Genomic DNA, 72089 nt, shown 5'->3' with positions numbered 1-72089 from the left:
GCTGGCTTAGCTTCTGTTAGCAAAAATAGACTCGTTAAGCTACTTCGTACTTCAATTGTATCTTGAATCGACTTCACATCGTTCCTATTGTCTACCCATGCGCTTATGACTGGCTCGTATATTATATATTAGCAAGTAAGACTCGATTAATCACATAATACACATAAGCACATAAGCACATAATCATTTTTATAGTTAAAATAATTTTTAGAATTAAAATCGACTCGCTGATCGCTTCACTGATCATCATCTGCCTTGTTTCCCATTTTTTCGGAATTTTTCGGATTCGTCTCGGCACGCATTTTGACTGATAATCAAAAAAATAACAAAGTTAACTAATTTCTAGAAGAGATTAGGCTTTATTATTATTTTTAATAAAAAAAATTCGTTTTCTGAGTCAAAGGGCTTTCGTTTCGCTCAAATCGGACTAACGGTCTAATTAATATAAATTAAACACTGATAATTCAATTTATTATTCAATATAAATAATTATTACTAATTTTTAAACCCTAAAATAATTTTTAAATAATTATTTAAGAAAATCAGAGTCAAAAATAATTTTTCTATAATTTTTGGAATTAAAATGAGTTTGTTATGATTTATTAAAAATTATTTGATTGATTATCGAAGTAATTAATCATTTTTAAATAATTAATAAATAATAAATAACTAATAAATATTTAATAAATAAATATTTAATAATTTATAATAATTAATCCCTAATTATTAGGATTAATTACAATTTATTACAAATATTTACAATTTATTATTACTTACTCGATTAGATCGATCATTTACAAATAAATAATCGATACAATTAGCTGTTGCTTTATCTATCGAATAATTAGTAATTATTCGAATCAGAATCCAACTCAACGATCTACTACTCGTATTAATACGAGTTACTCACCCTTCTCGTATAATTATTGAAACATTATGGTTATTATTACAATTTATATGATTTAAATCAATTATCTGTATTTAATTATTCGTTATGAATAATTAACTATCGCTCAAATGATAATAATCGAACTTATCGTTCAATTACTCGTGTAGATACGAGTTACTCGTTTTATTTAACTAATTATCGAATCTTTAAATAATAATATTCGATTAATTTTAATCCTTAATTATTAAGTAATTATTTAATTACTAAATAATAAATAACTAGGTAAATAATTAGATAAGTAATTAAATAATTAATTAAATAACTAAATTCGAATTTATAAATTAATAAAATAATTTAGGAATTATTAATAAAAAATTTCAGAATTTAAAACTAATTTTTAAATAGATTTTTAGAATTAATAAAAGTGATTTTTTAACTTTATAAAATATAATTAAATAATAAAAATCGAGAAACAGGAACAGGAAACTGATTTGGGGCTTTTCAGGATCAAACCCGGGTCATTTCCCGGGTCGTAACCGGGTCGACTCGGGTCGCTCAAGAACAGCGGCGGGTCGTCGGTCGAAGAAGCAGATTCCGGCGACCCCTCCCCAGTTTCCGGCAGCCATCAAATCTCGACCAAAACGAGATGAAATCGAGTGATTTAAAGAGGGCTTTCACTCAGTTTCATCCCGGGAACTCGACCCTAACGTCTAAAACAACCGACGATTGCTGGGTTGTCTTCTCCGGCCAAAAGCAGAGCTTTTCCGGCGGGTTAAACCGAAAAAACGGATCTTGTTAAAACGGAAACCAAATTCGATGATTTGGGTGTTAAATCAAAGCTTAAAACATTTACAATCGATCCCCAACCACCACAACAGTCACAGATCAATCAATAATTCAGAAAATTAAAAACAAAATTGTCAGAATTTCAAGACTTCGTTCATCACTTTCAGGGAATCGTTTGGTCCAAATATATACTCGAATTGATTGTACACAACCTAAAGAAGCTATATCAATCATCCATAACATCTAATAACCCCTGGAATTAAAAGACCTAATTCGATGCATAAACCATAAAAAATTAAATTGAAAAACGATGCAGTTAAACATGAAATTGATAATAAAATCAGATAGTAGAGCTCAAGAGCTTTCTATTGACTACTTATATGTCTGATTTGGAGGTCGGAATCACGATCAAATCTCCGGTTGAAGTCAAGAACACCAAACCCTAATTTCTGGAAAATTTGGGGAAATTGCAGAATTTTCTGATTTTTAATTAAATAAATTAATAATAATTAGGGTATTTATAGCTGTAAAATTAATACTCCTAAATAAAATTAAGGGGCTAATTATACATCTAATAAAAATATATGGCCCTAATTTTTATAATTTTTGAGTATTAAAGTTTAATTTATAAATATTTTATATATACAATATATATGTCATAATTTTCCAAAAATTGTGAATAATGCAAAAATACAAAGAAATGGTATAAATAAAAGTCCTATAATTTTATAAAAATAAAAATATGATTTTTATGGGGTTTTTAACACCCAATGGGGCCCGGAAAAGTCATTTTTCTCAAAACAAGAAAATTTATAAAATGTCTAGATGTTCAGAATAATGCGATGGTAAAGGCCGTTTAATGAAAAATAAAGCCCATTATTTTATTTGAAATACTGGATTTAAAATCATGTTTTGGGTCGTAAAATGTTTAAAATGAAACTTATGAATGCAAAATAAAATATGTGAAAAATATCTTTAAAATACCGGAATAACATAGAATACACGTAACACGTAGCAATTAGGTTTTGACAGATGATTACACATAATAACACATTAATACACATAATTTATTATAAATATGATATAATACAGTCGTAAATTTCCCAGACGTTACAGTTTAGCTAGCTTAGCTTTGCTAATTGGTTTCTTTTAATTGACGGATGTGGTTCCTTGTCTTTCGACAGATAATCCCTTTTGGCTTTTGACGGATAAACTTCATCATCCGTTGATTCCACATCAATTGATAATCCTTCTACCGACACATGATCCAGTTTCTGCTTGCTCTTTTTCCAGGCTTCTTCACATAATGATTCTATACCTTGAACCTTAACAATTAAGGCATTTACATTTATTAATGATTTCCAGGACTTGATTACTTCTTGCTCACTTCAAGATGCTTTCTTAATATTTCTTCTTTCTTCAAAGATTCACTCAATTCATCTTTTGCAATTTTTCACTCTATCTTTAGTTTCTCAAACTCAACAAATTGAGTTTCTAGCACAGTATTCCTCTCACTTAAAAATAGATTATTATCTTTAATTTTTATGTTTTCTTTAGAAAGTGATTTAAGTGTAACACACAAATGATATAATTTTATTTACATGTCATTTATAGCATCATTACACTCATCTTTAGAATGGTGTTCTAGATTAGTAGTGATAACCTGATTGCTTGAAGAACTGATTTGTGCTTCATCTGATTTGGCCATTAGGGCAAAATTGATATAGCTTGTTTCTTCATCTTCATCTACCCCATTAGCTGCCCAGTCTTTTTCCTGAGTCAGGAAAGCCCTTTCCGTTTGTTTGAGCAGTTCAAAGTACTTCTTCTTGTAGTCCACATGCTCAAATTTCTTTTTATCAGAATCAGGCTTTCTGCATTTATTGGAAAAATGACCACCCAAGCCACATTTGAAACATTGAATTTAGATTTATCCACCATATTTCTATTTGGATTGGTTTCTCCAAAAATCTTTTTAATTTGAGCTTGGAAAATCTTCTTGATAGGAAAGCTAGATGTTCATCCATGTCCTCCATTTCATCCTAACTAAAATGGTCTTCATGCTCAACCATTGGCCCTTTTACTTTGCCTTCACAAACCCTTGAGTTTGGTGTAGATTTCACAGCTTCAACCTTCATCTCATTCATTCTCTCTTGTTCAACTACCAATGCAATAGATCCTCCCTTCTTCCTTCCTTTTTCTAGCTGCTCATCTTGTTCCAACTCAAGCTCATAAGTCTTTAGAATGCCATATAGTCTCTCCAAAGTAAACTCCTTATAATCTTGAGAGTTTCTAAGAGAGATAGTCATAGGTTTCAGTCTTTCGGTAGAGATATAAGGAATTTTAGGTTTGAATCTTTTGTCTGGTAGACTCTTCCATGCAGCTTCAGTGCATTTTGTAGTTTTTGAAACCTACTGAAAATGTCACTTAAAGACTCATTTTCTTCATAATGAAAGTGCTCATACTGCTGTATTAAAAGTTGCATCTTATTTTCCCTCAGTTGTTCAGTTCCATCACATATGATTTGAATTGTATCCCAAATATCCTTAGCAGATTTACAGTTGATAACATTGTCAAACATATCACTATCAAGACCATTGAGCAAAATGTTCATAGCCTTTTTATCTTTGTGCACTTGCTCAATGTCTTCATCTGTCCATTTTGATTGAGGCTTTGTAATTGTCTGCCCATTGCCAGCAGCTCCTTCAACGTCTGTTACAGCTTTGCGAGGAACATGAGGGCATTTCTCAATGCAATCAACATACCTTTCATCTTGAGAGAGAAGATGCAGGTGCATTTTCACCTATCAATGGTGATATTCGTCTTTTTCTAGAAAAGGAATCTTTACTCTAACATCCTCCCTACTCATGTTGTTAGTTATTTTGATCTTTAGACTCTTAATGTGTCAAGAGCTTGCGCTGATACCAATTGTTATTCCTAAAAAATCTAACAATAGAATTACAGAAGGGGGGTTGAATATAATTCTTGGTTTCTTTTGGAAATTAAGAAAACTCTATACCAAAATATATCCATGTTTGAATATGCAAGTGTGTGGAAATAAAATATATAGGTATTTAAAACACAAAGTAATTAAACACAAAGATTTAAAAACTTTCTAGTGGATTGATCTTTTCCACTAGAAATATATTGATTGAGAACTCTGTGATGCAAGAATACACACAGCTGCTTACAAGTAAAGTTACAAAGAAAAAACAGAGAAATTCCTAACAGATATAGCTTTTTCTATTTCACAGTGCAATCGATTATTATTCTTCTTGTTACTCTTGGTTTATATATCAACAAGTTACATATGAAAAAGACAAACAAATAAAATAAAATGTCTAAGTCTAATCACATGTTTCTTCATCTCTCTATCCAGCATCTTTGTATATCTTCAAGTAAGCATGGAAATGGAAATACTTCTTTGTTCTCGTAAACCTGCTAATAGGTTGCCACATTCCTTTTGTATACAATCAAACCATGTGACTGTCAAGTCACTATCAATAGCTATTTGAATTTTTTATCCGTTGTGACTTTATAGATTATCTGTTGAGTCTTTATTGGGTCATCCGTTGATAGTATCTTGAGTCATCCGTCGAAGCCTTATAGAATCATCCGTTGAAAGTATTTTCATACCAGTTGACACAATTTCATTTATGCAAAATTACAAGGCATCTAATATTTACAATTAGCCAACCTATTTTGCATATCATTCTAGTAGTCAACATAACTTAGAATATCCTACAACCTCTAATTCTCTAAGACATTACAGTATACAAGAATGTGCTACAAAAACTTATTTAAACATAAGATACTCAATCAATGGATGAACAAGTGTGGTTATCCGTTGATAGTTACAAATACACTTAATTAAATCTACTAAGGTTTTTTTTGTGAAGTATCATCAAGCCTACAACATATTAACACTAAATATATTATATTTAGGATTGTATTGGAGTGTTGTATCATAATTTATATTTCAGTAATCATTTTTTATTTATGATTGTATTAAAAAAACATTACTTATTCTAGTAAGATATAATCTTAACCGTCTGTTTTTTATTTTATCAAATCAACAGTTGAGATTGTTTTGACGGTACTTGACCAAAGTTTTGGATAACAAGTACCTTACAATCATTATATGTTATATATAAAGGATATATTGAGTCTTCTTATAAATGCTTTTACTTCAACTTTCTCAAAATCTCATGTTCTTTTTTACCTTACCACATTAATCACGTTCCTCGAGTCTTAGACATTCATATGTGTTATTTTATAAATTTCGTACTTGTATTACTTAAATTCCCTTAAGGGCAAGATTACACAATAGAAAATCAGGAGCAGTAAAGCACCACTCCTTAATATATGACATTGAATAAGCAGTTTGTGCTAAGAATTGGCTACACTATTCGTAGATCGGCGAACAAATGCAACTAACACTTTTATAAAATGTTTAAGTAAATCCTGACAATCCTCAGCGAGCGTATGAAATTTCGATCTTCCTTGGAACCCATGCAGTGCATCAACTAAGAATTTAGCATCATACTCAATGATACATTTATACGATCTCCACTCCTGTATCCAAGATAAATCCTCCTTGAAACTTAAGGCTTCTGCTTCCCTCGCAAGTGGTCGATATCGCATTATATTTGTTCGGCTCGAAGAAAAGCTCTATGTTCATCCCACACTACACAATCCACTCCCACCTCATTCCCTAGACTACAAGCTGTATCTATATTAATTTTAAGCCACCCAGGTGGAGGCTTGAACCACTTTCTACTCCGACCTTGACTAGTGTCATGATTCTTTCCTTCTTCGTCTCGAGCTTTATCTCACTCCACAAGCATGTTAGAAGCCATTGATTTAACGTCAAATTTTGAAATGTACGCCTTCTCCCACACCCATCTATTATTTCTACTATACAAGCACCAACACAGCAACCCAATCATCCCGCAATGCTGATCACTATTAAATTCAAATTCCCATCACATCACATTTATAACTGTATCACTACCATCAGCCAATAGACTATTTTACAATCCCACTGGTGCCCAAATCTCCTTAACAAAAACACAGTTGAACAACACATGTACATCTATTTCTGTAATATCTTGACACCAAGAGCATAGATGCGATATATTGACCCAGTTTGTTGTGGGTAACACACCCCTAGCTGCACCCCAAACTAGATTAGTGGCCTTACCTGGGAGTTTCAATCACCATAGCTTCAACCAGAACTCCTGTCTATGCATTCTGATTCACCCCTTAACCGTCTATACCCACTTTTAACCGAAAAGTTATCGTCATCCTCCAAAATCCAGTACCAATCATCCTGTTTATCACTCCGAGGAATTGGAACTTGTTTTATAAGTTTCTTGTCACGCTCGTTACACAAGCTCTATAAAATTCCTACATTCCATCACGTCTTAGTAACATCCATAAAATTTTGCACCATTACTTGTTTCTACATCCCATCTATTCTTTTAGCCCTCCTAGGAATTTCTACGCCTGCTCCCACACCCAACTGTTGATACACTTCTCTTCTATTCTCAATTTCATGTTTGTTTCAAAATAATTATTATCAAGATTATGACTTACTAGCTTATATCCCGTCCGATGCAACATTTTTAAATTTTACCTTTTAAATTTTTTTATTTTTTAAAATTTATTTTTAAAATTTTTTAATGTGTAAATATAGTTATTTTTGACATTGTTGCATTATTATTTTTATTTTATATAGTTTTTTATAATATTGTTGTAACAGATATGCATATAATGTATTTAATTGGCAGAATACCTAATTGAAAGCAAGTCAAACTCAAGATATATTGTTGAACATCAGTTGAGACATTGCCAAAAAAACAATGACTTTTATTACTATTTGGAACCAGCCTCTAAACATTCGAAAAAATATGAAGTCCTTCGGTTAGAGCCATGACTGAAGTAGAATTCCCTTTACTAAATAAAAACACATCATCTGCGAAAATTAAATAGGATATTGATGCATCTTTAGCCAGCCAGTGATACGAGTAATCTGAACTAGCAGTTGTCTTCGTAATGCACGCAGTTATCACTTCCATAGCAATGACGAAGATATAAGGTGACAAGGGGTCCCCCTGTTGGAGGCCTGACTTGGCAGCAAAGTACCCTTCAATCGATCCATTAACTTTCACATAAAGTATACAAGATGATATGCATTTCATTACCCAGTTCGTAAAGGTAGAAGGGAACCCCATTTGTCTCATAGCTTATAATAAAAACTGCCAGTTGAGCGTATCAAATTCTTTTCTAATATCAACTTTTAGAGCACACCTTGGCTGACCAGATTGTAAGTGATAGTTTTTACACAATGCCTAGGCAAGCATAATATTGTCGCCTATAAGACGCTGAGCTACAAACGCAGACTGGCATGGTGATATGATAGCAGGTAAAACAAGTTTCAATCTTGCAGTTAGCATTTTAGAAATGCACTTGTAAAGAACATTACAACAGAAGATTAGACGATAATTAGACATCACTGTTGCTGGCTGGGACAAGCGCTATTGTAGAGGAGTTAATGATACATAGGAGGTGCAGAGAGTTGAAAAAGTATAAAATACCATTTGTAACCTCTTTATCAATGACTTCCTAAGCTTCTAAGAAGAACTCAACTGGGAGTCCATCAGGCCCTAGGCACTTATGTTTTGCCAAATGCTTTAAGGTACTCAACACATCAAACTCGATAAAAGGGGCAGCAAGAAAATCCTTATGCTCGTCTAACAGATGGGGTAAAACAATTTCTTCTGAAAATTCATTTACCTGGACATCACCTCCCAACATAGATTGAAAATAATCAACTGCCACTTCAGAGATTTTCTTATGAGATGTATGCGTATTTCCAGTAGAATTTGTCAACATGAGTATCTTGTTTGAGTTCCATCGACCCTTACAAGCATTGAAGAAATACCTGTTATTATTGTCACCACATTTCAGCCAATTCACTCTTGATTTTTGAATAAGGAACACCTCTTCTTCCTTTAAATGCTTTTGAAGATCTACTCTGAGATTAGCTTCCTCAGTAAACTGCTACTCTGTCGGATCTGATGTCATTGCGAGCTGAAAATCAAGAAGAGCATTACAAGCTACCTCTACTGCAGTATGAAGATTTCCCCTAGAATTATTAAGCCTCTATAACCCTACTTTGGATTTCTTAAGATTAGTGGTCAAAATAAACCAAGGATCACCAAAAATTTCTTCTTCCCAAGCTTCTTTAATAATGATCAAAAAATCCGGGGAGTCAAGCAAATACAGAAAGAACTGGAAAGGTTTGTGGATGCGAGAATACTCTTGAGTTATACTAATTATTATTGGACAGTGGTCTGATAACCCCCGAGGTAGAACCATATCATTAGACATAGTAAAACCCCAACCAGCTTCCATTAACAAGGCACCGATCAAGTTTTTTGAAGCAAGGATCAACTATACAACTATCCAACCAAGTTAATCTAGGCCCAGTACAACTTAAATCTGACAGATCCAATTGCACGATAAAATCACGAAACTCCAGCATACTACTAGTCCAAACCCTACCTTTATTAGTTTCTTCAGGACCTAAACATATATTAAAATCCCCTAATAAACTCCACGGAGTATTGTCCCCAATAAGATTTTGAAAACCTGTTAAATCCCTCCAAAGTAATCTTCTTTCCTGAGCAGTATTTAGGCCATACACAAAAGATACAGCAAGACTCTCCCCTGTTGCTAGTTTCTGAACGAGCAAGAAATTTGTTCAGTAGAAACCGAGATCACTGATACCTTCCAAATCGTGTTGTCCCAACCTAACCAAATCTTACCATTGGAGTGGTAATGATAGTTAAACACCCACGTGAAATGTGAGGAAAGATTCCTGGAAATGCGTTCAGCTGATTCTTGTTGGACATGAGTCTCCAATAATGCTATCATACTAATTTTATTGTGACGAATAAAATCCTTCACAAAATCTTGTTTATTATTCAAACCCCTAATATTATATGTACAAAAATCTACTAATATAGGATGAGTTAAGAAGATGAACCCCCAAGCGCCTTACGCGCCCGTTTCCCCTAAAATTTTGAAAGTTGCACTTGTTTCACTCCATACCTAGCTGCTCGCTTTTTGTCAATTTCATCCACTATTTTTAGTTTCTTAAAAGTGATTGCAGGAGATGGAGAGTCATTAGTCAAAGGACTAGAATAATAGAAGGGTTAGCAACATGAGCTTGTAATGTACATGTGCCTTTCTTCTTACCCACCGTGTGCCAACCCTCAACATCATTACCAGATTCACCAACAGTTGCCAAGCCCTCTCTAGACTCATTTTCATCAGCTCCTCCATCTTCTGCGCCTGTTGGGCCATTTGTAGGCTCCTCATTTTCATCACCTCCTCTATCATGAACCGTACTAGAGTCATTCTTCTCCACATTTGATGGCTGCTTAAGAGTAGAATCAATCTCCACATTAACTTGTTTTTGTTTCCAGACCCATTTCCTAGTGACATTAGGACAAGCACCAATCAGGTGGCCTAGATATTTACATCCTATGCAGATCAAAGGCTTATTAGGATAGCCTACCAGCACTATGGTGATAGATTTTTCATTAGAAACCGGGTCCAGCACTGTCACATCTAAAATGTTCGGTAAATCATTGCCAATCGTGTACTCGACACACATTTTTACAAAAGGCAAAACCTCTAGTTTAGAAGTTAACTCATTAGAATCTAATGGAGGCCCAATGGTACTAGCTAAACACTTAACCCTTCTTCCGTCCAATAACAATCTGGGACTTGTTCAAATCTTACCCAAAGAGGTAGTGACTTAACTGAGCCAACAGAAGCTCCCCAGGAAAGCATGACCAGAGGTTGTTTCTCCAAGTACCAAGTGCCTCTTGACTAAGCTTTATTCATGTTAGAAATTAAATCAAATTTAAAGTGGAACGTTCGATTATCTTTCTGCGAGACACCCAATAATCCACCTCCTTTATCCCACATGGTCTTCGCAAATTTACAAACTTTATTATTGGAGACAGTCCCCTTGGTAAATTTTCCGACAATGGTTGTTCTGAACTTATCATTGCCCTTTTTTAGCACATCATCTTGAGGGGTAACAACTGTTGATCCTTCAGGAAGAGGTACATAAGAAAATCTAATTTTCTGCATAATTGGAGCATCATTAACTACTTGTGACCAAGATTTGGTTTTAACAGGAGAATCTAATATAACATTACCTTGAGCAACTTTAGTACCCGAACTTTCACCAGAATTTCTCATGAGTAAATCATCAAATGCCTTGGGTATGTTACCTGTAGAATCAAACTCCTTATCTGTAATACCAATTTTCTTGTCTGTAACACCAATTCCCCCGCTCTTACCCGAAACAAAAGCGTGCTTAACTGGAATGCCACAATCATCCCTTTCGGTGCAAATTTTATTGAACAAGTTAGTGCTCCTCTCAAACTGTCCTACATAGTTGAACTGTTCTTTTTCAAGCTCTGCCCAAGATAGACCTTGTATTTCCATTGCCATCCATATTGCTCTAACCTTCTTCCTACGAGAAAAAAGCTCCTCTCTTTCATTCTAATTTGACGCATAGGCCAATTTTGATGCTCTGTTAATAGACATACGCTCCATAGCTTCTTAATGAGATTCATGGTGGGCCTCATCATCTGAATTATTCCAGTCTTCCATAACAACATTTTCTACAGGTATTCCACCCATGAGAGAGCTTGAAGTGACATGTTCTTCGCAACTAGTTCGCTCTCCACCACTCGCTATCAGAATCGGGAAGTCCTCTACTTCCCTACGAGACTGGATCTCGTCCATCGCATCATTATCCGTATCTTGCATAAAATTTGGCACAAAGTCTGAATAATAATTAACCATCTTGATAAAGTAATAAAAGATAATAGATTACAAGGTAATAATAATAAGAAATTTAGTGTTTGGGTTTTAGATTCAGCTAGAAGATGAAGGATTTAGGTTGGGCGTGTTTACATCTGATGAAGAAAAGGTGGGGAAAGGAAGGCGGCTAATCCAGGGTTACGTATTTTCTAGAGAGAAGGCAGATAGAGGGTGTAGAGAGAGAAACATTTTTTTTTAATATTTTGTTAATGAAAAATTAAATTACAACTATATATTATAAAATATCTAATCATATTATATCCACTATTGTATAATTGTATCATATATTGGTTTTTGAATAGTAGTAAAAATAATATAATCTTTTTATATTTATGATTGGTTAAATATGTTAATATATTATATTTACGATTGTATTAGAGTGTTATATCACAATTTGTATTTCAGTAACTATTTTTTATTTATGATTGTATTAAAAAAAATTACTTATTATAATAAGATATAATCTTAATCGTCTGTTTTTTATTTAATCAAATCAACAGTTGAGATTGTTTTGGCAGTACATGACCAAAGTTTTGGATAACAAATACCTTATGATCATTATATATTATATATATAAAGGATATAATGAGTCTGCTTATAAATGCTTTTACACATACATTATTATTTAAGGATCGTCTTTATACCAAAAATTTTACTTCAACTTTCTCAAAATCTAATGTTCTTTTTTACCCTCCCACATTAATCACGTTCCTCGAGTATTAGAGATTCGTATGTGTTTTTTGAAAATTTCGTACTTGCAGTATTTAAAATCCCTCAAGGGCAAGATTACACAATAGAAAATCAGGAGCAGTAAAACACCACTCCTTAACACATGACATTGAATAAGCAGTTTATGCTAATGAATGGGCTACACTATTCGTAGATCGGTGAACAAACACAACTAACACTTTTATAAAGTGTTTAAGTAAATCCTGACAATCCTCAACGAGCGTATGAAATGTCGATCTTCCTTGGCAACCATGAAGTGCATCAACTAAGATTTAGCATCCTACGCAAAGATACATTTATACGATCTCCACTCCTGCATCCAAGATAAAGCCTCCTTGAAACTTAAGGCTTCTACTTCCCTCGCAAGTGGTCGACCTCACATTATATTTGTTCGGCTCGAAGAAAAGCTCTATGTTCATCCCATACTACACAACCCACCTTATTTCCTTGACTACAAACTGTATCTGTATTAATTTTAAGCCACCTAGGCGGGGGCTTGAACCACTTTCTATTCCGACCTTGACCAGTGTCATGATTCTGTCCTTCTTCGTCTCGAGCTTTATCCCACTCCACAAGCATGTTAGAAGCCATTGATTTAACGCCAAATTTTGAAATATACGCCTTCTCCCACACCCATCTATTGCTTCTACTTCACAAGCACCAACACAGCAACCCAATCATCCCACAATGCTGATCACTAATTAATTCAAACGCCCGTCGCACCACATTTATAACCGTATCACTACATCAGCCAATACACTATTTTGCAATCCCACTGGTGCCCAAACCTCCTTAACAAAAACACAGTTGAACAAAACATGTACATCTGTTTCTGTAATATCTTGACACCAAGAGCATAGATGCGATATATTGACCCAATTTGTACCGTAGTGCATTTGTTGTGGGTAACACACCCCTAGCTGCATGCCAAACTAGATTAGTGGCTTTCAATGACCATAGCTTCAACCAGAACTTTCTGTCTACGCATTCTGATTCACCCTTAACTATCTATACCCACTTAACCGAAAAGTTATAGTCATCCTCCAAAATCCAGTACCAATCATCCAGTTTATCACTCCCGGGAATTGAAACTTGTTGTATAAGTTTCTTGTCACGCTCGTTACACAAGCCCCGTAAAATTTCTATATCCCATCACGTCTTAGTAACATCCATAAAATTCTGCACCATTACTTGTTTCTACATCCCATCTATTCCTTCAGCCCTCCTAGGAATTTCTATACCTGCTCCCACACCCAACTATTGACACACTTCTCTTCTATTCTCAGTTTCATGTTTCTTTTGAATTTTTATTATCAAGATTATGAGTTACTAGCTAATATCCCGTGCGATGCAACATTTTTAAATTTTACCTTTTTAACTTTAATTTTTTTTAAATTTATTTTTAAAATTTTTAATATGTATATATAGTTATTTTTGACACTATTGCATTATTGTTTTTATTTTTTATAGTTTTTATAATATTATTGTAACATATATGCATATATTGAAAAATATATTAATGAGAAATTAAATTACAGCTATATATTATAAAATATCTAATCATATTATATCCACTATTGTATAATTGTATCTTATATTGGTTTTTGAATAGTAGTAAAAATAATATAATCTTTTTATATTTATGATTGGTTAAATTTGTTAATATTATATTTAGGATTGTATTAGAGTGTTATATCAAAATTTATATTTCATTAATCATTTTTTATTTATGATTGTATTAAAAAATTTACTTATTCTAATAAGATATAATCTTAATCTTCTGTTTTTTATTTGATCAAATCAATAGTTGAGATTGTTTTGGCGGTAAACAAAATTTTGGATAACAAATACCTTACGATCATTATATATTATATATAAAGGATATATTGAGTCTTTTTATAAATGCTTTTACTTATACATTATTATTTAAGGATCGTCTTTATACCGAAAATTTAACATTAACTTTCTCAAAATCTCATGTTCTCTTTTACCTTCCCATATTAAATCACGTTCCTCGAGTCTTAGAAATTCATATTTGCTTTTTTGAGAATGTCGTACTTGCATTATTTAAAATCCCTCATGGGAAAGATTACACTAAATCATACTCCTTGTCGACAAGAGACAGGTCATTTAGCAGCTTCTGAAATCTGTCATAGATCTCAGCTAAGGACTCATTCTCTCTTGAGTCAAAGTGCTCATATTCTTGAGTAAGAACTGTCCCCCTCTTCTTCTTGATATCAGTTGTGCCTTGACACTTTACTTCTAAAGCATCCCATATCTCTTTTGTTGTTTTACATCCAATAACTCTATTGGACATAACACTATCAAGACTGTTGTGCAAGATGTGTCTGACTTTTACATCCTTCATAATAGATGAAAGATCTTTAGGAGTGTAGTCCTTCCTTTCTTTGTCAACCATCTTTTCTGGTTCTCCTGCAACAGAAACAGCTACCTTCATTGGTTTATAAGGACCATCATAAATCCTGCTTAGATATTTAGGATATGTATCTTCCAAGCACATGGCCATACAGACTTTCCATATTGCATATTCATGTATCTTTGGAATTGGCACCTTGATGGATTCATACCTACTCATGTCGCTACTAATCTGTGATGTGGCTGGGGGTGGTGGTTGTGGATTCTATGGTGCTTCTTTTTCTAGCCATTAAAGATTGATTTTCAGATCTTAAACTGTTTGTATGTCAACAACAAGTTCTGATACCAATTGTTAGGTCTGTAATCAACTGTAGAGGGGATGAATACAGTTTATGCAAATTATTTGACAAAGCTTCAAAAGAATCAACAGTTTTTATATTAACAGATAAAAACTGATTACAAATATACTCTCTCAAAAGGATGAATAAATATCCTTGAGAGCTGCTAGGTTATGCGAATGATATAACAATGTTTGCAATGCTTATAGCATGGACCTAATCTATGCTTTATATAGAGCACAGTTACACAATCTGTAATATCCGGGAAAATTATGTGAATATTATGTGTTAAATAAATAAATATTTTGTGTTTTATAAATTTAAGGTGATTATTGCCATGATATTAGTTGTTATAATTGTTATGTGTGTTTCCGTTCGGGCCAAGAATTTTTTTTTGATTAATTAATATGTGTTTAAACTGCAATTATATGAATCGATATGCAATTCGAACTCGTATTTATTTGCATATTTATTAAGATACTCGTTTTATTTCATTTTACGCGTGTTTCAATACATTTTATGTGTTATCGGGTTTTTCTGGTAATTTAGGGATCGTTCCTGTTTTTCAAAAATCATTGGACCGGGACCCCACCGGGACGACAAACCCCACAAAATCGGTGTTTTTATTTTGATAAAATTATTCGTATTTCAAATACCCTTTATTTTTGTATTTTCGAATTATTCGCAATTTTTGGGGAATTTTGACATTAATTTTGTATTTTATCGTTTTTAAAATTATTCCCCGTAATTATTATTTTGGGGCCATAATTATTATAATTAGGGGATAAAAACACCCTTAATTTATTTTGGGGTACACTTTTTGTGAAAATATAAATAGCAGAACTGGTTTTAATTATTTATTTTTTTTATTATATTAAAAATCAAAAAATTCATAAAAACCAAGAACATTCTTGGGGGTAAAATACTGGGCAACAACTTCAATCGTGATTTTGATCGATTTAGGGAACCAAATCAGACGTTCTAGTAGTCAAAATCATCCCCTCGACGAGAGCTTTCTATTGGTATCAATATCTTGAATTGAGGTATAGTATTTATAAAAATCGAATTTTTGGGTGTTCTTATTCTTAAGAATTCGTTTTTTATTATTAAGAGATTTTTTGATAATTTGGTTGCTTGATTGATGTTCCTGGGATCCTAAAGAACGATTTGGTATATCGATTCGTTAATTTTGATTAAGATTTCATTAAAACCGAGTTTTTGGGTTTTTACGTTTGTTTGTTTTTGATTTCTGGAGTTGTTGTTGATTTTCTGATGTTTGTAAGATTATGATTCGTTTGAGTATGAAATTAGCTTCGTTTTTGCATCGGAATCGTTTGATTTGGTACGGGAATGGCGAAGTTGGGTGTTTGGCCGGATTGTTCTTGAGTCGACCGGTTTTTATGGAGGGTGTGGCCGGAAAAATCACTCTGGTGAGTGATTGATGTCGATGATGTCATCGGTGTGTTGCTGTAGTGTTTTAAAGTCGATCTGGGTGCTAAAACTCGTGAAAACGAGCTGATTAGAGGCTAGGGAAGGGCTGGCCGGAAATTGTCCGCGGCGGCCGGATTCTAGCAACTGCTGCCGGTGTTCTTCAGGGGGGTTTGACCCGTTTACCCGACCACTGACCCGTTTTCAAAACCGGAAATAACCCGATTTTAATCCCCTAGACCCCAGTTGATTTCTAGAATTCTGTTTTTGGAGATTTTCTGTTTTAAAAATAAATCAAAATTCATTTTCTATTTTTGAAAATCATTTATTTTAATTTCAAAAATCATTTAATAATTATTTTAAATTCTAAAAATTATTTTCTTAATTATTTTAATTTCCTAAAATTATTTTCTTTAATTATTTTCAAAAAATATAATTTCATTTAATTATTTATAATTTATTTTAGTTAATTATTTATGAATTTAATTAATTGATTAAAAATCAATTAATCAATTAATTTTATTTATAAATAGTTAAATAAATGTAAATTATTTATAATTAATTCAAATAATTTCTAAAAATTATTTTTAAGGTTTTAAAAATTATATTTTGGTAATTAAAAGTCAATTAATATTATTATTAATTGATTTATTTCTATTTATTTCTTATTTTATTCATAATAATTAAACTGTTCGTCCGTTTAATACGAAATGAACGCGTATAGACTCAGAAAAATATTACGCTTTCAATAAAAATACTTTTGAGTCCTCATTTCTTTTGTATTGCAATGTCATTTGATTTGTGTATCAGTTTGAGTCGCTATTTGATCGGTAAATGCTAATATTGACCTCATTTTAATTCTGAACGCCCTAGGACGTATCTTTTAATGATCTGACTTATGTATTGCATGAATTATGTGATTACGTGTTATACGAATGCCATGATTATGTGTTACGTGATATGAATGCTATCTGTTTACAGTTTTAAAATGTCATACTAGTTATAAACGATCGGGTAGATGTCAAGACGTATAGTTACGTCGATTGAGTTTGGTTCTGTCAATTAAGATAGTTCTTTTGTTTATAGAATCGAATAGCAAGGAGTGTGGTCAAGTGCTAGACGGAGTTGATAGCCAGCAGTTATAAGCCAGAGTTTTAGTGAAAAGTTAGAGAGCATACCAGGCAAGTATTCTCCCATATTCTAAATTCAGAATAGCTTATTGTTTTGCATATTCAAAATATAAGAATTGTTTATAAATACTCTGATAGCGCATTGAATATCCATACTCCTATATTTATTGACATTCTCTTATTCTAGAAATCATTCTGCTAGAACCAATCTTTTGATTCGATAGATAGTGAATAACTATACTATCCAGATATACTCCATACAGTGAAACTTTGAATTGAGATTAGCGAATAACTAATTATTCTGGTTATTTCGCCATCAGTTGTTAAGATAACTCCGGACCATGTGACATGGGGAGTTGAATAGATAAGGATGTCATTGACCCGACTCCTTTAATCAAAATTGATTTTGTGAATTGGTTATTGGTTAGCGTAAGAGGCCGAGGCACCGATCTAGCATGAGTTATTATACGAAAGTGTAATATCTTGCTAGGCGAATATATGCCTTCTTCATGGATATCCAATAGGTACGGTATGGCTGCGGGATATCGATACCTATATTTACGGTATGGCTGCGCAATACCGGTGTTGTTTCGTGACTGATCATCAGGAACAGCATAGTGCATAATTTTGTTTGATTAAAATGTCGCTCAAACTTTAAAGTTTATATTAGCTTTAACTTTTACTCGGATATTGTTATTGTTGTTCACTTACAAACTTTATATTACTTGCTGAGCATCTCTTCGCTCATACTTGTTTATTAATCTAATCTTTCAGCTAAACCGGAGCAGGCTTGAATTCCAGGTTTGATTAGAGGTCAAGTGCTTGTAGATAGGTTGGTGTGTTTTCAGGTAGACAGTTTGGGACGCCTGAATAGTATAAAGGTTTGTAATAAAATTTGAATAAGTTGTAAACTAATTAGACTTATGGTTTGTAATAACAGTTGGTTTATATTAGTGCCTGTTTCATACTATAACCTGTGATCGATCCAGAGCATGCAAGGGGTCATATTTATTATATTATTCCGCTGTGATTATTTTATTATAGTTTATTGGCTAGTGACCCCCAAATCTAGACCCCGGGTTTGGAGGGCGTCACAGGTTGGTATCAGAGCTATAGGTTATAGTCATTGAAACAGGCTTAGGATTGTCATAGTGAGTCATAGGAAGATCACATAAGATAGGCGCGTGTAGTTTAGCTTTTGTAGGATTTAATTTAGGTTATTGGGCTGGGATATAGTTAAGTTGTTTAGGTTTCCTGTTTTGCGTTTAGCCTTAGGCCTTTGTGTTATTGCCTTGTTATTTTGTTGGTTTTGAGAGTGGTAAGAAGTGTTGGAAGAGAGGTTAGAAGGTTGTGTTGCAACCCTATCCACTATTTGTTGGTTTATTTGAGATTTGGAGTAAAAGGTTAAAAGGTTTGGATAATTCTTCATCAAGTTTCTTTGTGTTATTATTCTCGAGATAATAAGCAGGATTATGTGATAATCATGTCGCTTGTGTTAAAATGGTAGCAAGTTTATGATATTTTGAGAAGAGATAATGTTTGAGAATTTTGATATGCTAAGGAATTGCTACATATTTGACACAATGCTTGACAGATTATTATATATGTTGCTTGTTTCTTACCAGAATAATGACACCAAAGAGAAGGAATGATTCAGGAGAGGATTGTACCGAGAGTCGTACGGATCCCGCGATTGTCCAGATGTTGGGACTGATGCAGCAGCAGATGTTTCATCTTACGAAGCAGCAACAACAGCAACAACAACAAGCAACAGCACCACCTGCAGTGACTTTCAAGCAGTTCCAAGCAGTAAAGCCACCTGAGTTCAAGGGAAGTGCTGATCCTGTGGAAGCCAATGCATGGCTCAAGGAGATGGAAAAGGCTTTTGAATTAGTCACTGAACAGAAGACCAAGTTTGTAAGCTACTTTCTGAAGGGTGAGGCGAACTATTGGTGGGAATCCACGAGAGCATTGGAAGGAGGTGAATTTATAACTTGGGAGAGATTCACAGAGCTGTTCCTGTAGAAGTATTTCCCAAGGTATATGAAGAATCAAATGGAGATTAAATTCTTGAACCTGACCCAGGGTGATCTTACTGTCGCTTAGTATGAAGCTAAGTTTACTAAGTTAGCGAGGTTTGTGCCAGATCAGGTTGACACAGATGAAAAGAAAGCCAGAAGATTTGAACAGGGATTAAAATTTTGGATTCAGAACAGAGTGGCCATGTTTGAGTTGACTTCATATGTGGAAGTGGTTCAGAAAGCAATGGTGATTAAAAGTAGGAGTGACATGTCTCAGAAAGGAAAGGATGGGAAGAAAAGGAAAATAGAAATCTCAGAAGGAGGTCAGCAACAAGGTAATTTTCAGGACCGTTTCAACAAAAGGCCAGGATTTCAGGGTAATAGGAATGAGGGATTCAAGAGACCACAATCAGGAAATGGAGGACAAGGCAACCGTTTTCAGAATTCAAATCAGCACAGGCCCAATCATCCACCCATGCCAGATTACAAGTTTTGTGGCAGAAAACATTATGGGATTTGCAAAGCTAATTCTGTGTGCTACAAGTGCAATATGAAGGGACATCATGCATATGAGTGCCGCAATCAGGTGCCAGAAGTTCCATGTTTTCGATGCGGGAAGACAGGTCATTACGCCAACAACTGTAAAGAGCAAGCTCAAGGTGCAAATATACCACAGATCACAGGACCATCCTCTCAGGGTGTGCCAAGGACTGAGGGGGCACCAGCAAAGAATCAGCCAAAGGCCAGGACATTCAATATGACTATGAAGGATGCTGTTCAGAGTTCAGACGTGGTTGCAGGTACGCTTCCAGTCAACTCCGTAGATGCTAAAGTTTTATTTGATTCTGGAGCTACAAGGTCATTTATTTCTCAAGATTTTGTCGATAAACGGCATTGCGAAGTTAAGTTGTTAGAACAAGCTCTAATGATAGAATTAGCTAATAAGGACCAAGTTTTCGTCAACTAAGTATGCCCGAGGTGTGATATTGAGATAGGAGGACATCATTTCCATGCCAACTTGATACCTTTTAAGTTGGGAGAATTTGATGTTATCTTAGGAATGGATTGTTTGTCATAAAATAACGCTCAGATTGATTGTAAGAATAGGAAAGTAAGACTTCAGACCTGGGATAGCAAAAAGAAAATAATATTTCGAGGGAATAAGCAAGAGAAGAAGTTTTTAACAATAGCTCAAGTGAAGAAGTTATTGCGTCAGAATTGCGAAGCGTATTTGGCCCATGTTGTAGACACCAGCAAAGAAGTTTCAGCACTAGAAGCGATTCCAGTTGTCAATGGATTTCCAGATGTCTTTCTAGATGATCTTCCAGGATTACCTCCCGACAGAGAAATTGAATTTGTGATTGATCTAGCACCCGGAACAGAACCAGTTTCTAAAGCTCCGTACCGGATGGCACCAGTGGAGATGAAGGAATTGGCAACTCAGCTGCAAGATCTTTTGGAGAAAGGAGTTATAAGACCCAGTATATCCCCGTGGGGTGCACCAATACTATTTGTCAAGAAGAAGGACAGGAATATGTGACTGTGTATTGACTATCGAGAACTGAATAAGCTGACCATTAAGAACAAGTACCCGTTGCCAAGGATCGATGATTTGTTTGACCAATTGAGAGGCGCTGTATGGTTTTCTAAGATAGATTTAAGGTCCGGATATCATCAACTGAAAATCAAGCCTGAAGACATTCCGAAGACCGCATTCAGAACCAGATATGGGCATTATGAGTTTCTAGTGATGACATTTGGATTAACCAACGCACCAGCAGCTTTCATGGATCTGATGAATCGAGTATTCAAGAAGTATTTGGATAAATTCGTGATCGTGTTCATAGACGACATCTTGATCTATTCTAAAATAGAAGAAGAGCATGCAGAGCACTTGAGGATAGTTCTTGAGATACTGCGATGGGAGAAATTGTACGCAAAGTTTTCCAAGTGTGAATTTTGGTTAAAAGAAGTACGATTTCTCGGGCACGTGATTAGCAATAAAGGAGTGGAAGTGGATCCGGCAAAGATTGAAGCCATAATAAACTAGGAGAGACCAAAGACACCAACAGAAGTAAGAAGTTTCATGGGATTAGCAGGTTATTACAGAAGATTTGTGCAAGATTTTGTGAAGATAGCTACGCCATTGACAAAGATCACCAGGAAGAATCATAAATTTGAATGGGACGAGAAGTGTGAGGAAAGTTTCCAAGAATTAAAGAATAGATTAGTATCTTCACCAGTGCTAGTCTTACCGGATGACCAAGGAAATTTTGTAATCTATAGTGACGCGTCTTACAAAGGATTAGGATGTGCTTTGATGCAGTATGATAAAGTGATAGCCTATGCTTCAAGACAGTTGAAACCACACGAAGAGAAGTATCCAACTCATGATCTGGAATTGGCAGCTATAGTGTTTGTATTGAAGATTTGGAGGGATTATCTGTATGGGGAAAAGTGCGAGATCTACACGGACCACAAGAGTTTGAAGTATATCTTCACCCAGAAGGAATTGAACATGAGGCAAAGAAGATGGCTCGTACTGATCAAGGACTACGACTATACCATCAACTATCATCCAGGCAAAGCAAATGTGGTGGCTGATGCTCTGAGCAGAAAAGAAAGGTTGAACATGATAACTTCATCCGAGGAATTAATCAAGGAATTTGAGAAGCTTGAAATAGAGGTTAGTACCCCAAGTATGTCTACAGAGGTGTTGTGTACAATGTCTTTTCAACCAGAATTATTATAGAAGATTAGAAGATGTAAGGAAGAAGTCATGAGCCATGAACTAGACAGTTTGACAAGAGAAGAGATAGGGAGTCAAAGGATGATAAAAGAATATTAAGATTTTCTTCCAGAATATGGATACCCAACATAGTTGAGCTGGAAGATGAAATTCTTCGAGATGCTCACAACTCCAGATATTCAATTCATCCTGGAAGTACGAAGATGTACAGAGACTTAAGAGAAAACTTTTGGTGGCCAAGCATGAAGAAAGAAATTGCAGAATGGGTAATTAAGTATTACACTTGCCAGCAAGTCAAAGCGGAACATCAAAGACCCAGTGGACTGATACAACCATTGGACATTCCAGAATGGAAGTGGGAGCATATCGCGATGGATTTCGTAGTTGGATTACCGAGAACCAGGGCAAATCATGATGCTATTTGGGTTATTATCGACAGATTGACGAAGTCAGCACATTTTCTTCCTATCAACGAGAGATTCTCACTAGATAAATTGGTTTGGTTATATCTGAAGGAAATTGTGACCCGATATGGAGTTCCAGTATCCATAGTTTCAGACAGAGATCCTCGATTTAATTCAAGATTTTGGAGAAGTTTTCAAGATTGTCTCGGAATGAAGCTGAACATGAGTACCGCGTATCATCCGCAGACAGACGGTCAAAGTGAAAGGACGATTCAGACTATAGAAGATATGCTAAGGGTATGTGCGCTAGATTTTGAAGGAAGTTGGGATGAACATTTGGCATTGGTTGAGTTCTCCTACAACAACAGTTATCATGCCAGTATTGGAATGCCGCCTTACGAAGCTTTATACGGGAGAAGATGCAGATCTCCAATCTGTTGGGTAGAAGTTGGCGAAAGAAAGATTTTGGGTCCAGAATTGATCCAGCAGACAAAGGAGAAAATAGAACTTATTCGGAAAACATTAATGGCAGCTCAAGATCGTCAACGCAGATATGCTGATCCTACCAGAAAGGATATGGAATTTGAAGTTGGTGAAGCAGTGCTACTAAAGGTTTCACCTTGGAAGGGTTTATCGAGATTTGGAAAGAAAGGAAAGCTGAGTCCGCGTTATGTTAGCCCTTTTGAGATTTTCAGGCGTGTGGGAAAGGTTGCTTACGAGTTGGCGTTACCACCTCACATGCAACATATCCACAACGTATTCCATGTGTCAAGGTTAAAATGTTATTTGCCTGATGCAAACCATGTGATAGAATATGAGCCAATCGAGATTCAGTCAGACTTGTCTTTTGTAGAGTGACCAATGCAGATATTAGATAGGAAAGAAAGAATGCTTAGGAATAAGTCTGTATCTCTAGTGCGAGTCTTGTGGAGGAATCCCAAGGTTGAAGAGTCGATTTGGGGGTTGGAAAGCGAAATGCGATCCAAGCATCCTCATTTGTTTCCCTAGGCTGATTATGAGGACAGAGTCCTGTTAAGGAGGGAAGGATGTAATATCCGGGAAAATTATGTGAATATTATGTGTTAAATAAATAAATATTATGTGTTTTATAAATTTAAGGTGATTATTGCCATGATATTAGATATTATTGCTGTTATGTGTGTTTCCGTGCGGGCCAGAATTTTTTTTTCGATTAATTAATATGTGTTTAAACTTTAATTATATGAATCGATATGCAATTCGAACTCGTATTTATTTGCATATTTATTAAGGTACTCGTTTTATTTCATTTTACGTGTGTTTCAATGCATTTTATGTGTTATCGGGTTTTTCTGGTAATTTAGGGATCGTTCCTGTTTTTCAAAAATCATCGGACCGGGATATAACGACTCATGTATTTTTATTTTACTTCTAATATTTGGAAGTGTAATAAAAGTTTAAGTAAATAAATAAAAGGGTGTGTATTGATTTTTGGCAGCGGTTACTGATTGTTATTTAATTATTTATGATTTGTTGATATATGGATTTGTAAGTCATATGTCACAGGCCTATTTGTATATTCGAGGATTTAACTCAACTCAAATAAGAATGTAATAAGTAAATAGTGGATCTACCGTCAGAGAGGTCTCGCCAAGTAACATCTGTTAGAGGATTCAGAAACAAGGTTCATCTACAGACTTGAGGAGTTAATTCACTGGAAGAAGTTCAAGAATTTGATCATGCCTCAGTGATATAAATCAAGATCGTGGATTTAATCAAGTGACAGAGATCTCGTCAGGGTATCATTTATTACAAGGATTTAATCTGAAGAAAATCAGAGTATCAAAGTCAAGACATGAAGAAACGTCACGGAAGTTAGTCACTCATGAACCAGACAGTACATCGAGTGTCAACGTTGAAGTGGTGGAATTGATTCATAATTTTCAGTGATTTTCAGAAGATTTGCAGAAGAATGGTTGCTGCTCAAGACTAGAATTAATTCTCTATTAATTAATTAAGTCATCTAATTTAATTAAGAAAATAAATTATATCTGCGAAGAATAATTTATTTATTAATTGAATTAATTGATTAATTAATTCTGAATTAATTTTAGGAATTTTCAGAAGTTTAATTGGTTTAAAAACAGTCTTAAATCAGCAAGACAATTGAAAATGAACTAGCATGACAATCTGGATTGTCATACCGATTGTCATGCCAAGTCATTTCAATTGTCATACCGAAAGTTACACTAGGAAGGAGATTGTCTTGCTAGTTCAACTGATTGTCATACCGATAGTCATTGTAGTTCAATCAGATTGTCTTGCTAGTACAATTGAAAGTCCTACTGAAAGTCTTGTTGAGCCAAAGAGATTGTCCTACCGATTGTCATTGCAGTTCAAGTAATTTTGTTGGATTGCATACAAAAAGAAAAAGAAGCAGAAGACATTTAAAACACTGAAAAATACAAGAACACAGCAGCCGCATAAGAAATATTTCATTGTTCTCTGTTGAAATTCAAAGATCAATTTCTAGATTGCAAAGTTAAATCCAATCAACTAGAAATCTTTATCTTGTTCTTGCGTAACAATCTAGCGGATCAAAATCCCTAGAACTTAATCTCAAATCGCGTTTAGCATTTGATTCTAATTATTGCAAAAATAGAAAAAGTTCATGTCGAATTTATTCTAGATTTGTGATAATTGATTTGAGATTAATACCTTGTAATCGATACAGTTGTTGTAACACCTTTCAAGTTTAATAATATTTTTATTTAACTTGAATTTTGTTTCACATTTTTTATTCCACATTTATTCGATTATTTGGTACTGTTTGTATTCAACCCCCCCTTCTACAAACAAATTGGGACCTAACAATTGGTATCAGAGCCTTCTGATTAACGAACAAATCAAGATCCTAGACTTTTGTGATTTTTCAACTCCTTGAATTTTTATTTATTCAAAAATTCATAATGACTTCACATAAAGTTGGAACCGTTAAAATTCCACAATTTGATAAAGAGAATTATATCATGTGGAAGAAGAAGATGCTATTATTTTTACAAGTTGCAAATCCCAAATATTCAAACTTGTTAAAGAAGGGTATAAAAACTCCGATGGTTATTGAACCGGAGGTAATAATAGATGGTGTGGTGACTATTAAAGCTAGAACCTATCCAAAAGAGCCCGAAGATTTTACTCCTGCTGAGAAGGAAGAAGCCTCCTTGGATGCCAGCCTTCAATTAATATTAATTGATTCCCTTGATCCTTTGATGAACAGACATGTGATGAACTGTAAAAATTCTAAACACATGTGGGAAACTATTGAGGTAATTAATGAAGGCACAGAGGAAGTTAGGGAGAACAAGTTGGAAATCCTAACCTCTGAATATGAACATTTCAAATCAAATCCAGGAGAAGGAATTACTGAAGTGTTTGAGAGGTACAATGCGTTGATCAACAACCTGAACATCAATGGAAAGTATTATTCAATCAGGGAGGTCAACAAAAAGTTCCTTTTAACACTGCCAGCTCATCTTGAACATAGAATCACTGCCATTAGAGAAGCTAGAGATCTGAGTGAGATTTCTTTGGACAGGCTCTATGGAGTGTTAAAAACCTATGAGTTGGAGTAGATTCAACAGAAGGAAGTCTACGGGAAGGATAGAATGGTCAGCACATCTACTGCACTTGTAGCTGAAGGTCAACAACAACAACAATCTCAACAGTTAGAAAGAATGGTACAGTTTTCCAAGGGTGAGGAAAATGAGTTAGTAGCAGAATATGATCCTCCTACTACAAATCAATCAAGTGATGATTTTTATTCCTTGGAAGAGCTGGAGCAATTGGAAGATGAATCAATGGCCCAAATTGTCAAGAGATTCTCTAATGTCAGATTCAGGAGGAATCCCAAGCTTAAGTACAAGTCCAACTACAACAAATTCCAGAAAGGTGGATCTTCATCCTCTAACACCAGCAGTGGTGGGTACAAAACAGGGATGGTTGATCGAAGCACCATTAGATGCTATAACTGCAATGAGTTGGGACACTTTGCCACAGAATGTAGGAAGCCAAAGCAAGTAAGAAAGAACTCTGAAAGGGCTTATCTGGCAAAGGGAAGAAGCTGGGATGATACTGACAGTGAAGATGAAGAAGAAGGAAATCTTGCTCTTATGGCTATTGATGGAAAAGCTTCATCGTCAAGAATAGAGGTAAAACTTTCTGATGCTGAAATGGTTTATCATCTAAGAGGTAACTTAGATTGTGCACGTCGTGATAATGAACTGTTAAGTTTAAAGATCACAGACCTTGAGAAAGAGGTCAATGAATTAAGACTTGTGCATATTAATCAAGACAAATTAAAAGAACAGGTATCTTTTCTAGAGAATAGAGTTGACTGTTATAGAAAACTCGAAACTATTCTCAAAGACAAGATCACCGGTCTTGAGACTAAGGTTAGAGCCTACTTCAATTCTTGTTCGAAGGCTAAAGAGTTCTAAAGTAAGCAAGCTGTTAATCAAACATCTGGAATAGGTTATGATTACAATGCTGCTATTGGAGAATTAGGCATAAACTCCCCTCCTCATGTCTGTGCTAAAGGGATGGAAGTACCACATGTGCTTAAGGGTGTTGATGAACCCCTCTATAAAGCATCAATTGCTGAACCATTTGATGCGACCTCTTCTGTTATTCAAGAAGAAATACGTGCTGAAGATCTTGCTAATGAGAAGGTTGTTTCCAAGTCAAGTGTGTCGAAAGTTCCAGTCAAAGTTGTGAAAGCAACTGAGACTAACTCAGACACACATGAGTTGGATAACAAAAATGCCATGTCTACCATGCATAAATTGCCTGCTGTTAATCACTCTCATAAAGCATGTGGTGTTTCTAATTGTATGTCTTGTGCTTTTAATATGATGTATGCTTATTTTAATGGTAAGCATGTGTCTAATGATAAGACTACTCCTCGTCAGCATGTGAATAACAAGAAGCATGATAGGTCTAAGACTGCCAGTCCTTCTAAGGCTAGAAAGGAGACATTTGTGCCTAAGCTTAAACAGAAATTTGTTAAGGCTGTTTACAAGGTCAAATGTTCAGTCAGTGAGAAAGTTGAGACAATTAAAATTAAAAATGTTGTTTTGCCTGACAAAGGACAATTCTACAAGTATGCCGGGCCCAACCAAGTTTGGGTTCCGAAGAAGGTCTAATCCATTTGTAGTGCAGGGCATTAAACAAGTATAACCGGTAGTGTGGATTCTTGATAGTGGATCATCAAGACATATGACCGGAGATAGAGCCCTTCTATCAAATGTGGTTGAGAAAGCTGGCCCCTGGTTACCTTTGGAGATAACAGCAAAGGTTTATCTGAGGGATATGGCTGTTTGCAAGCTGGTAATGTTATCATTGAACTTGTAAATAGTTTCTATATTTTTGCAATATTTATATAAGTTTTTATTTGTATTTTCTGTAATTGTAAATATTGTATGATATATGAAATTGAATGCTGATATCTTGTTGATAGATATTTGGTATTTAATTCATTGATATTTGTTTTTATTATTATTATTTGTATTGTATTATTTTTTATTATTTTATTTTTATTTTATTTTAAATATAATGCAACATAACAATTAGTATCTAAAGTACTTGACAAGTATCGGTCAATGATATGTTGTTAACATTATGTTGCAGATATTTGTAAGCTTTTGACATGAATGAGAATTACTTAGACTTTACCCTAAGTGATCAATGTTTTATCAAAAACTCATTCATATTGAAAAACAAAATTAAACTTCTTTCTACATTAGTGATTTCTTATTTCATGTAAAATCTTTTAAAATCACTAGTGTAAATCATTTTCTCTCTATTACCATATATTCTGTGTTACAGGTTCAGTCTCCAATGACTTTCTTTCATTGACAGTCATGAGGTTGAAAACCCACAACGTCTATCCCAGACTGTAAAGACAAACACAAAAACAGAACCATCCAACACTCTCTTACCACTAAATGTAGTATGAATGAGCGTGAAGGAGATAGTGCCTAGTGCACCACATAAGGAAGGTTCTGTAGTCAACTCAATAGCTCTGTCTCCTACATAGATGAGTAGTATTTAAACCGAGACAACTGCTAGCCCCCATACATCTTCTCAAAAAAATGTAATGGCTGAAAAGGCACAAAAACAGTTACTAGATTCATTCTCTCAACAGGGTGCGTCTATTGAAATTTGCCTGTCGGCCAAGGTATCCGATGTAGTGTCACCATTTCAAACATAAACAATTCTTGATGCACAAGGAAATGTTATACACACAAAAGATGAGTTGACGGAAATAAGAGTTTCGACCATTTTAAGGTCAGATTCGATTGTTTAAGGTTCGTTAATGGACCAATTGCCTTTACAGGTGTTAGGAGAGGATACTGATCCAAAAGCCATATGTCAGTGGTCAGTGTCTACCTCCCCAGGCTTAAATCCCCTGGATGCATCTGCGGATAGTGGATCTGACATAGGCGCAGATCGGCAACTTGTTGACAATGATTCAGATATTACCTGATGAGTCACAAGGAAATGTCTTCACAGGCATTAGAAGGGAACTTTGATCTTTATGCTAAATTCTTTGGATCATTGTTTACCTTCCCAGAATTCAAATCTGGAACCCTAAAAGGGAAACTAGCAACTTGTAGATTATGACTCAGATTCATCTGACGAGTTTAACAAGGATGGGGATTTGTGAACTCCCATTGCACCACCTGTGACCTCCTTAAGGATGGCTAAGGTGATTTTCCTTGCAGGTACAGCTGGAATATGGAGCTATGAGATGAGTGATACACTTGTGAGAAAAAGTGTAAACACGAGTGGAGAGAAGAGTGAAACACATGTGAGGTACACTAAACAGAATCACACACTCACAGTGAGGAAGAAAGAGAAACTACTTGTTATTTCTTTTCCAACTAAGTGAAATATGAGAACTCCTTCAGACGACGGCATACATTCCTTCTTTAAGGGGGAGATAAAAGCTTAAGTAATAGTTTGGAGGATTCCTCAACTAAGGGGGAGAAATAGCAGGGAGTAAGAAAAAGATCCTACATATGTACACTACACCACACCATTGTTGTTTGTAACCACGGATCCTATTGTACGGGAGAGGTGGTAAACACAAGGTGATTTTCTAGTAAGGGAAGAAGCTGTTTTCAAAAGGGGAGTACCATTGGTTTTTATCTGCGGATCCTATTGTACGGGAGAGGTGGTAAACGAAGGTGATCTTCTTTAATCAGTTGATTCTCATAGGGGGAGAAGCAAGAGAGATATGTACTTCTCAACAGGAAATGTGGTTGTACAAAAGAACATGGAACTACTTGAAGATATGTTCAGTCTAGAGGAACATCTTATTTGGAAGCTGGAAAATGTTATATTTATTCCAGAAACTTTTCTGCTATTTACTTTGCATTTCAGTTTATATCTTTTTCTTATTTGTTAGTTGAGTTATCCTCTAGGTATTTGTGTGTTATTGCCTAACAAACAAATAGGGGGAGATTGTAAGTCATATGTCACAGGCCTATTTGTATATTCGAGGATTTAACTCAACTCAAATAAGAATGTAATAAGTAAATAGTGGATCTACCGTCAGAGAGGTCTCGCCAAGTAACATCTGTCAGAGGATTCAGAAACAAGGTTCATCTACAGACTTGAGGAGTTAATTCACTGGAAGAAGTTCAAGAATTTGATCATGCCTCAGTGATATAAATCAAGATCATGGATTTAATCAAGTGACAGAGATCTCGTCAGGGTATCATTTATTACAAGGATTTAATCTGAAGGAAATCAGAGTATCAAAGTCAAGACATGAAGAAACGTCACGGAAGTTAGTCACTCATGAACCAGACAGTACATCGAGTGTCAACGTTGAAGTGGTGGAATTGATTCATAATTTTCAGTGATTTTCAGAAGATTTGCAGAAGAATGGTTGCTGCTCAAGACTAGAATTAATTCTCTATTAATTAATTAAGTTATCTAATTTAATTAAGAAAATAAATTATATCTGCGAAGAATAATTTATTTATTAATTGAATTAATTGATTAATTAATTCTGAATTAATTTTAGGAATTTTCAGAAGTTTAATTGGTTTAAAAACAGTCTTAAATCAGCAAGACAATTGAAAATGAACTAGCATGACAATCTGGATTGTCATACCGATTGTCATGCCAAGTCATTTCAATTGTCATACCGAAAGTTACACTAGGAAGGAGATTGTCTTGCTAGTTCAACTGATTGTCATACCGATAGTCATTGTAGTTCAATCAGATTGTCTTGCTAGTACAATTGAAAGTCCTACTGAAAGTCTTGTTGAGCCAAAGAGATTGTCCTACCGATTGTCATTGCAGTTCAAGTAATTTTGTTGGATTGCATACAAAAAGAAAAAGAAGCAGAAGACATTTAAAACACTGAAAAATACAAGAACACAGCAGCAGCATAAGAAATATTTCATTGTTCTCTGTTGAAATTCAAAGATCAATTTCTAGATTGCAAAGTTAAATCCAATCAACTAGAAATCTTTATCTTGTTCTTGCGTAACAATCTAGCGGATCAAAATCCCTAGAACTTAATCTCAAATCGCGTTTAGCATTTGATTCTAATTATTGCAAAAATAGAAAAAGTTCATGTCGAATTTATTCTAGATTTGTGATAATTGATTTGAGATTAATACCTTGTAATCGATACAGTTGTTGTAACACCTTTCAAGTTTAATAATATTTTTATTTAACTTGAATTTTGTTTCACATTTTTTATTCCGCATTTATTCGATTATTTGGTACTGTTTGTATTCAACCCCCCCTTCTACAAACAAATTGGGACCTAACAGGATTGGAATTTTTGATTTATTGGTGAGTTATATGATTTTATTTCGCTTGTAGAAGTGATTTTATTGTAATTTTAATTCCATAAATATTTGGGTTGTCTTTAAAATTCATTTTCTAATTTTCTAATTTCAATAATTAATTTTAGGACTTTATAAAATTGAGAAATCAATATTTTGTTAATTATTCATTTTTTAAATGATTTTCTGAGTGTGTTAAATGCTAAAATCCATATTTAATTATGGGAATATTTAAAAATTATGAAACTTATATTTTATTAAGTTCATATTATTCTTAGAATTTTAAAATTATTTTGGAAATTTTCGGGATTCGTTTTACTTGCGTGTTATTTCGTTATTAGTTAAAAAGTAGGTATAAAGTGCGGTTTAAGAACTGTTTTAAAATTTTAAAAAAAATTATGTTTTTAATTATTTCAGAATATATCGGATCTTTTTGGATTGGTTGGAATCTATTTCAATATGTTATCAATATTACTTGGTTCGTTAAAAGTGTAATGTCGGGATATAAACGGGGTTCCGGGGATTCAGAAGTCTGGATTAATAATAAACCAACACGTCTCCTGTTTTAACAGGACACGTGTGGCTGCCCTGTTTTTTTTTCCTTGACACTCATTTCCCTTTTGGTCATTCGGCTGTGGCTTAACTCTAGGGATGGCAATCGGGTCAGATCAGATCGGATATTGCAGAATTCATATCCAAACCCAAAAATTTTATACATACTCGAACCCGACCCGAACCCGAAAAATACCCGAAAATAAATACCCGAACCCGATCCATCGGATTTCGGATCGGATTCGGGTATACCAGAAACCCGAATTTTTTTGAATTGGATATTCATACCCGAACCCGAAACCCGAACCCGAATCCGAAATCTGAAAATTTGTATAATTATTGATATTGCAAGTGTTTAGGATCGAACACGCGACTTGTAAAGAAAGAGTTTTAACGTGTCATCTTCAACCACTACACCACATCATTAATTGTGTTATTATATATAGCTGATATTTAAAAAATCAACTCAATTGATACCCAGTTTTTTAGATTTTTTGCTAAAAGATGTTTTGTTAACCTTATAAACCTTATCACTAGTTACATGATTGAATAAATATATTTAATTAAACTTTATAATTAGTTAATTTTTAACATAAATATAAAAATATATGTTCTAAAAATTATATAATAATATGTATAATGTATATTATTAATATATATATTATAATATATATATATTATAATATTATAATGTCTAATATATAAAATTCTAATATTATATATATAATTAATAAATATATAATAATTCGGGTTTTTTTCGGATTTCGGGTTCAGATCGGGTTCAGATAGAGTTTCGGATTTCGGATCGGGTTTCAGATCGGTATACCTAATATCCAAATCCAAATCCAAAAATTTACGGATTTAAAAATTAAATTCATATCCAAATCCAAAAAACCGGGTTCGATAAATCCAAAATTTCGGATTTCGGATCGGATTATTTTGCCATCCCTACTTAACTCTCTCGATTCTCTCTATTTTCTCTCGACTGTTCTTGCTTTTGCTCGGCCCCTTCCCTCGATTTTCATCTTCTTCCTTTCACTTTGCTTCCCTGGGCTTCGTTTCTCCATTTCTCTATTTTTTCGGCGATCTCTCCGGTGAGCCGCCCCTGTTTTCTGGTTGGCTTGGCTTTGATCTATACAGTTGGTATACATATATATATATATATGTGTGTGCCCTGTGTGTATGTGTGTGTGTATGTGTATGTGTGTGTGTGTGTGTGTGTGTGGCGCGGTGGCGCGTGTGCTACCTGTGCAGTGGTGCGGTTGTTTGTTTGGTTGGGCTGGTTATTGGGCTTCCAGTTGGGCTCTACTATTGGGCCTGTTTTGTGAGCTTGTTATGCAGATTGTTTTGGTTGTTTGGCCTGTTTGGGCCGTTTGTGTGCTAATGGATTGGATTGTTCAGATTTTTAATAATAATTTCTATATTGTAGTGAATTTTGAGTAATGTTTATGATATAAAAATATTTGTTGCGAGAAAAATTAAATTAATCGGTATAATTTATTTGGGAACCCGTATTATATCGGGCGCCAATAAATTATGTCGCCGTTGACGATGAACTTTGGAGAGTCAGCGGTGGACGGTGATGACGATGTTCTGAGTCCTAAACCTTATAAATAAATAAAATGATTCGTATAAAATATTTTCGGAACTAAATTGTGCGTGAATATAGAATTGGTATATAATGAAAATATGGATTGTTGAGGATTATTGACGTCGATTATAGTCGACGGGTAGTCTTGTAAATAAAGAAGTTGCTGCCAAAATTTTCTAAAATATATTTGTAAACGTACATAAGTATATTTTATGTGTTACCCTATTTATGTTCGGGATATGTGATTACATGATTATGTGTATAATAATAATACGAGTCGGGTTGTCGGATTTGGGTTATTAGGATTTGAGGATATCAAGCATGTCGGTATAACTAATTAGGGTATTCTGTAATTGTAGATCCCAGTCGAGTTGTTCCAGGATCAAAGTCAGCGTGAAAGCTATTTAGGGTTTGTAAAGCGTTGCAAGGCAAGTACCCCTGACCATTCTTTTATGGTTCAGTGTATATGAATAGCTAAATGTTTTACTTTCGTAATGGGACAGAAACGTTTTAAGTTACGTATCCCCTGTAGTTATAATTCACTATTTCTAAATTGTTTTGGGGAAAAATAACTTCGAAAGGTACCTATCTCAAATGGAATGATTTGCGAAACGAATTTTATATGTGTGCTGGTTAAATAAATGACTTTGAAAATGAGATAGGTACAAGTGTTTTGAAAACTGGATAAAATGGTCAGATATGGGATACATTTGGGCCAGAGTAGGCTTATTGAGGTGGCGTAAGAGGCTAATTCGGTTGCGCGCACTATAAAACCGATTAGTCCAGCAGGTCAGAGACCTAGCTAGTCTCTGAGTTCCGGAACAGGTAAATGGGATGGCAGTTAGAGCCGTCTGGTGTTGATAGCCTGATCAGCTGTCTTCACATATCCGCTATGTATCTGATTGGGATTTGTGAATTATATGAAAGCATGATTGATTGATACAACGGTTTTATAAAATGATTAGCATTCTAAAATTGGACTCTGGTATTACGCAGCACACTACTATGTTGTTTTCCCAAAGCATGCTAATTAGTGATATCCAGTTGCTTTGATTATCATTATGAAATGTTGATATTATGATTACAGCTCTGTTCCCGTTATTGTTAAATTACTGTTTTAATCTTTTATTCATATTTGGTACTGCTGAGCGATTATGCTCACCCTTGCAAACTGTTATGTATATTTCGCAAATGCCTAGAAGATCAGTCAGACCGACCCGTGTTCCTGCCTCTACTAGACCTGGCTCCTCTGAGGTAGTATGTATCAGACCATAAGGTATGAGGAGTTGCTGAATAAAGTTAGTGTCTTAGATATTGAATAAAGAGTTTGTAATAATGAGAACCTAAATTATACTTGAACCTGGATCGGATCTTGGTTCGGGGTCAAGTTAGTATATTTTAATAATAATTCTGTTGTTTATATTTTTTGGTAATTGTGTTTAGTGACGTCAACTCCTGACACCGGGGTTGAGGCCGTCACACGGGACCCCACCGGGATGACAAACCCCACAAAATCGGTGTTTTTATTTTTATAAAATTATTCGTATTTCAAATACCCTTTATTTTTGTATTTTCGAAATATTCACAATTTTTGGGGAATTTTGACGGGACCCCAGAGGTAGAAACACCTATGGGACATTAATTTTGTATTTTATCGTTTTTAAAATTATTCCCCGTAATTATTATTTTGGGGCCCTAATTAATTATAATTAGGGGATAAAAACACCCTTAATTTATTTTGGGGTACAATTTTTGTGAAAAATAAATAGCAGAACTGGTTTTAATTATTAATTTTTTTATTGTATTAAAAATCAGAAAATTCATAAAAACCAAGAACATTCTTGGGGGTAAAATTCTGGGCAGCAACTTTAATCGTGATTTTTGATCGATTTAGGGAACCAAATCAGACGTTCTAGTAGTCAAAATCATCCTCTCGACGAGAGCTTTCTATTGGTATCAATATCTTGAATTGGGGTATAGTATTTATAAAAATCAAATTTTTGGGTGTTCTTATTCTTAAGAATTCGTTTTTTATTATTAAGGGATTGTTTGATGATTTGGTTGCTTGATTGATGTTCCTGGGATCCTAAGGAATGATTTCGTATATCGATTCGTTAATTTTGATTAAGATTTCATTAAAACTGAGTTCTTGGGTTTTTACATTTTTTTGTTTTTGATTTCTGGAGTTGTTGATTTTCTGATGTTTGTAAGATTATGATTCGTTTGAGTATGAAATTAGCTTCGTTTTTGCATCAGAATCGTTTGATTTGGTACAGGAATGGCGAAGTTGGGTGTTTGGTCGGATTGTTCTTAAGTCGGCCGGTTTTTATAGAGGGTGTGGCCGGAGAAATCACTCCGGTGAGTGATTGATGTTGATAATGTCGTCGTTGTGTTGCTGCAGTGTTTTAAAGTCGATCTGGGTGCTAAAACTCGTGAAAACGAGCTGATTAGAGGCTAGGGAAGGGCTGGCCGGAAATTATCCGCGGCAGCCGGATTCTGGCAACTGCTGCCAGTGTTCTTGAGGGGGGGTTCGACCCGTTTACCCGACCACTGACCCGTTTTCAAACCCGCAAATAACCCGGTTTTAATCCCCTAGACCCCAGTTGATTTCTAGAATTCTTTTTTTGGAGATTTTCTGTTTTAAAAATAAATCAAAATTCATTTTTTATTTTTGAAAATCATTTATTTGAATTTCAAAAATCATTTAATAATTATTTTAAATTCTAAAAATTATTTTCTTATTATTTTAAATTCCTAAAATTATTTTCTTTAATTATTTTCAAAAATACAATTTGATTTAATTATTTATAATTTATTTTAGTTAATTATTTATCAATTTAATTAATTGATTAAAAATCAATTAATCAATTAATTTTATTTAAAAATAGTTAAATAAATATAAATTGTTTATAATTAATTCAAATAATTTCTAAAAATTATTTTTAAGGTTTTAAAAATTATATTTTGGTAATTAAAAGTCAATTAATATTATTATTAATTGATTTATTTCCATTTATTTCTTATTTTATTCATAATTATTAAACCGTTCGTCCGTTTAATACGAAATGAACGCGTATAGACTCAGAAAAATATTACGCTTTCAATGAAAATACTTTTGAGTCCTAATTTCCTTTTTATTGCAATGTCATTTGATTTATGTATCAGTTTGAGTCGGTATTTGATCGGTAAATGCTAATATTGACCTCATTTTAATTCTGAACGCCCTAGGACGTATCTTTTAATGATCTGACTTATATATTGCATGAATTATGTGATTACGTGTTATACGAATGCCATGCTTATGTGTTATGTGATATGCATGCTATCTGTTTACAGTTTTAAAATGCCATACTAGTTATAAATGATCGGGTAGATGTCAAGACGTATAGTTATGTCGATTGAGTTTGGTTCTGTCAATTAAGATAGTACTTTTGTTTATAGAATCGAGTATCAAGGAGTGTGGTCAAGTGCTAGACGGAGTTGATAGCCAGCAGTTATAAGCCAGAGTTTTAGTGAAAAGTTTGTGTGCATTCCAGGCAAGTATTCTCCCCTATTCTAAATTCAGAATAGCTTATTATTTTGCATATTCAAAATATAAGAACTGTTTATAAATACTCTGATAGCGCATTGAATATCCATACTCCTATATTTATTGACATTCTCTTATTCTAGCAATCATTCTACTAGAACCAATCTTTTGATTCGATAGATAGTGAATAACTATACTATCCAGATATACTCCATACAGTGAAACTCTGAATTGGAATTAGCGAATAACTAATTGTTCTGGTTATTTCGCCATCAGTTGTTGAGATAACTCCGGACCATGTGACATGGGGAGTTGAATAGATAAGGATGTCATTGATCCGACTCCTTTAATCAAAATTAATTTTGTGAATTGGTTATTGGTTAGCGTAAGAGGTCGAGGCACCGGTCCAGCGTGAGTTATTATGCGAAAGTGTAATATCTTGCTAGGCGAATATATGCCTTTTTCATGGATATCCAATAGGTACGGTATGGCTGCGGGATATCGATACCTATATTTACGGTATGGCTGCGGAATACCGGTGCTGTTTCGTGACTGATCATCAGGAACAACATAGTTCATAATTGTGTTTGATTAAAATATCGCTCAAACTTTAAAGTTTATATTAGCTTTAACATTTACTCGGATACTGTTATTGTTGTTCACTTACAAACTTTATATTACTTGCTGAGCATCTCTTCACTCATACTTGTTTATTAATCTAATCTTTTAGCTAAACCAGAGCAGGCTTGAATTCCAGGTTTGATTAGAGGTCAAGTGCTTGTAGATAGTTTGGTGTGTTTTCAGGTAGACAGTTTGGGACGCCTGAATAGTATAAAGGTTTGTAATAAAATTTGAATAAGTTGTAAAACTAATTACACTTATGGTTTATAATAACAGTTGGTTTGTATTAGTGCATGTTTCATACTATAACCTGTGATCGATCCAGAGCATGCAAGGGGTCATATTTATTATATTATTCCGCTGTGATTATTTTATTATAGTTTATTGGCTAGTGACCCCCAAATCTAGACCCCGGGTTCGGAGGGCGTCACACAATCAATAAAGAATCCTATTCTATTACAATAAGGAAATCTATTACATATCCATGTATGATTGCTTCTGAGATAAAGTCCTTCACCGTCTTGAATTCATGCTTTCCTTTTCCTCCTCGAATATCTACTGAGGTGACAAATCCTGATGACATCATTTGTTGATCATCAAGTACTAATATAAGTACTTATGACGCCACTCTTTAGTAAATACTGATATAAGTCCTGATAATAACTTCTGATAATTTCTGTCCAGATATCATCAAATATATCTAACAGGGATAGTTTTGTTATCAGGAATGAATTTGTGATAAACATTCTTCTCACAAATTGGGGGAGATTGTTGTGCAAGACATGCCTGTGAAATAACAAAACTAAGTCAAATTGACAACCCTAAGATTAAGTTATATGATAATCTATATCTATATTATGTATTGTATTCCTTGAGTCTGTAAAGTGTTTAGTAGATTAGACTGGGGATTTTTTTATGTACAGTTTCAAGCTAAGGAATAAATTATGGACACCCATTGACTACAAAAACAGAGCTCCCAAAACACACACCGGAATTTACTTCATATCTCCAATGAGGACACTCGTTGACTATAGGAGGAGCCTTCCGTCCAGGCATACCCCTGGAGGTCTCTGACCACGGACACCGTCTTCCTGTGGTTGCATTACAGGAAGGAGTTCTTCAATAGAGTACCTCCAACAAATACGTTAGTAATAATCATCTCCATCTTCCTTGAAATCTCCTGAAAACCCATCCAAATAGCCAAATTAATATCTCACTAAATCATTCTTACTACTTTAGGGCGCGCCCTGGGCACTTTCCACAGGCAAGGAATCAACTCAAGGATATCAATCAAAATCACCTTCTTAATCAACAGGGCACGCCTCTCCCCTATCATGAGGGTGCGCCTTCGATGTTTCCAAAGTGCATTAAAGCGATAATCCTTCATAAACACAGGGCGCGCCTTTCCTTATCCAAAGGGCGCGCCTCTTCCCTTTTTAGAAAGGAAACTTGCCTTGTTCTATCCTTAATTCTAGGAATTTATATTTTAATTTTGACCATTTTATTTTATTTTGACTTATATAACATTTATACCAATTTTTTGGGCATAACAACTACCCCCCCTTCAAATTTCATATGCTGTTGAAAATAGGATTGAAATTTTTACTCGTCTTTATCAGAATGTGTATAAACTTATGTACCATCAATATTATCTTTCAAAGTGCGCCTTCAACTGGGCGGGCCTGGGAACACCACTATTTTATTCAAAATTCAGACTTCAACAATAATCAGAGAGGGCGCGCCTTCACGAGGACGCGTAATTGTAATTTTGAACAGTTTTAAAATGGTTCCTTCTTTCTCTGGAATCGTGATCGACGTGATGGACGTGATTGACAGCTGTCCCACGTCATTTTCAGCTATAAATATAAGTAACTTTTCATTATTTTACTTTTACTTTCTCTCCCTTTTCACTTTCCCCTTTTCTTTAAAGGTATCAACACCGGCGGGATTAGGTTTTGCTCGGAATCAGCCCTATTCTTTGATCATTTATTTAACTTTATCTGGCCAACCTTTTCTTTGAACACAAAGGTAAATGAATCTTCTCTTTCCTTTCAAGTTTATCTAGCATAATTGGCAGATTTAGACTGCAACTGTTCATCTTACTTGTTTATTTTATGTATTCTTCAATCAATTGTTGTATGTATATATATGTGTAATTCTATATATATCTGTATGTATATTCGCGTATATATGGACTTTGCAATGTATATCCATAATCTCAAGATTTTGAATTTTAATTTCATGTTTTTTAGAATTCCAACCTTTATCATTTTATGCCCAATTTGGGTTTAGAGCGCATATGTTGTGAGATTTATCTAGGGCGCGCCAACAGCTTATGGCGTACCATCACATTTACTCGGGGCGTGTCATCTCACCTGTTTGTTAGTGTGCTTAGATTTCAAGCTTTAGACACACCTTCCCCATTAAGGCATACCTTTATATTTTTAATATTTTCCTTGCTTTTATAGAAACACAGTTTCTTCCCTGGCGCACCATCTTAGCTTAGGGCGCGCCTTGAAGGACAACCACAACAGATGTTTTTTAGTCAAACCCGTGTATAACCTCTGAATTGGGCATGCTACCCTCCCAATGTGTGCCTTCTGCTATTTGTTATTCTTATTCTCTTCTCTTCTTTCTGAATTAGACGCGCCCTCAACGTTTTTTGCTTTTCTTGACAGCTGGAAGACGAGGGCGCGTCTTCCCCTTTTCATCCATTCAAGGACTTTTGCACCAAGCTAGGAATCTATTCTCCTCCACTTGAACCAGACTTCCCAGACGCTCATAGGATTCCTCACTTCTTAGAACATGAGGTGCGTCTTGTTCAGGAATTTAAATATGGTGATATAATGGAAGATTCTTCAAACGGCTCCCTAGATCACATCCCTATAAATCAAAGGAGAGGTAAGCATAAGCTAATTTAGAAAGAAAGATCTCCAGCTCCTGTCAGTACAGAGTTGGATGACGATGATTGGTTGGAAAGTTTAAATACAGACAGGTACATGGGCGTTAAAATTGGAGTCAATGTTGGGGCAAGCCCTTCTAAAGTTTCCTACAAATCAATCTCCCCTACCCTATCTTCTCAGCCAACTCAGGGCTCGCCTTCTTCTCCCCACTCAGAAGGCGCGTCTGAAGACATGTCTCCTGAGCTTAAGGAGGAAGCAAACTTCTTTGATGAAGATACCAACCAGTTCTCCAATTCCCCTGAGCCTTACCCCATTCCTTTTGAACATTGGGAGGGGTCTGATAGTGAGCTAGACTTCGAATGGAGCAAGTATGAGGTCTGTACAGAGGCCGTGAAGAAACATTTCAGAAAAGAGCAAAAAAATTTATTTTGTGTGGGGCTTTTCTCTAATTGTTCAAATGAGCAGTTAGAATGGCTGATGGAGTATTATGATATGAAGGGATATGGGTGCACCCTCTAAGCATGAAGCGCCCCCACCTTTTTAATTATGGAAAAAAATTCAGAATTCCCAGGATTGTTACAAGCCCAGAGCTTGTTTATCTAGGTGTGGGCGCGCCTCTCCATCCCTACCTGAGGGATGTAATTGAACTTTATGACCTAGCCCCTATTCATCTACCCCCAATAGTTATAACCTTGTCTTGGCTTTATACATCATGTACATGGACTTAAGATTCCCTGCACCTACTATGGAAGAAGTCAGTCACTTCTTTAGCCTCAGAAAGTCTGATCATGGCTACTACTACTTGGTTGTGGACAAACAGCACAACAAGAAAGATTTCTCATCAGGGAAAGTTAGCCATGAGAAATGATGGAAGGAAAACTTTTTCTACTTATATGATGTCTACAGAGTCAGGATTCAATTCAACACAGATCCAAGTAAGGGCGCGCCCTACTTACTTCTCTTTTTATAGTATATTATTTTTTATCAGAAAAACCCATCGTGTGGGATCTTGAGGGCGCGCCCAAAGAGAGGGCGGAGGCCATTCTTAAGATTACTGCGGAGAGGGGGAATTTAAAAACGCTTATTACTGAGTCTAACTTAATGTGAGTTGGTATTCTATCTGATTGCATCGGGACCAAATGAAGATACACAGAGTTTAAGAAGGGTGTTCTCCTTACTCGTGTTGTAGAGATTGACAGTGACAAAGAAGAAGATGAAGAAGAGCAAGAAGATAGCACTGCTCAAAGTGAACCCCCGTAGGTTTGGATAATTAGTGTTTACGAAGGCGCGCCTTCTTGTTTAGGGCGTGCCCTATATATATTTCTATCTTACCGTCACCTTTAGTTTGTTTAATTCGTATTTGGCATATTGTATTTAACATGCTTTGTACTTGCATGCATTTTTGTCCTGCTGCTTCTTCCTCTGTATATCATAAACATATATTGTGCATTTGATAACAATCTTAATTTTATCTGGGCACGCCCTAACTCATAGGCGCATCTTCTTGATATATCTACTAATATTTGTTCACATGTTTTTATGCATAAATGGTTCTTCCCAGGATTACCAAATCTTTTGGGGTGCCCCCTAATGAAAAGCCCAAGTCTAAACCTCTAAAGAAAGTTGCATCCAAAACCCAGACTTTAATTCCTACTCCTCTTGTTCCTCAATCTGCCCCTGCAAAAAGGACTGTGGTAGATTTAACTGAGCAACAGGGCGCGTCCAAGAAGCCTCGGACACAAGGTGCGCCTTCTCATCCTTTTGCACTTAACACCCTTGGCCTGTAGGGGCTCTTTATGTATCTGATAAAGAGGTTGGGAAGTGGCAGACAATGAGTTTGGAAGAGTCTATCAGAACTTCAGTGAAAGCCTCCTTCCAACTCTTGGTCCACTCTAGTCAAGCTGTGGATAAATTTTTAAGAGGAGAGCGCGTGCCTGGAAAGGCTACAGGGTGATAACAACATCCTGCAGAATACTCTGAAAGACAAAGACTCTCTCTATGCTAAAGACATCAAAGCCAAGGATTCTGAAATCTCCTTCCTCAAGGGTAAGGTGGTAAACTCAACTTCCCAGCTTGAAATAGCCAACAAGAAAGCTGAATCTCTCCACACAGAATTAGCTGAGGCCAAAGCAAGGATTGAGTACCTCGAAGACCAGGAAAAGAATGGTTGGCTGGAGGAAAGAAGGACGATTATAGATGATGCTTTTTCCAATGGTTTCCAATTCTACAGGATTGGGTTCGTGGAGAATGATCCTAAGTACACCTTCGAGAAGTTTGGTGAAGAAACCGTTTCTAAAATGGCAGAATTCAAGAGGGAGTTTGCTAAGGAGATCCAGGAGAAAAGGATCGAACTAGGTCTGGAAGTGGATGAGGGAGTGCCCACAGACGAACCTGAAAAGGACGCGCCTGAGGTTAATCCCTCAGTTCTTCTCCAATCCATTCCTCCAACTGGTGATTCTCAGGGTGCACCCTGATTTATTGTGATGTTTAAATTTCATTTGAACTGAAACTTTTAATACTTTGAGGAGCCAGCCCTCTTTTAATGCTGTGCAAAGTTGTAAGGCTAAGTATTTTGTTACTTTCTATTTTGCATCATATTAACTATGTGGGTTTACCCAACTTCATTTCTTTTAACAATCATATATAAGGGTGACTTTCATCAGTAAAAGTTTCTAAGTACCAAACAGATGGTACACCTTTATGGTTAAGGCGCGCCCTATATTTTAGAAAATAGTCTCTTGGGGCGCGCACTAACATCACAAAATATAAAGTAATCTTCTTTTATCATAGAAATTTTTTAAGAGAAATTTGCCAAGATGCCTCTACCTTTTAGGGCGCGCCCTGCACTATTCATATTTTTTATTTAAACCAAAATTTAGTAGGTATATAGAAGTTTTAAAGAGTGTCCTTCTTTTCAAGGCATGTCTTAATATCCGGATGTATTAAAAACAAACCCCATTTTTATGGTACATTTTTCTTTTTGTAAAACCATATTTTCCCAGTACAAGTTGATTTAGGAAATAGAGGGCGCGCCTTGTCATACTTTTCCATAGGGCGCGCCCATGATCTTAGCAGATTTAGGAAATTATACTACCCCTGATTTAGAGGGCGTGTCCCTTCATGCATACGGAATTCAACTGTCATATCATATCATGGGCATAATTTGTGTAGTATAAATAGATTTTCATTTATTACTAAAGGACTTTTACATTATGTATCCAAAGTAAACCAAGAAATTTTGAAATAACTTTTTCCTTTTATTGATAATGCGCTCTAGTGCGAAAATTACACCAGTGCCCTGGCTAATATGCTCTGCGGGGAAATTATTTGAAAATTTTATCTTTCAGCTAGTTCCAAGGTTTATAGTCATGTATACTACCCCCTAGGCTAGGAGGAATTTATTTGCTACTAGTCTATTATATATAAATCAATCATAGACATGAGGGGGCCAAAACCACACCCTACTGATAATACTTCCGCAAGTGCTCTGCATTCCAAGCCCGGGGAATAAACTTGCCATCCAAATCTTTTAAGTGATAGGTTCCCTTTCAAAGTATAGCTTTGACCTTGTACGGTCCTTTCTAGTTAGCTCCAAGCACCCCATGATGAGCTATTTTAGTATTCGACATGACTTTTTGCAATACAAGATCTCCCACCCTATAGAGCACAGACTTCACCTTCTTATTGAAATACCTTGCAATTATTTGCTGATATGCAGCAAGCTTCAACTGGGAGTTCATTCTGGCTTCGTCCAGCAAACCCAAGTAAAGCCTTTGGTTAAATTTTCCATCTTCTTCAATAAATAAATCCCTTCGCAGAGACCCAGCTCCTACCTCTACGGGGACCATAGCCTCATACCCGTAAGCTAGCAAAAAAGGGGACTCTCCTGTGGTCGATCTCGGAGTTGTGTTGTAAGACCAAAGGACCATGGGCATCTCCTCCGGCCAATCTCCCTTCTTTTCCTCCAGCTTATCCTTCGAAGTGTGTTTGATAATCTTGTTTATGGCTTCTTTCTGACCATTGCTTTGTGGGTGGTAGACCGCAGAAAAATCTTTCTTGATGTTCAAGTCTTCACAAAGCTTCCTTAACGCTTTACTATCAAACTGTTTTCCATTATCAGAGATTAGTTTATATGGAATACCAAACCTGCAGACTATGGAGTTGATAAAAAAGTCTTTGACTTTCTTCGCCGTGCTCATGGCCAGTGGCATAGCTTCCGCCCATTTTGTAAAATAAACAACAGCCATCACGGCATACTTCACACCCCCTTGGTCTTGGGCAATTCTCCAATGAGATCAATCCCCCACAATACGAAATGCCAAGGACTAGCCAGTGATGTGATAGATGTTGTTGGGGCATTGGAGTAATTAGCGAATCGTTGGCAACGATCACATGCTCTAACAAACTTGAAGGCATCTTCTTTCATGATTGGCCAGTAATATCCTTGTTTAAGGACTTTCAATGCCAACGAACCACCCCCCGAGTGATTGCCACAAATACCTTCATACACTTCTCTGAGAATATAATTTCCTTCTTCCAAATCCACACATCGTAACATCGGTTGATTGAATCCTCTCTTATACAACACTCCATCATACTCAACGTACCTCGCAGCCTGGTAGCGAAGGCATCGAGCCTGTAGCTTGTCTTCTATAAAAGTTCCCGTTCGAATATAGTTATGAATGGGGGTCATCCAGATCTCCTGTGGTATTACCTGTGTCTGGAACACACCCACTTCCGGAATACTCCAAATTTCTTGGATCCCCAAAGAAATTTTTCCAAGTAGCACACCATCCATTTGCGATCCCATCTTGGCCAAGGCATCTGCATTGCTATTTTCTTCCCGCGATACACCTTCTAGCTTGGCACTTCCAAACTTTTCCAGTAGACGCTGCACACATCTCATATATAACTCTATCTGAGGTTATCGGGCCTGAAAACCTTCGTTGACTTGGTTTACTACTAACTCTGAGTCACTCCGAGCGATCAAATTCACAACCCCCACTTTTAACACTATTTTCAAGCCATTGATTAATGCTTTATACTCAGCATCATTGTTGGTGACCTAAAACTTGAAGTGAATGGCGCTCATTAGATGATGTCCTTCTGGGGTAACCAAAACAATTCCAGCTCCCGCTCCGTTATTATTTACAGCTCCGCCAACATGTAAGATCCACCAAGGGTGTGGGTGTTAGTGTTTTTGCCCTAGAGACAATACTATGATATTTTAGTTTAAGACATTAGGATTATTAATGTTTATGTTATATCAATTATTCTATTTATAATTTATTAATTCTTAATTTACTGGGATATAAATGTTAGATTAATAAATGTCCTTGGAATATGATATGCAATTCTATATCTCTAAGTACGTGACTTAGAAATGAGATTATGAGGATAGTATCAATATTCCTAAAGGCCCCTAATAGAGTATTATTATTAAGAGACAATAATAATACGTTAAGACTGGTGTGTTTGTTGATTGATGATCACATCTCATTGATCATAGGTATAGTGATACTAAAGTCAAAAACACATGCAGATGTATATGTATATGGTGCTAGACAGACCCAATGTGAGATTCTACATGTCTGTTGTGTCATAAGTAATTCTCACAGTGATAATGATGTAATGGTTCTTAGACCTGAAGTCATTATATCTTTATACGAGAATTAATATACATTGATTCCATTAAAAGTTATCCTTGACCTGGTAATGATAAAAGTGGACATTGGGTATATTATGAATTGTATGAGAAATATGAATGATCTAGATGAGATTTAACCCTCCTATTTTAGGAGTTATATTATTGGCCTCTTGTGTGAGCTATACTATGAAATGCATGGCCACGCTCAAATATTGATTAGATCGTGGAGGAGACTACTTAAACCTCAATTTCAAGAGTTTCTTGAAGGAGTGTGATAGTGTATCATAATTACTCCTTCTGGAACACCTCAATGGAATAGAGATTCTGAGAGGAGAAATCGTACCTTGTTGGACATAGCGCGATCGATGATGAGTCAAGCGGATCTTCCATTTAATTTCTGGGGTTATGCTCTAGAAACGGCTGCATATACACTTAACCAAATTCCGACTAAAGCGGTTCAAAAGACTCCATATGAGATATGGACTGATAAACATCATAGCATGTCATTTATGAAAATTTGGGGACGTGTAGCGTTTGTAAAATGTTTAGCCTCTGACAAGCTTGGACCAAAATTAGATTGATGCTATTTCATGGGATACCCAAGTAAGACTAGGGTATAGTTTTTATAATCCTTCCGAGAACAAAGTGTTTTTTGCTCGGGCCGCTGTATTTTTTGAGGGAGAAATACTTTCTAAGAAAATCAATGGGAGGACAATACATCTCGATGAAGATCGAGAACCACATGATAACATTGAACCAGAGTTGGAATAAGATTAGGATGTACATCAAAATGTTGAAAGTAATCCCGTCCAAGAAACACAGGTTATTCGTAGATCTAATAGGATTCACCATGAGCCCGGGAGAAATTATGAATTTCTTTTGACTCAAGATGGTGATTTGATGCTTACGGATAATGATAAGCCTCTCACCTACCAAGATGCTATGAACAGTTCAGATTCCGAGAGATGGCTAGAGGCCATGAAATCCGAGATGGAATACATGTATCAAAATAAAGTATTGACTTTAGTTGATCCACTCGAAGGGGTAAAACCTATAGGGTGCAAGTGGGTTTTCAAGAAGAAAACTAACATGGATGGTAAAGTACAGACCTATAAGACGCGACTAGTTGCAAAAAGTTTAAAACAAATTCATGGTATAGACTGTGATGAGACTTTTTCACCGGTTACTATGGTCAAGTCCATCAGGATTTTGTTAGCAATAGTTGCTTACTTTGACTATGAGATTTGGCAAATGGATGTCAAAACTGCTTTCTTATATGGGAGCCTTGAAGAGGATGTATATATGATACAACCTGATGGTTTTTTCGATCCAAAGTTTGCTAAGATAGTTTGTAATTGCTTCTATCTATTTATAGATTGAAGTAAGCCTCAAGGAGAATGAATATTCATTTTGATAAAACGGTCAAAGTGTTTGGGTTTATTCAAAATGAATATGAACCATGTGTTTGCAAGAAGGTTAGTGGGAGCCATGTGACATTCCTAGTATTATATGTAGATGAAATATAACAAATAAGAAATGTCATACCTTCTCTACAGGCTGTTAAGACTTGGTTGAGAAATAGTTTCTCAGTGAAAGACTTAGGCGATGCTACCTATATATTAGGGATCAAGATCTATAGAGATAGATTGAAAAGATTAATCGACCTAGTCAGAGTACATACATTGATAAAGTATTACATCATTTTATGATGCAAGAGACAAAGAAAGGATATGTTTCGATGTCTCATGGGATAGTGATCTCAAAAGATAATTGCCCCTAAATCATTAGATGATAAGGGCCATTTGAGAAAGTTCCAGATGCGTCAGCAATTGGATCTATAATGTGTACAATGATATGTATTTATCCTGATGTTTCGTATGCTTTGAGCATGATGATCAGATACCAGTCTAATCCAGGTGAGGGTCACTTGATAGTTTTCAAGAATATTCTTAAGTACTTAAAGAGGACTAAAGATTTATTTTTGGTGTATGGAGAAGATAGGGAACTGGTTGTAAAGGGTTACACTGATACTAGTTTCTGAACCTAATTTTTGGATAGACAAAGATGATTACGAGTTTATGTGTGTTTTGTGTTTTGTCTAAATATAATTGATGTTAGCTTGAATAGTTCACAGCAAGAACATTAATGATTCTATGGAAGCCGAATATATTGATATTTTTTGAAACACCCATGGAGACTGTTTAGGCATGTCCTTGGGAAATATCGCCTTGTTAATGAGATTAATGATTAAGGAGATATAAATGTAAAGTGCATAGTAATGATAGTGCTCCAGACCCACTAAATAAGGCTTTGTCGCAACAGAAGTACGATGGTCATACTAGTTCCATGAGTATTAGATACATGGGTGATTGGCTCAAGTGCAAGTGGGAGATTGTTAGTGTTTGTGCCCTAGAGACAACACTATGATGTTTTAGTTTAGGACATTAGGAGTATTAATATTTATGTTCTATCGATTATTCTTTTTATAATTTATTGATTCTTAATTTACTGCGATATAAATGTTAGATTAATAAATGTCCTTGGAATATGATATGCAATTCTATATCTCTAAGTACGTGACTTAGAAATGAGATTATCAGAATAGTATCAATATTCCTAAAGGTCCCTAGTCGAGTATTATTATTAAGGGACAATAATAATGCATTAAGACTGGTGTATTTATTGACTGATGATCACATCTCATTGATCATAGGTTTAATGATACTAAAGTAAAAAACACATTTAGATGTATATGTACATGGTGCTGGACAGACCCAATGTGAGATTCTACATGTCTGTTGTGTCATAAATAATTCTCATAGTGATAATGATGTAATGGTCGTTAGACCTGAAGTCATTATATTTCTATACGAGAATTAATATACATTGATTCCATTAAAAGTTATCCTTGACGGGGTAATGATAAAAGTCGATATTGGGTATATTATGAATCATATGAGAAACATGAATGATCTAGATGGAATTTAACCCTCCTATTTTAGGAGTGATATTATTGGCCTCTTGTGAGCTAGACTATGAAATGTGTGGCCACACTCAAATGTTGATTTGATGTGATAGTCTACTCATTGATCAAGGAAACTTGGATTAAACTATGATGAGGATGACATATTACATGCCTATAGTTTAATCTATAATATTTGGTTAAAGGGATTATATTACATTGTACATTATTCACAAAAGGTTTAATCGATCACCGATTCAATTATTATTACTTGGGTAGCAATGATGTATTACTAGATGCCGCTCATTGTTTACGATTTTAAATTAGATTTAAAATTCGTTGCCAACGTAATAATAACCTATAGGGTCACACACTAAGAATGCTTGAAGGATAATTTAATTTAAATTGGATTTAAATTATATTAAAGTAATTCGAGTTATTTATTATATAAATTAAGTATGACTTAATTAATTAGATAAATATCGATATTCGAATTTACTAATATTATTTATGAAATTTATTTGTTAAATAATTAAGTGAGACTGAATTATAATACAAATAGGAATTTCAAATTAATAATAACTCCTAATTATTTAAGAGTTATAATTCATTTTTCTACTCTCTATATAATATCTCTTGTGTTGCTGATTTTTTGGTGTGCAAGACTTTTACTAAAACCCTATCCACCAAGAGAGAAGATGGAGAGAGCGAGAAGAAATGGGTTTGTACTAGTACATATCCAATCCTTGAGTTCAAGTATTCGTGTGGATACCGATAGAGCGTAGATCGTGAGAGCGGGATGCGTGGTGATTGAACAAGCTTTGGATCTCCATTAGTCAACCAATTTGTAAAGCTTCTTAAGGTAAACAATCTGACATACGAATTAAATATCTATTTTTCACATGGATCCTGCGGTGGGTTTCAAAAATTCTGATTTTTCACATTTTTAATTACTGTTTCTGTTGCGTTTATGTGCTCGAAACCCAACAGTGGGAACTCTTCACTCACTTTGGAGGGGATATTTCCCTGTGAGGAAGGTACTGCCAACACTATAGCTTTATCATCTACTTCAGAGTCACTCAATTATGAAATCAGCCAATGTTTGTCCCTTGATCGCTATGCGAGGGCAATATTCCAAATTAAATTATCCCAACTCTATTGCCCATTTCAGCATTCTTCCCGATGATTCTGGATTATGTAGAATATGCTTGAGAGGATAAGCGGTGCGGACCTCTATTCAGTGAGCTTGGAAATATGGCCTTAACTTTCGTTCCGCAAGAATAAGGGCGTATACCAATTTCTCCATGCTGGTATATCTAGTCTCTGCATCTAACAACCTCTTACTGACGTAGTATATCGGCGACTGTCGGCTTTCTTCTTCTTTTACTAATGTCGCGCTGATCGAATACTCTGAGACTGCCAAATAAAGAATCAATGTCTCTCCATCCTCTGGCTTGGCCAACATGGGAGGATTTCCCAATTGTTCTTTGATTTTTTAATTTTTACATCTATCTGAGGACTTTGATGTAAATCGATTTAGTGTCGCAATCCCTCCCGTTAAACTCTGCACTTGTTTAATGTTGGTGGGAGATTTCATGTCCAGTAGGGCCTTGATCTTTTAGGATTGGCTTCGATTCCTCGGTGATTCAGCATGAACCCTAGGAATTTCTATGATTCGACGCCAAACACACATTTCTGTGGATTCAGTTTCATCCTGAACTTCTTCAGAATATGGAACATTTTTGCCAAATCTGCTATGTGATCCTCCACTCTCTTGAATTTTACCAACATATCATCAACATATACTTACATCGTTTTCCTAATCTGCTTTTTAAACATTTTATTCACCAGCCTTTGGTATGTTGCCCCAACATTGATTAGACCGAATGGCATCCCGATGTAGCAGTAGAGACCTCTGTCAGTGATGAAGGATATATGCTCTTGATCATGTTCATACATAAGAATTTGATTATAGCCAGAGTATGCATCCATGAAGCTCAGTAAAGCGTGTCCGACCATTGCATCAACCAACTGATCAATTCTTGGCAAAGGAAAACTATCCTTTGGACATGCTTTATTTAGATCAGTAAAGTTTACGCAAGTTCTCCACTTTCCGTTGGGTTTTCTCACTAACACTGGGTTGGCCAACCATTCCGGGTAGAAAGATTCTCTGATTAGTCAAACGTCCAAAAGTCTATCTACTTCCTCCGCCAATGCTACAGCCCTTTCTCCACTTACGGCTCTGCGCTTTTGTCAAATCCCTTTATGTTTCGGATCAATATTCAATCGGCGACACATGACTTTTTGATCAATCCCAACCATGTCAGAGTGGCTCCTCGCGAATACATCGAGATTTGCCAAGAGGAATATTGAAAGTCCCTCTTTCAGCCTTGGGGGCAACTGAGACCCAATTTTCAGAACTTTGCTAGGATCTTTTTTTTCGAGAGGGATTTCAATTATGTCTTTTGTCGGCCCCATTTTTTCTGTTAGCATCGATATTCGTGGGTCTAAGTCTAATTGATTATAATTTTCATCACTCTGTTGAGAAGGTGCATCCCCTTAGAGGAGAGCATCAACTTCTTTATTTATTGAAGGCGCACCCTGTATAATAGGGGCATTAACTTCTTTCAGACTTGGCAAGGTAGAAGGCGCACCCTGAAAGACAGGGGCATCTACTTCTTTCGGGGTTTCTGAAGATGAGGGCGCGCCCTCAGAAAGAGAGGCATCTACCTTAAGCACATCTTGTCCAAGACTCTGCAAGACATCAAATCTCCCTTCGAGCCTTTCCCCATTAAAATTTGCTTGGACTATCTTTTTTGGAGGCTCTTCTTCGTCCAACATCTCAATCCTGATAGCGTCTTCTAAGAACATCATCGCTGAAGGCAATTCAGAGGAGTATTCATTTTCTTGCTCAACATAGTAATGGACCCAAATTTCCTCGATTGGCTGCTCGATACTTCTCTCTCATTCATCATCCAACGCATCCCTAGTCTGGACATCCTTTCTCCCGAAGCCTCTCATAGCTTGCCTGTAGCATTCCCGAGAATCATACTGGGAACCCTTTATACTGCCAATTCCATTTGGGGTTAGAAATTTGATGGTAAAATGATGGATTGAAGTGATGACCCTCATTTCCCTAAGGAAGGGTCGTCCTAGCAGCACAATATGGGATGACTCCTTATTTAGGACCTTAAACTCGAGCATTTTTGTTACAGACAACGGGCTCTCTCCTAAGGTACACGGCAATCAGATTGATCCCATGACGTGAACTCCTTCACCAGAGAAACCATAGACCCGAGAATCTTCTCCTGACATATCCCTATCAGGCAGCCCCATCTTCTTAAAGGTGCTATAGTAGAGGATGTTTGCCGATCTTCCATTGTCTATGAAGGCTCTATAGACGTTCTTAGTTATAATTTAGATAGAAATAACCAAGGCAACATTGTGGGGGTGGTGCACCCACCGGGCATCTGCTTCCCCAAAGGTGATGTCCATGGATTTGCCCTTAAATACTTTGGGTTGGCGAGTTTCCACCCTGTAAATGTCAGTTAGAGGTCTGAATCGGGCTTCCCTTGCATACCTTGCCAAGGCTCTGTTACTGTATTCCATCCAAGGATCTCCTCCGTAGATTGCTCGGATGCTACCATCCCTGACAAACTTACTTTCTTCCAGAGTTTTTTTGTTAGACCCCCGATGGGTACGTCCTCCTTCTTCTTTTACTCTGTCGACACCATCTTTATGCCTCCTTACTTCCTTCACCACCCATTCTCCGAGATAACCTTCCTTGATAAGTGCTTCAATTTCATCCTTTAGCTACCGACACTCATGTGTGTTATGTCCGAATGACTCATGGTATTCATAATATTTCTTCTTATCTTTGCTTTACCAAGATGGCAGAGCCTCAGGTTTTTTAAACAGCCCTCTGTTCTTGTTTACCTCAAAGATGTGTTCAATCGAAGCGGCCAAAGGTGTGTATCTGCTCATTCTGTTGTCATAGCTCGAAGGAGGGCTCCATTCCCTCCTTGTGGTCGTAGCATTCACCCGATTCGGGCTTCGACTACTCCTTCGATATCTTGGGCTTGAAGATATATATCTCTTCCTGGCTATGCCTCTATGACTTGATTGCGAAGTTGGTTGTACCTCTGCCAGAGATTATTCTATGTCCTTGAATGATTCTGTCAAAGCAAAGACATCTGCCAGAGTAGCCGGTTCTTTTACCTGTAAATGCTTCCAGAAATCCGATCCAACCCTTAGTCCCGCTATCAAAAACTTTTCAAAGCTTCGTCTGAAGCACCTCTCACGCTTGTAGACTCAGCGTTGAACCTTTTAAAGTAGTACGTCAAGATTTTGTTCTCCCTTTGTTTAATGTTGGAAAGAGTCGTAACAGACGGAGCATATCTCACAGCGGCATGGAACTTGGTCAGGAACAAAGTCTTCATTTGATCCCAGGAAGTGATCACCCCCCCGCCCGAGCTTTTGAAACCATTGCTGGGCGCTCTCCCTAAAAGTTGCCGCCAAGAGTCGGCATCGAGCCAAGTCTGGAACTTGATACACATCCATCTCTATATTGAATCGGCCCAAGAATTCCACAGGATCTGAACTTCCATGAAAACAGAGATCGCTAGTAGTGTTACGATATCCGGCCGGCAACTGAGCCTCTCTCACCGCAGCAGAAAATGAAGAAGGAATTTCGGCTGTGGCCGTTACTCTTCCTTCCAAGTGGTTGAGCTGCCTCTTCAGATCATCCACATTGAAAGTTCCCACACCCGGGATAGTTTGCATGCGAGGCTGCGGACCTTGGGGCTGAGGTGGAGGTACTACTAACTGATCTCCACCTGGAGGAGCTTGTTGTTGGTTGGTGTTTTGGGCGTCCTAAGGTATCACAATCACTTCTCGGTTTCGTCCTTGATTTCCCTCCAGATTCTCTCCTTGGCCTCGGCCGCGGGCCTGAGCCATCCCGCGATCATAGTTTATCACATCCCTATGACCATCATACTCAGCATAGTTATCATTTTTTGCTCGATTATACTCGCGGGTATTCCTGTGGCCACGATAGTTGTCGCGGCGGTACCCATCTAAGTATTCACCTCGACCTCCACCTCTCCCCCTTCATTGGGGTCTTCTCCAACGGTCACTTCCATATCCTCGACCGTACTAGTCCATCGATCCACGGGGAGGAGTTCTCTCATGACCGCGGTGCCGCTCCTGATTCTCATGGAAATTCAGGGGAACACGCGTTGTACCATGGGGCGTCACATCTCCGCGATCGACCTCTTTTTGATATTCCAGCAGTAACATCCTTAGATCATCGTCACCCAAATGGATCCCCAAGCGATACTTTAAAGCTGCGAAACCTCGTTGTTCATTCTTCGACATGGACTCCGCTTGTCGACGTTCCTCAAGACTACGCCCGGACCGGTGCGGGTGAGTCACTACCCGATTATCTGCCTGCAGTACTTCTGGACCATTAGCATCTTCGTCCACAAGTTCAACGATCGGGGTTACATTATTGGAATAGTTCAGACGTCACGGGATTATAGGTATACGCCCGCCTTCAGTTCGACCGTGACCGGCCAACACATCGCCCTGAGCCATGGGGGCCTTCCCTGGTGCATGGACGGAGCGATTATGGTGAAGGCCCCTTCTGGTCTCGCGTCGCTCCACAGTGCTTAGCCTTGAGTCGAACCTGTTCAGAGCATCTCCCATGCGGTATAGCAGTTCTAGCAAGTCAGCGTTACTGATTAGTATAGATGGTTGTCCCCCAATATCTGGAGTGGTGCGATCGGTCATAGGTGGAACATAAGGCTCATGGTGATCATAGTCATGATCAGACTCCTCTTCAGAACTTCCATCGTAAAAACTTCCGTCACGATATTGAGACATCTTCCCTCCTAGATGCAGATCTTGATTAGGCCCCTCCTTCTAGCACCAATTTTTTGACGGAGGAATTTGGGAGTAATAAAGTTTGAGGTTCGTAGACGAAAATAAGATCTATGACGGTGGTTCTTCGCCGTAAAACATGAACAGTAATCGTCGGATTTGATGAACAGCGTTTGATATTATTGGTGGTTGAGATTGCTTAGGGTTAGTGGTGGCTCCTTTGCGCTCTCGCTTCTTACCCTTTACAATTTGCCTACGTATCCCTATTTATAGGGAATCAAGCCAACATAGTTCTCGGGGAACAAGAAACCTAATGGGCTTAGATCTCTTGTCCCGAGGCCCAGTAGTAAACCTACTGGAAACCGTCTTCTACTAGCTTTAGGAAGGTCCGCCGATGAGGCCCAACCATAAAGGCCCAAGGCTCGTCCACGGCTTCGAGACTTCACGGATAATGCATCTTCCTGGCCAATGATAACCCTCTGCTACCAGCTGTTTCTCTAATCCGTGGACGCAGGTATAACCGTGGATCACCCCAAATATTGGACGCATCCTTGTCCCCCGGATAAGGAGCCCCTACCAGATTGCAGGACAAGTGATCCCAAGCTTTTGGGTGCAAAGTGCTGGATACTCCGAAGTCTCCCAATGTGGATGCCCGTTGACTACAGAGACAGAGCTCCCAAAGCACACACCAGAATTTAATCCACATCCCCAATGAGAACACTCATTGAATACAAGAGGAGGCCTTTCGTCCAGGCATACCCCTAGAGATCTTTGACCACGGACACCGCCTTCATGTAATTGCATTACAAGAAGGAGTTCTTCAATAAAGTACCTGCAACAAATACGTTAGTAATAATCATCTCCATCTTCCTTGAATCCTCCTGAAAACCCATCCAAATAGCCAAACTAATATATCACCAAATCATTCTTACTACTTTAGGGCGCGCTTGAGCACTTTCCACAGGTAAGGAATCAACTCAAGGATATCAATCAAAATCTCCTTCTTAATTAACAGGGCGCGCCTCTCCCCTCTCATGAGGGTGCGCCTTCGATGTTTATAGAGTGCATCAAAGCGATAATCCTTCATAAACACAGGGCACGCCTTTCCTTATCCAAAGGGCGCGCCTCTTTCCTTTTTACGAAGGAAACTTGCCTTGTTCTATCCTTAATTCTAGGCATTTATATCTTAATTTTGACCATTTTATTTGATTTTGACTTTAATAACGTTTATACCAATTTTTTGGGCATAACACAAATCTTGATTCACTCTTTTATAAAATTTACTTATTCAAGTAAAAGTCACATATATCCTAATTTGTAAAGGAGAAGAGATCTTTTAAGAAAAATATATCATTATTTATAAACAAGAAATGTTCAGATCTTTTTTTACAAATTATAAGTTTAAAAATACCCGTATAATTAATGAATGATAGTTTGAATTTAAAAGGAAAAAATGTATTATTATTTAACAAGGATGAGATGAGAGAGGTTAAGTGGCATCCTATTCGAACTAGAAACATGTTAATATTAATATGAAATTAGGTTTTTAATTTTTTACTAGACAAGAATATTCGAAGTAGACAAAGTTGTATATTCGAAACAGACAAAGAGTATTCGAAGTAGACAAATAATAAATATATTATTAGTTAACAAGGATGTGATGCAAAATGTTAGATGACATCCTATTGGAACTAGAAAACACATTCATATTTATATTAAAATTAGGTGACAGGATTGTATATTCAAAATTTCCCTTATGATGAATATTGTGGTTGACGGAAGGGCAACTGAAATTAATTTTTATTTAAATTGTAATATTAATTTATATCAGAATTTATAAAAAAAATAACGTCTCAACTAGTTTAATACAACAAATCTGTGATATCAATAAAAACCTTGTGCATAAAACTAGATAAACAGGGTCACTAGTATATAAAATTAAAAAAATGTAATAATAAATTAGCACTAGTACAGAAAAAATGACAAAAATAACCGATTTTTTAAAATTTTTAACAAAAATAACTACTTATAAATAATTGGCCAATAATGGCTGACCCAATACACAACTATGAATTGCGTATTCAATAAGGAAAATATGGAACACGTTACAATTATGTCATTCTTCCAAGGGACCACGTTATTATATACCTATGATATGCATTTATATAATGCGTATCATCTTTTAACTTTTCTAATTACAGCACTCCGACTTGCATATTATGTGACTTAGTGTTTTACTATCCAGAATAATAAGAATAAACAGGTGCAAAATGCATATTATGTAACCTTCTTTTTAATTCTGTGTTGTTTTGGTGTCGAAAAATATCACTTAATGTTAAGTTTTCAATCGATATTCTTAAATTAATATTTTTAAATTTAAGGGTGTATCATAATTTAACATTTTTTTAATTTTTTAGAATTCAATAATCCCTTTTTGAATTTCAGAAATATTAAAAAATTGAATAAATGACACAATAATTTAATATTTAGAGTTTAGAAATACTCGTTATTACATTTGGAAGACCCCACCATATAATGCGTAATTTGGATTAGAAATTTAAAAATAAAAAATGAAGTGTAGCAGATTACACAATTGAAACATATGTGTTAACTGATACTCCATCGAAGAATGCATAATTTGGATTAAAAAATTGAAAAAAAAAGTTGTTTAACAAATTACACGGTTGTCAAATGCGTATTAGTGTTTACCCCGATGATGAATGCGTATTTGATTGGCCAAAATTGATCATCTGCGCGAAAGCGGTCATTTATGTCAATTTCTATCAAAAACCTGCTACATCCGTCCTTCACCCACTAATACACCAGGTTATACATGTGTAAATTAATATTCCCTCCGTCCCTCCCAAATGTTTACATTTGAGTTGAATATTGTGTTTAAAAAAATGATAAAGTAGTGGAGTAAAGTTAAAAAAGTGAGTAAAGTAATGAGACCGATTAATATTATATATATAAAATGAGAGAAGTAGTAGTTATTTTAAAAATTATAAAACCTTTACCATTTTTGAAAAATTTCCTAAAAAAGAAAGCTTAAATAAATGGGAGTATATATGGTAATAGTATGACGTGGTGGAATGTAATTGGAAGAAGAATAGTATGATCTCTGACAGGATGTGAGTTTGGGGCTGAAAGAACAAGATACGGTCCAGTGGCATGAATGTTTGTACAGTATTACCACATCAATCATTCGTTGAGGAGGTATAAAAAAAATGGTGATGTGGGTATTTGGATACGGGTCTCTAATATGGAAAGCAGGCTTTAAATATGACGATCGCCTTGTTGGTTTCATCAAAAACTATCGCCGTGTCTTTTTTCAAGGTTTCTTCTTCTTTTTTTATATTCTGATTGTATTAGTCTCTGTAATTATAATTGTTTAGCAGGGTTGGGTTTGTTTGAATGTTTATGAAAGTGTTTCACTTGTGCAGGTAGTACAGATCATAGAGGGACTCCTGATTATCCTGGTCGAACTGTTACTTTGGAACCCGCTCACGCCCAAGTTTGTGTATGTTCCCCTCTTCCTCCCTCCTCCTTTTTCTGCATTATTAACATTCCAGTTTTGTGTTGTTCTAGAGCCTTACCACACATTTGATTCAAACCAAAATTTAAGCTCAAAGCTTAATATTCTAATTAACCACTTATTTTTATGTCATTTTTTGGGGTTTTCTTTATGTAATTTTGTTGGATATATATTTTGATGAGGCTACTGATTTTAATCTCCTAGTTTTTCTTTTGTAGGCTAATTGAAAAGTGTTGATGCCATACTCAACACATTAAGAACACCATTATATTTTCCGCTATTGTTTAAGTTAATTTTACTAATATGAACTTGGATAAATAGTTTTCTTATCTATCTACAAGTTGTGAACGTCAGCAATTGTATTTTTCTCATATTGTTTCACTCCAATAACCAGTTCTCACCACTCATATGTAATTCAATGATAATATAACACGACATGCTGTACTACTATATGCTATCATTATTCTTTACAGGCTAGGGGCATCAAAAAAGGCGTTCCGTTTATTTATAATCTTGACTTTATAAATGTTACCTTGTACTGTATTTTATTTCATTTGAATAAATTACATATTTCTGTAAAGTTATATTAGTACACGTATATGTTTGGTCGCAAAACGCGTTTGCTAATTATTTTCATATGGTAACATAGCACACTAAATAAATTTTTACATCACTTTGAATAATGTGCTTTTCTCAATGAACCAGTAGGTACTGCAAACCTTTTAAAACTTGCTTTTGTTTGATTGCAACCAGTATGGAGTAACAGTCCCTCTGGGAATCTTAGCCCGATTTTATTTGGTCCCAAGTTTTTTTTGTGAGAAGAGGGAAGAAGAGAAACAATAAATTTTTATAATTTCCTTCCAAACCAATCTTCTAATGATTTCACAATCGACTACCCTTCCCCACCCGGTTCACATATTTGCTATCTATTATATCTTAACTTTAATAAAGTTTATTTAGCTTCTTTCGCCTACATTTATTTCAACTTATTTCCTACTCTTTCCTTTGCAAATCTTATTTAGGATTACGCTAAAGAAAGTTTATTTAGTTACTTTTCCTTCTATTTCTTTCGAGGTCTCTCCTATTCTCTCCCTGCAAATCTGAAGCAAAGTCTTCCATTGGAACTATGAAGCAAATACTTTTCAGCCTTCCGATCTTTGAAACAAATTTTCCTGTTTTGTTTGTTTTCGTTAAATTTTCATATAAATTTTATACATTTATGTACTTATTTATGCTATCATGTACTGTCCCATAAATCCTGTCTTAGTTTGACTTCTTAAAGTCAAATTGACAAATTTTGATCAACAAACTAAACATATTATATAATAATTTTTAATTTTTCTAAAAATATCATAGGAATATTTGATTCTTCTATTTTGTGAACAAATTTATAAATTTGTAAAATCATAAACGAGTATTCCTAAATTGTTAGTCAAAGTTAGATAAATTTGACTTTGAAAAGTCAGATTGAGACAAAAATTACGGGACAAAGGGGGTATGTCAGAATATTGATTAAAAATTGTAAGGAAGAATCAAGTGTATTATTATGTTTAAATGTCTCTTTAATTAGAAAAGATTTGTAACTTCCTATGCTATTTATGTGGCACTAATCATGCCTATGTAATTTGTTTGAGCTCTATATAAAGAGTCTTTTGATAAATAAAAAGATAAGCTTCCACTAAATATTATATCCCTCTCCCTCTAGTATACAAAATAACAACAGGGTACTATACTAGCATAAATTTATGCTATCATGTACTATACTAGTATATAACAATAAATTAATACAGTGGAGAGGACATATAGTTAAGACCTGTGGGTACATGTTTAGCCATTAGCTTGCAATACAGTGGCAAGTTCGACCTAGGAATTATTGGTAGAGTTACTACATAAGTAATGAGTATCTTCGATTAGGATTCATTTATATTATATTGTGTATTTTAAGATAATTGCTGATTTTTGTTATCATTTTGTCATAGTGGGGGATTGCCTACAAGGTGTCAAGCAAAGAAGATGAAGAGGCAGCACTACTGGTATATTCTTACTTTGGTTTACCGGATATATTGCACTTTATATGCGTCAAAAGATCAGAAGCTTATATAAGTAGTTAAGATTTTTTGGAATTCCACATTACTTTGCTTATTATTAATATCAATAGCTTCTGAAAGAAAAGGAGGAGACGTGAAGACAGTCAGACTGACAAAAGCAAAAAAAAAAAGGAAATTTTTATTAATATCAAAAGATGATATACTTGCTAGTCTGCTGATATTGCAGCATGGAATTGCAAAACAGCCAAGCAAGCTGTTATATTTTTTCCTTTGTTGTCCACTTTGTGTGTATGATGTATCTGAGATCTCTTCTTCTTTATTATCTTATTTTAAAATTTGCTCCAAGTGTGTTTACCTTGTGTATGATGTGTGTACTTCTATCTAAACCTACTACGGAGTTGCCATAAGTCATTCATATCATGAAGAAAATGTGTGTAACACCCTGAAGTCCTGAACGACCTAAATTGTACGTATTTATTTATCAATAGTTTCAGAGTTTTCTTGAGTTTGATTATAATAATGATAAATTAATTTAAAATTATAATAATGAAACAATAGATTTAAGTACGATGTTTGATAATTAAAGCTGTAATTCCTGTAAAATGTGATCATACTTTATGTAATTGATTAGTTACTAAGATCGACCTTAGGCCCTTATTTCTTGTTCGTATTAACATAATTCACCCTATAGATTTTTCCATATTAACAAGCTTTAGTAATATCTACAAATTTTTTCATGCGTTGAAGAATATGGAAGGTCCCTTGTATCTTTTTCATATTAACATAATTCACCCTCTAGCTTTATTTGTCTTTTTATCAAAAGACATAAGGATTGCAGAAAATTCTCAGGCTGCATGTTCTGGTACTATATCGTAACAGAATTATTATAATGTTTCAACATGTAGCATCTAGAAGTGAGGGAGAAACAATATGACAAGAAGGCTTACCTTGATTTTTACACTGTAAGTTTTGGATTAAGTACCAGAAAAATATAAATTTTCCACCACTTTTCAAATTTAACTATTGACATATTTACTTGATACGGAGGTGATTAAATTGTACTAAATTCCTTTTCAGGAGTCCACAGCTTCTACACCTGCGCTTTGTGGAGTAATGGTGTAAGTATCTAGAAGGTCCAACAGACACAACTACTTACTATATGCAAAATGCTTACGTGTGAATGCCAAAAGTTTACTAGATAATGATGATAGTTTTGACTATTCAGATATATAGCATCTTCGGATAGGAAGCTCAACAAGAATTATCTGGGCCCTGCATCACTTGAAGAACTTGCCAGGTATTATTTTCTTTTGTTTACATTGCATTTTGGCTTTGAGATGCTGCCAGTATGTACTAGTGAACTTGCACAATCAAAGTTGTACACTAAGCTGCTAGATTTTCAGAAATATTTTAGTTTGATGAACTTGATGCCATACAATACCTTGTCTATTGTTGTAAAACGTATACAGGGATATTGATCATACTAACAGAAATTTAAAATTCAGTTGTATCGTAAACTCTATTGTTTAAATAAGTGAAAGTTCCTGTTCACGTATATACAAAAAAATACTCCCTCTGTCCCAACCATTTCTTTACACTTTCCTTTTTGGGATGTCCCATCCAATTCTTTACATTTCAAAACTTACCACAAATAGTCAATGGGTCCCACCACTTTCCCACTTTTCCTTACTTTTCACACTACTTTTACTCCACTAATACATTATAAATCAATTGGTCCTACCACTTCACCCACTTTTCTTTCTTTTTTTTACTACTTTATACATATTTCTTGACCTCCTTGCCCAAACCAAACGTAAAGAATTGGTTGGGACGGAGGGAGTATATATAAACAGCTGCTCATTGGAAACCAATTGATACTGAATGAATTATCTTGGACACTTGTCATATTCTATGTATGAGCATGATCTCTTCTTCTTGGACAAATAATGTATAATCTATTGAAATGGTCATGTTTCTCCTCCCCCTAAGCAAACAAAAATTTTGTTTATTTTACAAAGTAGGTCTACAAACCACTGTTAGTGATGGCTAATGGTTTCAGTGTGAAGTACGCATTCTCCTCTAGCTTTGTATTTTAAAAGGGAATATGATTAGAAGTCCACTTATTGTGCAGGCAAATTATTAAAGCAGAAGGACCTTCGGGACCTAATAGAGACTACCTTTTCCATCTGGAAAAGGCACTAGTTCAATTAGGTAAACATTTTCAGGCTTTCTTCTACCAAGAACTAGTTACTCTATTTGTCAGACAATTGTACTAAATTACCATGTATTATTTCTAGTACTATGTTTCTGTTCATCCTGGCATCTACTTATTCAGTTTATGATTTAGAATAAAAAAAATATCTTAAATATTATGCAGGATGCGAAGACGAACATGTGATTGATCTTGCCAATGAAGTAAGGAAGTTGCTCCAGCTTGAGACTGCTTCATAATAAAGACATGATTAATATACCATTCATTAGTAAATTTTTTAGGGGGAAGACGATCAATCTAGAAAGGATTTGAACATCGGATTTAATTTTTGTTCTTTCAGTGCCCTTTATTAAAATCTGGGGATAATCTTAAAAAAGAAATCTTTTCATAAATACTATTCCCTTAATCCTTGTTTACCTTTCATTTTTAAAATTGGTTTTGTCCCTTCGCTGGACCTTGATACTGTTCATCTTTAGTGTCCAAATAAATTTTAGAGATATTTTTTCCAAAGCTATCTCTGTATCTACTATTTCAGAATTTAATTCATTTAAGACTATGGGTGTATTAAACTGAGATTTTAAAAGTTTTTTTTATTCATGAAATGTAGGTGTATTCAACAAGGATTTTAAAAAATGTATCATAGTTTTATGGTATTCAACTAGAATTTTAAATTATGCTACAAAATCTGGTGATATTCAATTAGAATTTAAAATTATGCTACAAAATTGATGTTATTCAAGTAAGATTATTTAAAATCTATTAAAATCTGATGGTATTCACAACAGATTTTTTTAAACTTCATAAAATGATGGATTTTGTGGGATTGTTCAATGTATTTTATGGTTTTTGAAATCCCACCGTAATTCATGATATTTTGAAGCATTGTGTTTAAATCCTAAATACTCTTCATCAATTCTACTACATTTTATCCAGTAAAATCAAAATCAGATATAATCCATAAAAATTCATCTATTATATATAATGCATTAAAATCCCAGTTTAATACACTCCCTTTAGTGTCTTAAATTAGATTTTCGAATTTTCAGAAATATTTATACAAAATATTATTTAACTAATATTTTTTAATATACATAATTTTTGAAAACGAACAAGTAAAAAAGGACTCTTGGAAGAAAAATTGTCTTTTGGAAAAACTCTCCTATTTCCACAAAACTCAAATCTATACTACTCCCTCCGTCCCTCCCAATTGTTATCGTTTCTGGAGTGTCCAGCACGCATTTTAAGATGAAGAGAAAATATAGTTCTTTAACTTTTTTTAAAAAAATTATTTTTTTGAATAAAAATTTAAACATTCTATTTTTATACAGAAAAAGAAATTTTTTGAGAAAAGTTATACAACTATACTTTCTATTCATCTTAAAATCGTATCGGAAACTCTCCCAGAAACGATAACAATTGGGAGGGACGGAGGAGTACTATATTATGAAAGTCAATATATTTCAAATTTTAATAATTGGGTGATACGATACTTATATTTATTTCTTTTTTCATGTTTACATTTTTATCACTTCATTTTATACAAATCGATAAAAACAATAATTTGAATCAAGACATGACTCTAAATATTATTATACATGAAATTTTTAAAACACGATTCAATCACCATGAAAACATATACACATCCCATGTCAATTCAACCCTGAATTCAACAACTTGTGACACATATGTGACTTATACTTATTAAAGAATTCCATCCAAAGTATTATACCCATTCGAGAAACTTTAATGACATTTATGATACATATCTTTCCATTCTTATAATTGTACTCTCTCTTGTCAAACTGGACATAGCTTGGAAAGCTCCACTGTTTTAAAAATATATATATTATTTTCCACCGACTAATTCTGTCCCCTCCTTTATTATTTTTTTCAATCGTCCTCCACTAATTCTCTCCTTTTCTCATTTATACATATGTTAATTTCTTCTTTCGGTTAATTTCTTCTTTTAATCTCAGTTTTTTCTTTAATATTATTATAAATCTTCACTTAATATATTTGAATAAAATATATTTCTATTAAGACAAATAAATTATCAATATCAAATAATAAATAATATAATTTAGTATAAAAATATGTATATTTTATTTCATTAATATGTAATATATCATCATTAATATATTTAAAAAATGATATATATTAACTTTAAAATATGAATTCAGTTAAAATAAATATTATCTACCTGGGGATTTAGACTAATCTACTTTTTAACAAATTCAGCTAATAAATTACCGAGAGAACACTTATGTTGTGCAATTAAAATATTACATAAAAATATTGCAAAACGTATTATTTTGCGAATAATGTTCTACACAGATCATTATTTTATTCAAAATCTTGAATATCGTACATGTACTGCATGTAGAACATTAAAAAATATTTTATTTTACAAAACATGTTTAGTTTGCAGAACATTTGTTCAATTCATACACATTATACTTATTAAACTTAAATGATTTTCAACAATTTTAATTAATTAATAATATTCGTAGAACATACTTCACAAAATAATATATTTCATAGTATTTTAATTACAGAATATAGATAGTTTCCGAGGTTTCGAGTAAAAATGTGATCTTCATAAAAATTTTCTAACTAAACAAAATAACATAAATTAAAAGCATGTATAACACATGTTTTAAACTGATTGTAAAAAACCAGCAAGCATTCAAACAATGGAACTACAATTGCAATCTGAGCCACTAATACTATGATGCTCATGTACTTGTGTGGCAGATTATCAGATTAAATTGTTTAATTTCTTTATATATTCTGTGAATATGAAATTGTTATGAACTAAAATGGTCATAGATATTGTATCCGGTTATTAAAGTAAATGGGCCCGACTATCATCGAGGAAGGAATAAGTGAAGTTTCGGAGAAAGCTTGTCTATTTTCAACGGGGGAGTAAATAGTGTTCCGTACTATAATCGAAGTATAAAAGAAGATGTAACAAAAATAGGAAGAATATAGGACTATTGATATGACGAACAAATAAAAAACAAGTTAGAAAGGCATACAAGCATCGGAGTTAAAACTAGTGTGGATCCTCTCAATATCATACAAGTAGAACAAGGTGTCCTTGATTTTTTTTCCATGGCTCTTCATTCCATCAGAAAATCCGGTCAAATTGTGGCATGGTTGAGCAACCAAGTAGAAGAAATCCTTGACACCCCGACATAGATTGAAGAAGTAGGCAATCCGCCTCGCAGTTGGAACACCAAGCTTGTGTCAATCATATAACACGAACAAAGCTAACATTAACTTCCAACTGTCAGGAGACAACTGAAGATGCGTCACATCGAACCACTCCAAAATGGATCAGAAGAAAGGATGAAGAGGAGAACTGAAACCGAGCTCCGCCAAACACAAAGAGATGACCATCCGAGTAACCCTGAAGTTCTCGCCATAGTTAAAAATATGATATCTGCTGAAGGATAGTTGACGAGCCCATATGCCCTCCATCATGTTGTACTCTATAGCAAAACCAATATGAGCGTCTGATACTCACGACGTCGTGCCAACACAAGCCAACCTATAATGAAATTTCCGAAGATCATCCATCTGCTTAGTACTACAATTCTCCTCTTGCTCTTTCGTCCTATCCAAATTCATTTCACACTCCTCAATCTTCGGATGAATGTAAGGCTCCGGAGACTCCGTAGGAGTAACAATAAGCTCCGTAATCGACTGAAAGAAGAACTCTGCCTCGTCTCTAAGCACATGAGTAGAAGGCTCACATAAAGGAGACTCGTTATCCTTATCAGACATATTAGCTTCACCTTCCCCCTTGTTGTTCGCTCCTAGTTCCGAAATATCATCCTCAGACCAATCCTCCAGCCGAGACCGATGTCACGCGCTCGAAAAAGAATACCAAAAGTAGATGTCTCGTGCTCAATAGACATAGTGATCTTTCCTTGTTAAATCCGCTCTAGAAAAGACTCGGAGAGGTGAAGCAATGAAGATGATAAAGGAGGTTGTGACCGAAATGGGATGGTGGAAAACCTAACCTACGATTGAACTCTATGAACGGATAAAAAGGTGTAGGCGAGTCGTCAATAAAAAAAGAAAAAAGGTTAGAACGTGCAGCACCACCAACAAAAAAAGAAAAAAGGTTAGAACGCGCAGCACCACCAACAAAAATCAATTTTTGTAAGGAGTTAAGGCACATCCCAACGAGAAAATGAGGGTCGTAACCCGTGATCCGAGAAAACACCGGGGGCACCCCATGAATACAAGGTCATGAACCGAGAGCCCAAAAGCTCTAGGCACGCCCCGCACTACAAGGAACCCGAGAGCGCAAGAGCTCCGGGCGCGCCCACATTACGTGAAGGTCATGACCGAGAGCTCCGGGTGCGTCCCATGATGGCAACGTTGGGGGCCGCGACCGAGAGCCCCATGGCGTGCCTCAGACGCGCCCCTATGTGTGAAGTTGGTGTAATTTGTAATCCTAATTTTCTAAATTCAATATTTTAATAAATACAATTAGTGACTAAATTGAGGATTCTACAAGATCTAGGAGTTATGCATACAACTTATACATATATATACACACAAAACACATGACAAAAACATAGGGTTAGGGAAGCTTAAAGTTCTTAGATCTAGCAATATATATGGAAGAAATTAAAAAGAAAGTATGGAGGAGTACCTTGGAGTAAGACAGATGAATGGGTTGGAGCAAGAATGAAGATGGAGCAAAGAGATGATCAAATCCAAGCTTCTTGAACTTTTGGAGAAATGAGTTTTGTGTTTTTGAATTGTGCGTTTTGAAAATTGGGAGATGAAAATAAAGCGAGGAAGAAGAAAGGTATATAACAAAGAAAAATTCAAATTTCTTGAAATTTGAACCCCTAGAATAATCCCCCGGGGTAGGGTACGCCCCGTTTGGCTCCAACAATACGGAGGAAGAAAAAAATTGCGAAATATTCAAAAAATAATTGCGGAAAATTTTCTTGAAATTTATTTTTGTAAGAAACTCAAAAGAAGATTTTATAACAAATTTTATCAACTAGGAGCTTCTCTACGGAAGAACAAGTTTATGCATATTTTATGGAAGGAAGCCTACTTGCGAACGATTGAATGAAGATTTTGCGAAAAATTAGATTCGGACTACTCACAGAAGATTGAAGGAAGTGGAGAAAATTTTCCAATTTATTTTTCAACAAACTAGAAAATTGAGGGGTAGTTGTTACAACATAAAATCATCATGGATATTTTATCGGAATAATAAAGTATATGGGTTGGCCTATCATCGAGGAAGGAGTAAGTGAAGCTCCAGAAAATGCTTATCTAGAGCCCCGGGCACGCCCTACACGGGGCTAACTGTGTGGGGCGACAGTTTGCAACGGCCATCAAGTTATGAGGATTTGTGATGATAATTTGTGATTTTTAGGTGAAGGTTCACGAAGGTCATTTTCATGAAGGTTTACTACAGTAAGAAGTCCATGACGGTCACTATGAAAGAAGGATTCTCAGATGGACGCTACGGTAGAAGTTTACGATGAAGAGCGAGTATTGATGAAGAAGTCCATAGAAGATGTTCCAAGGTTAAGAGAGAGTGAATAAAAGTATCAAAGAGCAAGTACTGATCCGGTCTCCTGAGAAACGTCACCAGACCGCTTAGGGCGCGCCCCGTTCTATATGACCACACGGGGTGGCCGCTTCGCAATATGAATTGGATAACAATAATAAGTTAATAAGAAGGTTGCTCCCGCAACTCAAATAGGCAGAGAATTAAGAAAACGAATTATACAACGCATGAGGAGGAACCCCTGAAGGGGATCCACATTCCATAAAGTGCGCTCTAGGAGTTCGGAGGAGCCTCCGGAGGGCTTCAAACCACTCAGGACGCGCCCTAAAGGTAAAGAGGAGCCTCCGGGAGCCCGATTTCCTGAAATATATATTCGAAGACAACATTTCTAGTCTTGCGAGTTATCCTCGTAGGGGAGCGATCATTAATATTTAGTGTGTGTTTTGGGAACTCTGTCTCTATATTCGATAGATTGTCCTTGTCGGGAGACTTTTGGGTTATCTCACACTTTGCACTTATACACTTGGGATCACTTGTCCTGTAGTATGGTGGGTTATCCTCATCGGGGGCAAGGATGCGTTTGAGAAATTGCGATTAGTCGTTGCTATACCCGTGCTTATGATCGACGAAGATAGCGGTAGCAGATGGGATATCCATCAGACTTGAGTTTTCGTATCCATGAAGTTTTGAAGTCGTAATCGAGTCTTGGGCCTTTATGACTAGGCCGAAGCTAATTAAGGGCAATCTCTGTCTGTTAAAAGAACATCATTGTGCACTCCTAAAGCAAATTAATGTTTGGGTTATTATACGAAGTTGGTTTGACAACTCCCATTGGGGCTCATAATGAGAATCCAAGTCCATATCAGTTTCTTATTCCCCAAGAATTATGTCCAGCTTGATCCTCTATAAAAGGAGGTACATAGGTGTTGTGCAAGACATGCCTATACATTAACAAGACTAAGTCAAATTGACAATCCTAAGTAAGTTGTATTGTAATCTTAGTTTGCATTTTGTATTATAACATTTAAGGTCTGTAAAAATGTCAAAGAACAGACTAGAGTTTTTTTCTTTAAACAGTATCAAGCCTAAGAATTCTATCTGGAAGAAGATCAAGAAGATCATGCCTCAGAAGAATTATGAAGAAGTTTGGAGTTGAATAACTCTGTTTTAAGAAAAATGTTTTAAGTCAAGATCTCTACAAGTCACAGATTTAGTGTTATAGACAAGTCATTCGAGAACTCCAAATGACTTATCGAGAAGTCATGAAAGCTACTAGAGAACTCAGAGATATTGACAAGCCAAATTGAAGACATAAAGATTGGAGATATCGACAAGTCTATACTTCACTAGAGAACTCCAGAGATATCGTGTAACGCCTGTAAATATTTGATACGAATGTAATATAATATTCTGTTTTGTGCTATATAAATTTTTGTGTATTAGATGTCAAAAATTATGTGAATTCAATGTGTTCGTATACATCCTTCGTTGTGTGGCATCGCGAACATTGTTAGATTATTTATAAGCGTACGCAAGCAAATTTCGTTATACGATTAAATAATATTTGAGTTATTGCGATTAGATACTAAGTGTAATAGTTGCGATTAGACGATAGATTATCATTCGGCTTAGAATTAAAATACTTGCATTTTCTTATGTGGCTTAGAATTTTTAATTATATTTATTATGGCTTGTTTAATAGGGTGTTGATCTTAGAAAATTCTTTTAAAAATATATTCTTGTTCAAAATTTTTGAAATCAATTTTATAAAACTTCTAAAATATCATAGTATTTATGGTAATAATTTTGTGATTTATGAAGTTATATTTTATTTACTAAAATTCATTCTTTTTAATTATACTTTTATTAATTATTAAGTTACTAGTATACCCTTTCATGCATTTTAGCTTATAATAGGGTCCAAGGCTAAGACCGTCAATTCCAACCCCACTAACTTGTTAGTTTACCTCTTTAACTTTGCATGCATTTTTGTCAATACTAGCAAGAGGTACATTTATGTACATTCCCCATTCCACTACCATTTTAATCTAACTAAAGAGACAAAAACCAAGTGAGCGCCCTCATTTTCATCACACACCCATCCAAACATCTCACCCTCTCCTCTCCCCTCTCTCCCTCTCGGCCGAACTTACCCCCACCTCCATTATTGCCATTTTATTCACTTTCTCTTCATTTTATTTTGCTTCTCAAGTTATTCAATCCAAGATCTTCATCATTTAGTGGAGTAGAATCATTAAGGTGAGTTTTGTGTGTGCATGTTGGTAAAGCCGAAGTTGAGGCCTTGGTTCTTATGAACTCAAGGTTGTAACCATGGTGGCTTATAGAAATGAGCAAGATGTGATCTTGGAGAGGTGTTAAACTTATATTTTTTCAAGTCATAATTTTTTTCATAAACATTTGACAATGATTTCTTAAGAGCCGAATGTTTAGAGTGTTGAACTTGGGTAGTTCTTATAAAGAATGATCATGCATGTTGATTTTGAAAGTATTGTTCTTTAAAAATGTTGTTTTATCAAGTCTAAAATCTTGCATGCTATTTTTACTTTAAGATACCTTAAGTTTAGTACTTTCATGTTGATTTTAGCACTTGCATGTTGGATATAGTACTTGCATGTCGATTTATAAGTGATTTTTAAAGTAGAAACCATACTTGTGATTTTGTGCTTTGGTACTTGACTTGTGTGAGATGCATGCTGTGGTTTTTAGTTATAAAATTCTAGATGAAGTATTCCATGATGATAAGTGATTATATTCATTAGATATCAAGTGATTATTTTGAATATATAGTTCGAATTTTTGCTTAGAAACTCGAAGACATGATATTGCTATTATAGTTGTTCTTTTAACCTCTTGATACTTAATTTTTATGAGTTGAATGCCATGTTTCCTTTGATAAATAGCTAGTTTAGGTTATATATGATGATATGAGCTTAAGGTCAGTATGTTTCATGAAGTTACCATGCATGTTTACTTCGACTTCTTGCTTAAAAATGCTAAGTGATGGCTTGCCTTGTGATGTGTTACCTTGCTTGTTCTTATAAGTGATCTTCATGCTAAATAAATTGTAAATGAACATTATATGTTGTTAGTCAGTAGGTTTTAGTGTATTTTAAGGCTTGCCTTGGTTGGTTATTGTTTGTGTTTGGAGTAATGTAGGGAGTTAAGGTGGAAGGAGTCACTTGGTCATAGCTGGGCAGATTTTTATACTAGAAGTTTAAGTCATTTTAGGTGAGTTTTAGCAAGTACTTGGTAGGCATGAGCTCAAGGGAGTTGGTAATTGGTTCATAATTGAGTCCAGTAGCTTTAGATTGAATAAAAACTTGAATTTGGTTAGGCACACACACACAAACCCGAGAGCAGTTCAAAACAGGGCAGATTTGAGTAAACTTGATTTTTGATTGATTATTATCATGTCATAGGTTAGGCCTTCAT

At 35.4% G+C, this 72089-nt stretch overlaps 1 protein-coding gene and 1 long non-coding RNA gene across 2 annotated transcripts; one reads left to right on the top strand and one right to left on the bottom strand.

Annotated features, from left to right (window-relative positions):
- Nucleotides 1-9638: 9638 nt before the first annotated feature.
- LOC141720237 (uncharacterized) lies at nucleotides 9639-11759 on the bottom strand. The gene is made up of 2 exons (XR_012574226.1): nucleotides 10912-11759; nucleotides 9639-10837 (listed from the first exon to the last, which is right to left on the bottom strand). It is a non-coding gene; the product is annotated as an uncharacterized LOC141720237 (long non-coding RNA).
- Nucleotides 11760-58386: 46627 nt separating this feature from the next.
- On the top strand, nucleotides 58387-63554 carry LOC141720232 (gamma-glutamylcyclotransferase 2-3). Its single transcript, XM_074522580.1, has 8 exons — nucleotides 58387-58626; nucleotides 58734-58810; nucleotides 60805-60858; nucleotides 61779-61835; nucleotides 61951-61991; nucleotides 62099-62170; nucleotides 63005-63084; nucleotides 63251-63554. The coding sequence occupies exons 1-8, from the start codon at nucleotides 58518-58520 to the stop codon at nucleotides 63322-63324; spliced, it is 564 nt and encodes a 187-aa protein (XP_074378681.1). The 5' UTR covers nucleotides 58387-58517; the 3' UTR covers nucleotides 63325-63554.
- The last annotated feature ends 8535 nt before the right edge of the window (nucleotides 63555-72089 follow it).

This window comes from Apium graveolens, chromosome 4 (genome assembly GCF_009905375.1).
Source record: "Apium graveolens cultivar Ventura chromosome 4, ASM990537v1, whole genome shotgun sequence".
NCBI lineage: Eukaryota > Viridiplantae > Streptophyta > Magnoliopsida > Apiales > Apiaceae > Apium > Apium graveolens.
Note: the sequence above shows the minus strand (reverse complement) of the source record. Positions and strands in the feature narration are given on the sequence as shown.

What these genes read in the sequence shown, in the direction of transcription:
- LOC141720232 (XM_074522580.1), top strand. Translation starts at nt 58,518, where the DNA reads ATGGTGATGTGGGTATTTGGATACGGGTCTCTAATATGGAAAGCAGGC. An exon ending in CCGCTCACGCCCAAGTTTGT is followed by an intron (nt 58,811 to 60,804) that starts GTATGTTCCCCT and finishes ATTTTGTCATAG; the next exon opens with TGGGGGATTGCCTACAAGGT. An exon ending in GCGCTTTGTGGAGTAATGGT is followed by an intron (nt 61,992 to 62,098) that starts GTAAGTATCTAG and finishes TTGACTATTCAG; the next exon opens with ATATATAGCATCTTCGGATA.